Raw genomic sequence first — 63,731 nt, forward strand, 5'->3', positions numbered from 1 at the left:
AGTATTATTACATGCTGTACAGGGTGATCCAGTTTTCTATAGGAATATGGAAATTAATAAATAAAAGACCAGAAGACTATAAAAAACATCAGCTTTATTAACTAGTACATACATATACATTTTTTTTTCGCCTCTAACAAAAACAAACAACAAATTACTAGTAATATCACATGCTATATTTAAGTAATCCATCTTTATTTGCGTAAACAATACACTAAAATATATTCTTTTTATTTTATTAAATAAATTAACTTCAAAAATTAATTTTTAAAGACGGTTCATTTGAACTACTGGTCGAAAATTTTTATAAATTCGCAAAAATAAAAATATATCACATGAAGAAAATAATACAAAGTCTTATAATTATTCAAAACACATAATTTTGTAAATAAGAAAAACATTAAAAATATTTCCTAAATTTTTAAGGTGTTTTTTTTTCAAGTATAGTTTTTATTGTTTAAAATTTTTAGTTTATGTTTATTAAAATTATTGCATTGTTAATAAATAAAATTAAAATAAATTACATAATATACTGGTACAGTTTATACTTAATTGTAAATAAATAAAAAAATATTTTAAAATCAATCCATTATCATTCTAAAAAGATCAGCACTTTCTAAAATTACATTATAATTGACTGAGCTTTCAAATGTTTGTTTAAAACAAACATTTCCTACATTTTTTGCTTTCTAACACGTATTTATTCAAGTTCGTATATAATTTCATCTAATTCTGGGTATTTTTTCCTTCTTTAAAGCTAATTATTATTTATTTTATTCATAATCTTGGCATAGCTCTAAGTTAACTAACATTCCTTGTTTTAATATTAATTAAAACATAAAAAAAATTGAGCAAAAATAATATTTTGTGTAATTCTGGGGCTACTGTTACTAAAATACAACTAAAAATCAAAAAATACATTAAAATAGTTTTGAAGCCTTAGAGCATCAACATATCTAGACACCCTCCTTGGTAGGCACATAGTAACCAACATAAAAATCAACTATTTGACGCCATTCTAAAGCAAAAAGCAGTGCTAAACACGTATTTTTGACATGTTTGTCCTACACTTGACATTTTGAACTACCTTACTCAAGAAAAATCGCCGAAATAATTGACAATTTTACCATTAAATATTTTATTCTTTGTGTATATTGTTATCAAACTTCGATAAAACTGTTAACAGAAAAGTAATAAATCTTTGAAATCTACAAAAATGTGGTATCTAACACACTTCTAATATATAGGGTGTCCCATATAAAATTTATATAGTTTATACTATAACTGTGACATTTTTTGACAGCATGCATACCCCATTTATGATCATACATATGAAAAGTTGATTAAAACAGTACAATTTGTTCTTTTAATGAGTGTTCTAGCACAAAAAAGTATAGGCTGTTAAAATATAAAGTAAATTTGAACACCCAGTACGTATTCTGTGGAATCCAAGTGTGGGTTGCCAAGTTAGTCTAGCGTGTCATTTGCTATGTTATTTTAAGCTGTCTTGTGTAGTGTAGGTTATGTTGATTATTAACACAAAAATATTATAAAACCAATGTTAAAATATTTCTGTTTGTGTTCCTTTGTGTTTCTCTCTCTCTAGTTTCAAGGGATAAACGTGATATTTGGCAACACCGACAGCCGTGTTATTACTGGTTGTACTCATTGGAGAGTTACAGTACTTTACCCTAAATTTTCCCTTACAAAGCGATCAATTTACATTTTTTTCCTTTCCATTTCTCCACCAATTTCCTGTGTTCCTCCATATCTCTCAGTAGCGTCACTTGCCTGGACTGCGCACTCAGTTTCCTAGGGTCCAAGTTAGCTCCAAAAGTCTGCACGCCTCTGGCCAGCTTACCCAGCGGCGAAAATAATTCCCTGGCTCCAGACACTGGACTAGCGAGGCGATTTTTCAAGCCAGAGTCGCTCTGGCTTTGCGAAATGTTCTTCTGGATATCGTAGTCCGACGTGGATCTGTCCATGGTGGCCGATGAGGCGGATTTGTGCTCTACGATGTGAGCTGGATCATCTATTTCCCCCGATGATCTACTGTGTTTTTCGTGGAGCTTTAGTGATTTTGGAGGGGCTAGTTTTTGGTCTGGAGTGAGCTGGATAGAGTCTGCCGTTACCTGGAAATGAGCCAGTAAATGAAAAAAAGTCCCAACAAAGCAAATATCAAGATTTTTTACCTGAATTTCTGGAGCAGCAACAGACTGAACACGATTTTTTTTCTCCTGTAGGACTGCATCGCCTCCAGCAATGTCATTGGGATTAGTTTGTCCCATTACTATACCAACGCTGGGCAAAAACACGTCTTCATTTATCAGAGCACCCTCGGTACATTCTAGGCCTGAAAATACAAAGTTTTCTTTTATTTTAATATAAAAATAAAATTATTTTTTGTTTTGTGTGCAATAGAAATGGTAAATGTGTCTTTTAAGTGGATTAAAAGACCTTGAAAGTGAGAGTAACTCTCCGGGTGTCTTCGTCATCGCGACATTTACAAAACACATTAAAAATTCTATACGACGAAGATATCGACAAGGAACGACAATATAGGGTTCCATACCAATACAACTAATTTAATAATGTCAGAATAAATAATAATGAATAAATAGGGAATTAATTAGGAATAAATACACCAGTATTAAAAATTTATACAAATTTTAGCTTCACTCTAAAAATTAATGAATATAAGGAATTAATAATAATGAAATAACGAATTAATGACAAATAATGAATTAATCATGAATAAATAGTGAAGTATTGAAGAAAAAATAAACCGGTATTGAAAATCTTTACCAGTTTCAATTCCGCCTTGAAAATGAATGAATATATAATCAAATAATAATGAATATATAACGAATTAATGACAAATAATGAATTAATCATAAATAAATAGTGAAGTATTAAAGAATAAATAAACCAGTATTGAAAATCTTTACAAGTTTCAATTTCGCCTTTAAAATTAATGAATATATGATCAATTAATAATTAGTAAATAACGAATTAATGACAAATAATGAACTAATCATGAATAAATAGTGAAATAATAACCGGTATTGAAAATCTTTACCAGTTTCAATTCCGCCTTGAAAATGAATGAATATATAATCAAATAATAATGAATAAATAACGAATTAATGACAAATAATGAATTAATCATAAATAAATAGTGAAGTATTGAAGAATAAATAAACCAGTATTGAAAATCTTTACAAGTTTCAATTTCGCCTTTAAAATTAATGAATATATGATCAATTAATAATTAATAAATAACGAATTAATGACAAATAATGAATTAATCATGAATAAATAGTGAAATAATAACCGGTATTGAAAATCTTTACCAGTTTCAATTCCGCCTTGAAAATGAATGAATATATAATCAAATAATAATGAATAAATAACGAATTAATGACAAATAATGAATTAATCATAAATAAATAGTGAAGTATTGAAGAATAAATAAACCAGTATTGAAAATCTTTACAAGTTTCAATTTCGCCTTTAAAATTAATGAATATATGATCAGTTAATAATTAATAAATAACGAATTAATGACAAATAATGAATTAATCATGAATAAATAGTGAAATATTGAAGAATAAATAAACCAAGATATCCGAAGTGTAAGATCACCTAATGCACATATAACACATTATTACCATAAGAATGATTGGAATAAAAATATTAGCTTTTTCTCTGTAGCTAGAAGTAGTAAAAGGAGTAAATTCATTGTGATCATACCTTGCTCAACGCTGGGTTCAGTACTAGACCCAGAGGCAGATCCAGTTTGTGGTTGGAATATTGAATTCTCATAATCTTCGTCTGAATCGCTGGTACTGTCCCGTCTGGTACGCTGACCAATGGTAAAACGCGGTTTCGGGTTCAGTTTGGACTTGAAACTAATTTTGTTGAGCTTAGAAAATTGCTGAGTCATATTTGAAATGGCCTTAGAACCTAAAAATGCAATAAAAAACGATATTTTTCAAAAAAGGTGTAATGGTTCATTTGAACTAATTTTGACTAAAATTAAGATTTTCATAGAAATAAGTCTATGACACGTTGGAATAACTCACCAACGCTTTTTATTGCTGACAGTTGTGTTTCCGAGACGTTTCTGGTAATCTGGGGCAAGTTCATCAGGTCCAGGTAAATATTGCTACTTCTAGAAGTCCCGTCGTCAATAATTTTGGATTTTCGCTTGTCCAGAGCTTGACCAGTGTTGAAAGGAACTGTAGGAAGACCGGCTATCTCTATAGCCACAGAAAACGCCTCACAAATCGTCTTCAAAGATTCTAAAAATGGTTTAAAAATTTTAACAATTGATTTTAAATTCTGTTCGTCTTGAATTTTACATTATTTTTATTATTCATTAAATTTCAGAATTTTCATAAATTAATACCAGATAAACAGAAAAAAAACACACTAGCCTCCAGTCAGCGAATTTTTGAAATTAATTTCCTGAGAGAATAAAATTAAAGGCTGGCTTTAGAAGCATAAAAAATTAATACAAATGGCATTAACTATAAAAAAATCGTTCCATCTGGGCTTAGAAACGTGAAATACTAATTTATAACATTTTTAAGCACTATAAACTTAATTTTTAGTGCCCTGTTAGTGGCAAGAAAAAGCAACATGGATGGTTCATTTGAACTACTCCAGTAAAAATTTAAAAACTTACCAATTTCTTCTTCTACGTTCTTTATTACAACTGCCATATTATTGAAAAATCTCAAATGAGTCGATCTAAACATGTGATAGTACCCAGGAACACCATTAACTTTGTAGTTGATCCTTATACAATGCTTGTTCTTGTTCAATTTGAACAAATTTCCCGAAGATTGGGGCATACCAAACTCCAAAAGGTCCACATCACTTAATTCGACGTTTTGGAACTTTGTAACCTTGTCCACCTGTAAATAAAACAATTTTTTATAATAATTGATAATGATTTTTGACAAAAACACGTACCTGGTCATCATAGTCTGCAACAAAGTACGAATCCCTGGTCAAAATCAAAATGGAGTCCATCTCAGTCTCGCTGGGATCCCCAGTGACAGGATCTGCATTGATTAGGCCCCATGCGCCTACAACCAGCTCAGGCTGATTGATCAGCATCTTTTTACAATCTTCTATCAATATTTTTACATGTTCCGCTGTTGCAATATTGTCCTCTTCGTAGTTTGACTTGTTATCAATGAATATATCTTCAGAAACGTAATTGCCTACGAAGAGAAACAATAAGGTGTAGTATAATATACTGGGTGTTCGCCTATAGAAAAAAATTACCTAACATAATGTCTATAGTGCCTTGTCTGGCTGAATCCTTGAATCTGCTCAGGTAGTACCTGAAAATGAAACTCCTATACAACCAGAAACGCACGAGATTTCATCAACACCTTCAAGACATTACCACATAACCTCTTTTTTCTCTTCAACAAACCAAGCCTGTTGTGCACCTAGAAGCTTTTTTAGTCACGCTATATTATAAAGACAACAAAAATAAATGCGCCAAGAACGATAATATAGGGTTCCATACCAATACAACTAATTTAATAATGTCAAAATAAATAATAATGAATAAATAAGGAATTAATTAGGAATAAATAAACCAGTATTAAAAATTTATACAAATTTTAGCTTCAATCTAAAATGAATATAAAGTAATGAATATAAGGAATTAATAATGAATAAATAGCGAATTAATGACAAATAATGAATTAATCATGAATATATAGTGGAGTATTGAAGAATAAATAAACCAGAATTGAAAAGCTTTACAAGTTTCAATTTTGCCTTTAAAATTAATGAATATATGATCAATTAATAATGAATAAATAACGAATTAATGACAAATAAATAATGAATTAATGACAAATAAATAATGAATTAATGACAAATAAATAATGAATAAATAAACAGGTACAGGATAAATAAAAAAGTATAAGAAAGATTCACATATTAGCTGTAAGGTATGAAACCCCAGAAATACGATAAAAAATAAGTTAATGCGTGTGTTCCTCGGGAAAACCGTTTATTAGATCCTATAAATCCTGCCAACTGACCTAGACATTTGATAGATAAGGTGTGCCAGTTCGAATTCTTGCTGCAGCGCCAAGTGAGGCGCTAAACGTGGCGTTTCTTCTGGTAAATGTTCGGCCGCTATGCAGCTGACGATTCTGAGAAACGTCCAGAAGTCTTGGACTTCGTAGTCCCGGAGCTCAGCGCCCTGGGCTATGTCCAGGGCGCACTGCCTAACCGAGTCCTTAAAATGATTCGTAAAATATCTACAAAGGACAGAAAAGGAAAAATATGTTGGATTCGTGGGTTTGGGGTATATTTACTGGTAGAAATTGTTGGTAAATCGGTCAAAAATAATGAATAAATGTACCTGTTAGCTGAGTTCATGCCATCCTTCATGATGCCTGTGAATTTTCGTTCGCCAGTCCTGGTGTAATCTCCCTAAAATAAAATGTTTTTTTATTCAAATTATTCTTTATTACAGTAATTTTATTCATTCAGTCTTTATTAATTTAGTGTTATTCTTTACAATTGCTTGTTTATTGAAAATGTACCTTCAGTGCATTGGTTCCTGCATACTGCTTGCTTATAGTATCTCCATTATTAGCCCACAACAACTGAAAAGTCTGTTTAATGTTGTTGGGTATTTCCCCCTCAGGTGAGACCAATCCCAGCTTGCAGAACTGCATTTCCATCACAGCTTTTCCTAAAGCAGTCTAGAAGAAAAATCTTTTTTTATTCCAATTCAAAAATATTAAGAAAAAAACGTATCCACCTGGACAACATTTGTTCTGTCCAAACAATCAATACAATTGACTCTGAACACTCCGTTTTGAGAACATATATGCCCCTGCTTATCCCTCCAGCAATAGTTCATTTCTTTCAGGATATCTTCCACTGCGCTTGTCAAAATTGATACATTTTCAAAATGCATTCCTCTACTGGAAAGATAAATAGGTTAATTAGGTTTAATTTACAATATTACATATTTTTTACTTACCAGTACTCGTGGAAATCAAATGTAACATATGTTAGAAAAGGACTGTCCAGGAGCAACATATGATGTGAATATGCATCGAAAATAACTTTTTCTTTGCCAGTTTGATCAACTAAATTTACTGCACAAACTGGACCATACTTTTTTATCTCCTTGGTGAAATGTTTTTCAAAAGCCACACAAGTTTCAGTTTCGCCTTTAATATCCATGAATAAATAATGAATTAATGAAGACTAAATATACCAGTATTGAATAGAGTATAGAGAAGATTCAATTCAAACACAGAGACAAATTTCTGTGTGCTATAATCAATTACCTTTATCCAATCTTGGTGGAGGCCTATATTTATAACCAGGCTGCGACCAAAAAACTGGCACTGAACCGCGTACTTGCAAAAATGACACTTCGTGACTCTGGTATGCTATAATCTGTTCTGTTTCAACATAGTTTGCAACTTCGCCATCATCATCAACTCCACGCCGCTTGTATCTGAATAAAAAATCATTAAAAACTTTCTTTACTAAATTATCATGTGTTTCTAACCTTGTACCAGCTCTAAACCTACTCCTTCTCGACAAAATACACAGAGTAAAAATTTCGTACAACTTTTCCTTGTCATCTTCGTTGGAAAAATGCCCCACATCAACTCTACAGTCTCTAATTTGAATGAAGCCTTGTATTATAGGCAGGATCCATGGATCACAAAGACTATTCTATAATTTTAACAATATATAAATTGAGTACAATGAAAATGATACTTTCAATTCATACTTCACTATTTATTAGGCATGATAGCATGTGTTTGTTCCAAAAAAACTTATCATCCACTGTTTTCCAAAGGTATTTACTATCAATTAAGTTATTTTTCTCCAAATAACATAGTCTTTGTAAGGAATTTGTTAAGTCTGTTGTATGTGAATAGTAAAACGAATCTGTATCCGTGAAAACCTTGTAAAACTCTTCTATTATTTGCTTTTCAAACTTGTCTTTGTCTTTAATGTCACGCTTAGGCATCCCTGTAGCTATTGCAGCTGCTTGTTGAGTGGTATTTTTTATAGTACTGCCTGCACTTTTTAATGTACCCCATGTTTTACTCAAAGTATTTTTCTGTAACTCTAGCAATGGATTTGAAGTGTTTGGTTTCTTTAAACTGATTGTTTTGTGTTTTGTACAGGTTCTTAAGTTAAGAGCGACATTTTCAGTGTTCAACGGTAAAAAAACGACTGACTTTATTTTGTAAACTTCATTATTGCCATGTAGTTTACCAACGAGGGAACTTTCCTTGATTAAAAGAAGCTTTGGATCGAAAAGGGGGACATATTCGACTTTTCCAATGATTCCCTCGCATATTCCTAGACAAATTGGGTCTTCTGCATCAGGTAAATCCCATCCTAAGACATGAAAAAAGGGTTTACATTCTTGCGAAATATCTGGGTTAAAGGGAACTCATTTATTATTTACCTGTTTTAGGTATAAATGCGCCAGTGTTTCGATCCCACCATAGGGAATATTCGTCTTTGACAAAAATATAAAACTCATTTGTGCGAAAAAGTTCCATTTTTTTATTAAATTAAAGGAAAAGTTGTATTTTGTATTTAAATTTCTTCACCTGTCAAAGAACCAAAACACAATCAACCTTGAGAATGTAGGGACGGTAACAAAGTATCGATATTCTAAATATGTCGATATATATTCAAAAACATATGGATATATTCTAAAAAATATTTTGGTTTTTCATAATAGTTTTGTTGTAAAATTAACAATTAAAATTATAGCCTGAACACAATACTAAATAAATAGATAAATATAATTTAATACAACATGCTTAAAATTAATTTAATAGCGATTGTCTTGATCGGTAATCGATATTATTTAAAGAAAATGATACAATCTATCGATATATTTATAATTATTTCCGTCCCTACTTGAGGCGCTGTCAAGTTGACATCAAAACAAAACACCAAGGAGTGAAAGAGAGAGATATAGTAAATTCAAAGAGTGCGAGAGAGATAATACGAAAAAAGGAAGTGGATAATGATTCGTAAACGCGGAACGAAAAGATCAATTTGTTTGCACATGCGAACAATTCATTATTTTTAATTTAGTTTCGTTTGGGAAAAAATTAATAACGTTTAATTAACATTTAACGCAGACTAAGCATTAAAAACATGAGACTATTTAATTGCTGTAAACGTGAGTTTGTCGTACAAGTACAATTAACTATATGTGTACCCCTTTTAAAGACAAATATGTTTTTTCTCCTTCAAAAAAACTAATAAAAAATCGAAATTAATCCATTTTCTGAATGCAATTTTTGTTTATGACCAAACCAAAGTCCTTTATATGTGTAGCTTTAAATGTTTACATGTAAAAAATGAAAATTATGTGTTTCTACAAAAAAAACCAAGACATATATTTCTAAAATATATTTCTAGAAAAAAAAATCAGTCTGCTAAATCCAATTGATTAAAATACCTAGCAATAATACAAATATACAAATTCAAAGGTGCAGCAACCTCCTCATTAACACTGTCACTTAAACCTGCCCTAATATCAGCACAAATCTTTGTAAATTCCCTCAATTTAAAACAGCAATCTGGAGTTAAGGGTTTCTCCAGCAAAACCAGTATGGCATAGATCCACGATCCAACATTGTTGTTTATAAAAGTCCTGTCTTGTTTTAATGTGTTTGTTATATCTTGTAACAGTTGCACCTTTGCTGCCTGAGAGTACTGAGTGATTTCCGAGAATTTTGGCGCAGCTTCGTGGATTTTTCTCAGTAAATCTTCAGTTCTGAACCTGTCTCTCAAAGGCAAAGCTGTTTTGGAGTTGTTAACAAAATTTCTCAGTTGAATAAAGTCTTTTAGAGCGTTATCTTGCCAATCTTTTGTTGGGTAAAACTTGTCTAAAGCTTTACTTGTTGCTACGTCCTAAAATTGTTCCAAATTTATGTATTTAGAAGCAAAAAAAGTAACTTTTTAGATACCTTGTTAATGTGTACTGTCTGATTTTTGGTAAACTTAGTAAAATCAGCTTTTGCTGTTACCCATTTCTTACATTTCTTTGTTCTTTCGTATATTACATGTTGCAGATATTCTTCACCTATAGATAAACAAATTATAATACAAAAAAACAGGAATTTTACCATAATTATAGACCTGTTTGTGGTATGGAGTTTGGATCGAAGTTTTCGGGTATACAGACATCTAAAGCTTTCTTTTGAATGCCCGATTCGTCACTGCTTGATTCAGAATCGCTTAAATACATTATTTAGTTTAAAAAAAGCATTTAAAATCTTGAAATAAAACGTAAACAACCGGCATGTAAAGGACCTTTGACATGTTTCAAAATACTCGAATGCCATTGGTCCATTACGTTTTGGATCTGTCAAAAATGAGAAAAAATGAAGTTTATTGTGATAACCTCGAAATTATTTGAAACTTTTCTGCTTTTTTACCGCAACATTATCGTTCTTTTACGTTTTTACAGCTATGGAAGGAAAACTTCCACTAATAATCAAATGGAGCGGAAAAGAATACGAGGTTTACATCTCAGAGGACGACTCCGTGGCTGATCTGAAGCGAGAAATCCTTTACAAGACCGCTGTGAGGCCAGAAAGACAAAAACTTTTAAACATAAAAATGAAAGGTAAAGTTCACTTAGAAGAACGGTTCAAAACAGGGTATTTCTATTGTTAATTTATCAGGCAAAGGTTCAGACGAGGAATGTAAAATAAGCAGTCTCAAACTGAAACCAAACTTTAAGATTATGATGATGGGATCTCTCGAACAAGACATTGTAGAGGCCAATACGGCTCCTTCAAATTTACCAGAAGTAGTTAATGATTTTGATATAGAAGGTATTACTTTTATACCTACAGGTTGAATTAATGTATGCTAATTAGGTATTTTTTGCTATACAGATGAAGCAGTAGCTATAGAAAACCAAGAAGTATATCTTGCTAAAGTTTCACGTAGAGTTAAGGAGTACGAGGTTAAAATACTGAACGAGTTAAGACCAGGAAAGAAACTGCTTGTGCTAGATATTGATTATACACTATTTGATCACAGGACAACAGCACAATCTGGTTAATATTTTAAATAACACTGAAAAAAATTATATAATACAATAATGCATTTTTATATAGGTGCTGAATTAATGAGACCTTATTTGCATGAATTTCTAACAAGTGCATACGAGGATTATGATATAGTGATATGGTCAGCAACCAACATGAAATGGATTATAGAAAAAATGAAGTTGTTAGGAGTTGATAAACATCCGGACTATAAAATTGCATTTTATTTGGATTCGTTGGCGATGATTTCAGTTCACACACCCAAATATGGAGTCATAGATGTAAGTAGTTGTTTATTTGATAATTTAGGTTACACAAGCTTAGTTGCATACGCAACAAAATATTTACTGATATGTTAGTTAACTAGAATAATGAACAATTTGTTGACTGTGCAAAAATTATTTCTAATAGCTATTAAAAATGTTAATTTATAATTAATATTTTTATGGGGCATATTTTAATATTTTTTAATAAAAGGATATACTTATACAGGGTCATATATTATTTAAGAATATTATCACATGCTTAAGGCAATCTGTTTTATATGTATTCAAATTTCTAAAAACACTCTGTAGGTGTCTGTGTTAAATCTATTTGTACTTGAAACCCTTGGATGTCATTTGGGGTAAATATGAATATATTTAAATATTTTTTATACTGCGTGTTTAAATAAATTCTGACACACACGAGAAAAAAACTATTTTAGTTTTCTCAAAGATTTTTATTTTTATAATAAAAAGTGTGCACATAGAAGTATATATACAGAGGTGTTATTTAAGTATGCTATCACATACTTAAAACACCCTGTAGATATATAAAAAAAATTGAAAAAATAAATATTTTTCTGTCTTCAAATTTTAAAAAATATCCTGTATGTATCTCTGTTAAATTTGTTTATAGGTAAAACCCTTGGGAGTTATTTGGGGTAAATATGAACAGTATTCCACAAAAAATACGATAATGTTTGACGATATTAGACGTAATTTTATCATGAACCCAAAAAATGGTCTCAGAATCAGACCATTTAGGGAAGCACATTTAAACAGGTGGGTTTAACATCAAAAATTATTCATTTTAATCAGTAAAATTTAAAATTCCAACTATCTCAAAGGTTCCTGATCTTCTGAAGGTACAGAATTGTTTTAAAAATATATTTTTTTGAAAATGTTTAGATATAAAGACGACGAACTGCTGAGATTGTCGAAATATTTGAAAGACTTGGCGGAACATTGCGCGGATTTTTCCTCTGTGAATCACCGGCACTGGGAGAAATACAAGCCTAAAAAAAGGAGGCACAGCAAAGATAGCAGAGATAACAAAGATAGGGATAGGACAGATAGAATAGACAAGGCAGAAAGTTAAAAATAAATTAATAAATAAAGTTTATGTTTATAGGTCTTAGTTTTGGTGTGATGTGTTTTTTTTCTAGGATGAAGATAGTTGCATTTAAAGAAAGGGGACTCAAGTATATTTTTTCAGTTCGCCCTGTATAAAACACACGACTTAAAGAAATATTTTTAGTATAAAATTGTTTTCAGATATTTTAGAAACGCCTTGTATATTTATATGGACAAGACACTGTTTGTTGTGGCTTAAAAAAAAATAATTTAAATAAATATTGAGTCGTCTTCTTTGCTAATGTCCGTGCAACAATTGAAAAAGTCCCGGTGTACCAAAAAAATAATCAAATTATGAATAAAAAAGTGTTCATATATTAGTTGGCATTACTGTATTAATTGTTATAAAAAATCAAAGCCAATAAATTACTCTATTATTCTGACACATGTTTGATTTTACTTTCTAGTTCATCAACGTTCAAAGTATTTGACCTTAATTAGTGAAAATTTATAAATATCGAACTTTTTGTTTATGTCTGTGTTGTAAAAATAATCGTACCTGTGTTACACAAAGTAATTTTCTGTCCTAGATTTAAAAAAAAATGAAAATAGAATATAATATATTTTTATTAAAGTATATTATTTGGAATATACAAAGTAATAAATTGTTTTTATATAAAACTAAAATTCTATCTTAGATTTTCTGAATGGCTTCTACTCACTGTCAATGCTGTGGACGCCTGTCTTATCAATTCCACAAAAATTATTAGAATTCTTCTCCATTCTTCCATGAAATGGTGATTCTAAAAATATATATATTTTTTTTTAATTTAGGTTCTGTAGTTTCAACCATTTTTGGATGCACTATAGAAGATATTTTATATTTTTTCAACATTAATATATATTTTTTTAAAGATTCTCTAGCTTGGAAATCCACAGAAAAAAACTTCTCAGTGGCTTCTTAATTGTACATGGTGAATCAACAATAGTTTTAAGTTCATTATGTATGTTTTGAGATATATGTACTACGAAAATTTATTAAATAGAATAATTTTAGGAAATATTAAGAAGCGCAATTTAAAAGTAAATTTGAGTATACAGGGAGCTTCAAAGAGTATGGCGGATATGACATATTTTTTTTTAATTAAACACTCGGGTTTTTATTAAGTTTTTAGGTTTTGTGTCTAAGATCTATAACTTTTTTTGTATACCGGGTGCGTCTCAAAAGTGGCTCACCCCTATAACTTTTTTATTTTTCAGATAAAACAACGAGATTTGGTATGTTAGAATATGACATATATTGGGATTGATTGACGTATTCAATTGATTTCTGTCACTTCCGGTTACACCGGAAATGATTATAACTTTTGATTTTTAAATGACACCCTCGGTATTTTTTTACTTTATTTGATAGAAAATGACACTCTGAATCGAATGACATATCATATGTCAACTTTTGACATTTTCGCATATGGTTTATTTGGAATTGTAACATGCGGTTCATAACGACAATTTGACTCGAAATACCAAGTGGTATCAAATTATTCGTAAAAAATCGTGTCATTTTCAATCGAATAAAGTAAAAAATACCGAGGGTGAAATTTGAAAATCAAAAGTTGTAGTAATTTCCGGTGAAACCGGAAGTGACAAATGAATTGAATATGTCAATCAATTTTAATTTATGTCATATACAAACGTACGAAATCTCGTTTTTTTATTTGAAAAAATAAAAAAGTTATAGGGGTGAGCCACTTTTGAGACGCACCCGGTATAATAATTACTCACTTTGGTTACTTAAAACTAGTGATTTCCTTGGTATTGGTACATATTTAATTTTTCATAAAAATTACACAATGTGGTAAAAAATTTTAATATGAATAATGAAAAACATATAATTAAAGATATTTCAGTTGGATGCTACAGGGTGTTAAAGATTAATGTATGAATTTCCATTGTTTTAAAGGAAAAAAATCAACCTTTTTATCGTTTTATCCCCTAAAACTTTTTTATTTAATTTTAATTTACAAATTTACTCCCAATCTGTTTGTTACACCCTGTATAATACTACTAGTAATAATAAAGAGAAATAATCTAACTTCTATGTTAAAAAACTGCGGCAACATGGAAACTGGCAACGTGTGCCCTCTCAGTTCGTCTGCGGGTGACAGTTTTATGCTGCAATCCAACAAATTTAGTATCAAAGCTATGAGAGTCCTGTGTCTGAGGCTGAGTTCTTCTCTTATCAGGCCCAGGACGTCGGATGCCACGACTTCCGGAGGCACATTTCTGTTGTTGTTATCTGAAAACATAGAAACAACCTTAGACGTAAAAGAAATAGACACCTACTTTGCGATATTAGCCTCAGAATAACATGAAGCATATTTGTATTTTTTTTGTCGATAAATTTTATGTTTAAAGACACTTATGTGTTCTAATAATCTATATAAATAACAATTAATTAGTGTTTGTTACTGGAAGTGTATTACGTTTACCTAAAACTAGTGACTGGATAGAAGTCGGTATTAAGGGTTGTTCCAGCCGTGTCAGGAAGATATACAAAGCTTGGGCAGCTTCCAGCCTCCAACCAGCATCTAGCAAGCTTCTCACAGCCCTGGGACAACCTGAAAGAAGATATACAACATTAAATAGGGCTCGTTAGTGTGTATATGGTATGTAATGTATACCGCTCTCTATAGCAGTGACGATTTCGTTGACAACACCTTGGTTTGCCACGCCTTCGCCTCTAAAGACCCAACCGTGTCCCAAAACTCGAACATCTATAAACGTATATTTATTTTTAATATATTATTTAATTTATTAAAAGACATCGTATCTGTAATAAAACAGAAACATTTTTTTGGTGTCTCTGCATATTAATGTAAAACTGAAGAAAGCTCACTATAAAATTAGTTACTTCTTCTCAAACTGTTCACGATTTCTTCAAGAGCGTCCAAACGGTCTTGAGTGATGATATCTTTTTCCTTACAGCTCCAGCAGTGATAAGGACCAAACCTAATTTTAGAAAAAAATCAACATTTTTTAAGAAAAGATATTGAAAATAGTAAAATTTTTTTTTTACTTTCAATATTTTATTTTGGTACACTGCGTATGTTATTTCTTAAATCTTAAAGAAATAACTTTTGACTTCTGTACGTGTGTGACCTCATTAGAAAAAAGTAATATTGTTTATAGTTTAACAATAAGTGAATATAAACAAATTCCTCGCAGTTAATTGCTTGACGGGTTAAATAATAATAATAATTTTATCGATTGATGAACCTGAAAATTAAAAAAATATTTTTTCGAAAATATCACGTCTTTTTTTCAAATTTTAACCCCTGGAAAATTTTACTATAAAACAATGAAGAGAACTATACAAAGAATCAGTTTGTAAAAATGAATTCTTCTAAAATGAGTGTCATTTTTATTTTCGTCGCATTTTATATAGTTTTTTCCGATTGTTACTGCGTTGACAGAACGAACACCTGTCAAAATTGCGGCGGATGTTGCAATTGCCATGTTCCATCGTTTGTTTCAAACAGAATGGCCCAACCTGTATCATATTACTCAGTTATACCACAAGAATACATGGGTTTGAACCGAGAAATATCCGTACCAGTACGTTTTTTGGAAGATTCCGTGGAGAAAACTGAAGAAATGGATAAAGCCATCGACCTGGAGTTCTTGAAAGAGATTTTCGAGGCTGCAGAGGGTAAAAAAGTGCCGGAAGTCCAGCCAAGAGTTTTGCCTGACGTTTTGGCAAGCTCCCGGGATTCAGATTCAACAGACAGCAAGTCCTTGGAAAGTTTGAAAACGACTGCAGGTCCAGAAACGTCCATAGAAAGTACTTGTAATGTTCAAGGGAAGGATAAACAGGACAACAGTATTACGAAGAGTTGCAGAAAAGGAATATTAAATTTGAGGAATTTAAGGAAGAATAAGAAGCACGAAGAGGGTATGAGTACCACCGAAGAAACAACTGTTCAAAGTACTACCGTAAAAATATCCTGATTTTTACAATTTTTATTTATTTGAAATATTGATCTGTTGTAAATATAGTTTTCTTTAATTTATACTAAATTATATGTATTTTTATATTGAATGTCAAAATAAATTATATGCATTTAAATTTAGTTGTTTTTTTTTGAGTCTCTTAATTATACAATATGATCGAAAAAAAAACGGCGTCAGCGATGGCTATGAAATAAGAGTCGCTGCCATTTTATATATAAAATTATGTGAAAAAACGTCATTTCGAAGCCCACTGGACACCGTTTTTTTTTCGATTATGCTGTATATTTTAATATTATAATTGTTTTATATTCGCTGCTTTATTTTATTTTATTTTTTTTAATAAAATAAAAGAAAATTATAGCGTACAACATTCATTTTAAAATTTTTTTTGTATTTAACCAACAAAAAATCATCTATTGTAATTTTATCATACCGTATTTTTCTTATTAGATAAATATAAAATATATCTAAATATCTTTGATAGTTACCCGTATTGCCGAAATTATTTTTTTTATCATTTTATATGTAAAATTATATCGTAAATGTTATCAATTGTCATTTTTAAGCCAACTTGACACTGTTTTCTTCTAGATCATACGGTATTTTTTACAAACATTTATGTTTCTAATATGAAACTATTTTATTTAGTGGTAAATATTCTAATTTAATAACCTTTTAATTTTTACCAAATCTAATTAAATTCCTAACTAATAAATATAATAAAAAATATAGATAGTATATATTTTTCTTATTTAATTTAGTATCAGATTATAAAAATTTTAAATCAAAGTATCTCGATGAAACGCGGTAGTCGCAAAACGCTGAGTTAACAAAAAAACCGCTTATAAAATGCAATCGCGCCGCTCCGATCGTCAGTCGTACCTCGAACAACCATCGTACAACCATGAAACCCTTCGGCATTGCCCTGTTATGCGTTTATCTCGCTAGTGCGGTACTCTGTGCTGAAATAAAAAATCCTGAAACCGTATCAGAAACGCTGGAAACTGAAGCTCTTAAAGATCCACTGCCAGAAGAAGTTCCTGAAGATAAGGTTAGGAGCAAGAAGTCCGCTACCACCACTCTCTGCGTAGAAATCCGACCTGGACCAGACCAGAAGCCTTATCAAGTGTGCGAACAGCCGGCACCCTATGCAGCTCCAGAGGCAGCACCTCAGCAAGCTTATGCCAAGCCGGCACCAGCTTACGCTCCAGCCAGCAAGTCGTACGCAGCTCCAGCTCCGGCTCCAGCTCCTAAACCATACTCCGCAGCTCACAGTCCTTCGTACTCTAGTTACAGGAATGCCGAAGAAGAAGAGGAAATGATGAACGCTGAAGAAGTCGAAACCATGATGAGAATGGGAGCGGTTTCTGCCGAAGACGAGGCCGAAGAAGAAATGAACGATATGGGTTCGAACATGAGAAAGGCCAGTGCAGGATACGGAGGATACGGAGCTCCTAGTTACGGAGGACAGTCTCATTACGGAGGAGCCTCTGCCAGTAGCTACGGAGGAGGAGCTGGCTATGGCGCTGCACCAGCTCATCATTCCCTGAACTTCGTCCCTGCCGACTACAAGAAGAAGCCACACAGCGGCGTAGTCATCACCTGCCAACCCAACTTGGCAGGATATTCCCACGGCGTGGCAGGAGGATACGGAGGAGCGGGAGGATCATCAGGATACTACAGGTCGTCTACCAGCGGCTACGCTAGGCCTTACTCTTACGGATCTTATTCACAACCTGCTTCCTACAGGGCTCCAGCTTCCTATGGGTATCCAGCACCTCAGCCAGCCTACAGCGCACCGGCTCCACCAGCTTATCCTGCACCGGCCAAGGGTTACGGAGCTCCGGCCAAGGGTTACAGCGCTCCAGCTCCTTCCTATGCTGCCCCGGCGAAGCCTTACAGTCCGCCAGCTCCGGTCCCGTCGTACTCTGCTCCTGCTCCAAGTTATGCACCTGCGCCAGCTTATTCAGCACCTGCAGCTCCCGCCTCAGCTTACTCTGCACCAGCTCCAGCCTATTCTGCACCGGCTCCAGCATATTCAGCTCCTGCGCCAGCCTATTCCGCACCAGCTCCAGCGCCAGCTTATTCTCCGCCTGCTCCAGCCTATTCAGCTCCTGCTCCTGCCTATTCCGCACCAGCACCATCTTATTCAGCATCTGCTCCTGCCTATTCAGCACCAGCTCCTGCCTATTCAGCACCAGCTCCTGCCTATTCAGCACCAGCTCCTGCCTATTCAGCACCTACTCCTGCCTATTCCGCACCATCACCATCTTATTCAGCTCCTGCGCCTGCCTATTCAGCTCCTGCACCAGCATATTCAGCACCAGCTCCAGCGCCAGCTTATTCAGCACCAGCTCCTGCCTATTCAGCTCCTGCACCAGCCTATTCAGCACCTGCACCCGCATATTCACCCCCAGCGAAGCCATATAGCCCACCCGCGCCTGTCTATCCTGCTGCTGCTCCTTCTTACTCTGCTCCAGCTGCCAGTTACAAAGCTCCTCCGACCTACGGTGCTTACAGAACTGCGGAAGAGACCAAAGAAGCCTCCAACACAGAGAAAATGATGATGAAGGAGATGCACACGCAAAAGAAGATGGAGGAGATCGCTATGGAGAGATCGGCTCACAAAATGAAGACTGAAGATAAGAAAGAATCGAAGACTGAGGAAGAGAAAGTCGGAGAGACTCACGAGCATATGAAAGCTGGACAAGGATGGGAAATGAGGAGCTCTGAGATGGAAAAAGAGCCGGAAAAGAAGCAGGTCGATGAGGTTAAAGTGGATCCAAGCGAATTGAATGAAACCAAGGACGGTTCTGCTAATCCAAGAGCATCAGATGATAACAAACAAGGATGGTCGTCTTTGAGCAAAACAGGAGACAAACCTCAGGGATGGAACAGCAAACTGAGAGGAGCCCAGGAAGAAGTAGAAAACGAAATCGACTAAATTTATGAATATTTTTTTAGTTAGGTTTTTATAATCGTACTGTATATTTATCCAACATTATTTGTAGATATTTTTATACTTTTGTACTGTTGTTTGGAATAAAAGCAAAATATTGAATGAAATCGTTTTCTTATTTTATAAAATAAAATTAAACTGATCCTATATTTACCCTTATAATCTGTAACAAACTAAATTTGTTGGTACTTAATATTTCTATATATTTATTTTTTTCTTTTAAAGTTTATAGAAGCAAACAAATAAATAAAGCTGTTGTAAGATATAGTTAAAAGGTACATACCTAGATAAGTAATTTCCCATAAATTATTTCTGAAAACTCTTAAAAAATGAAATGAATTTGATTAAACTGTCAAAACATATGTTTATTTGGTTGCATTTATTTTTTTAGATTACATATTATATTCTTATATATTTTATTGAGGTAATATTTTACTTAAATAATTTTTTATACAACAAAATAGAGATATTCCACCTTTTTTAACCTTAAGTAATTTTATTTTCTAACCAAACTTGTGTTAAAGTAATTTTTTTAACCTCCCCATTAACATTTTTCATTAATATAGGGGTATGCAAGAATTATTTTCATATTTACTTTAGCTTATTAATGGTATTAGTTGTTATTCCATATTTCTTTGAAGAGTAAATATCATTTTTTGACCGTATTAATCATTTTTAATGATCACTAACGCGAAAAAGTACATTTATACATTAAAAAATAGTCGCGTATTTTCAAACTTTTCGTTTAGCGCGCTTAATTTACTACAGCGCCACTTTTTTCTGTGGTGGATTTTGGAACTACTAATGGTCCGGCGATATCAGCGCCATCATACAGGAGGTATTAAAACTAAAAATTATAGTTTTCTGTTTTTTAGTAAGTGGCGCTATCGTACGGTAAGTGTGTAAGTTAACTAGTTATAGATTTCTATATTTTGGATTATATCTAGTGACATCTAACAGTGACGGTCCCAAGTTCGATTAAGATTTTTATTTAATTTTAAAGAAATCTACTATTTTTAATTCCAAATAAGTTTTTAGTCAGAGCCATCTATACGTTAAATTTTATACTATTTGTGGTTTTAACTAGAGATGGGCGGTTATTGGTAAAAAACCGGTTATAGGTTAACCGGAATTATCTTTAAAAAATAATAACTTAACAAAATTAACCGACACAAATTAACCGGTTATTCAAATAACCTAACCTAGCAAAACTAAATATTTAGTTTTCCTATAGGTTTACTTACCTCTACACTCTATAGGTCTACTTCAAATTTAGATAATAAACTTACTTAAATCGCATGATTAAATAGAGATTGTAGCAATGTAAGTATGTATATGTACAAAATGAATTTAAATAAAAATGCTAACCTCACTTTTTTGAGTAGACATGGATATGATATTAAAACTAGTAATTACTTAACGTTCAAATAAACTACACAACTCACAAGTTCTACAACCTACAACCAAGTTATTTTAATCGAATACCAAAGAAAAATAAGGAGACTGAATGAATAAATGAATAAATAATGAAAGATTATCTTCATTCATTACTTGAACTTCAATTGTGTATTCTTAGTCTAAGCTTCAAGAGGGACTTCAAACTACAAATAAAATATAATTACGGTGAAACGTGGGTGAAACTGGGCGAAACCATGGAAAACTTTTGAAGAACCGTTGAAAATCCGTTAAAGTCGATTAAAATTTAAATATAGAATTTAGAGAATCTATTTGAAGTTAGGTTCGTATCACTTGGCTAGCTGGTGGCTAGTAGTAGTCTATGGCATTAGTACTTTGTTTTACGGCCTGACCTGTCAGGGCCATTCGGCCGTTGTTTTGATTATTATCATCAGGGTTCGCCTGATGCCTGATTTAATTTTGACATTTGATGTTTGATGTCATGTTGATGTCATATATTTTCACTTGTGTCTAGCCCTAGCAGGCAACTATTAAGCCCGACCAATCACGTTAGAGTTTTTGACAAACACAAATGTATTAACACCCTTCAAATAATCACGCTAACCAACCTGATTGGTCAAGCTTAATAGTTGACTGCTAGAACTAGACACTTCTTATATTTTCGTTTTGGGAGCGGGATCTCCCGTTATCGTCGTAATATCGGGAAGATCCGTGCCGTTCGCTTCTTCGAAATTTACGATTCAAACAGCTAATATTTAATTGTTACTTGTTTTATACAAGTACGATTCTTTAAAAATAACCGGCTATAGGTTATTGAAGGTAATGCAAGGTTATTAGGTTAATTAGTGAAAAAAAAACTACCTTTAAATAACCGGTTATTTTAGAGGAAAATACCGGTTATTCAAAAAACCGGTTACTTTTGCCCATCTCTAGTTTTAACCTTAGAAAATAATGAAAATATTTTTTTTTATTCTGAATATTTTATGTAATATAAAAGAAAATTTAGAGGAAAAACCTTCTTTTATATAGCACACCCATGCTGATGTTAAACTACAAAGTACGTATTATATTTTCATTCGGTAATTTAACATGTTTTGTTGCATTTTGTACTTGTGTAATCTACAAAAACAGTTATCAGAAAACCAATTTTAGAACTTTGGGCGTGAAGTAATACAGCGATATGAAATCTTTTGAGAAGAAAGTATAATAAATAAAGGAAATAGCAAGTTTGGAAAGCAATATGATATTTTCCTGTAGAGATAACAGTATACATAATGTTCGTAGTACACGTAAGGTAAAAAGATTTCACTTTGTTTAAGTAACTTGTTTATCTGTAATAATGTATGAAATAATGAAAATAGGAAAAATGTATCAGCTTTTAATGAAGTAATTGAAATATTTGAAAGCGAAAGAAACTATAGAAATCAGCCAAACTAATGGGTACTTACATTTTACTGAATTTTATCATTTATAACTGAATTTGCACTTACGAATCCATCATTGACAGTTCTCTTTTATTGTATATTATTTTCTATATTTTAACATCATAAAATATATATTTTAAACGTTTGGATATATTTTATTCTCAATATTTTATTATTTGTAGCAATGTATATAGTATTTCTTAATGCTAAGGTAATGCTCTTTATGGTTCTCATTTTTTTTTGTTAAACTGCACATTTAGAAGTATTGTAATTTAGTTGTTTAATTTTAGGAAATATATACATATAGTTAATATAATTTTTTAGATACGTTAGCCAGGATTAAAAATTACTTTGAAACTCGTGTAAATATATTTTCTAGATGCAAAACACTAATTGTTTGTAGGTTGTGAGTATTCTAAATATGTTTTTGTGTTTCTTTTTAGACATGTTACGAATACCTGACACGAGTTTAGTCTCCACACATCTTTTTGCAGAGGAGGAAATGATGGTGATCTCGGACAAAGGTACTTAATTGGAAAAGGAAGTGACTGGTGAGGCTTAATCTTTGAGCAAGGGTTAAATGTGACGCAGGAAGTTGTAATAGGCATTGAGAAACAAAGGCTTGAGATAAATGAAGGCTTATATAAAACAGTTCAGCCTTGTCTACAACTACAACTTTGAAACTAAACAAAGTAAGTTTTATTTTTTTATCAATTTCTTATAGGAGAAAATGTATTTCTTGTAGTTTTTCATTTATTTTAGTCAAATTATTAATTATAAATCGTAACGAGCATGAGCATTTAGTTCTTTTTAGTTTTTAATTTTACTGGTTGCCTATCCAATCCTTTAAAAAATTAAAACTAATTCCAAGAACAAAAATTATAACAATGTGTATTTCTAAATATATATTTCAGATTATTCAGTAAATATAAAAAATACTGCAATTAACTTTTTAAAGAAATATTAATTTATTGTTTTCTTTTTTCATTTTAGAAATAAAAACCATCAGGTTGGGTTGGCCATCGGGCTCCCAATTTTCCTTATTTACAAGAAATTTGAAAAGCAATGGCAAGAGTTTTTGTGACATTCGGAACATTTATTTGAATTAGACCTATCTACAGGGTGATACAAGTACCAGTTCACAGACACAACAGAAGATATGGATATAGTTTAATTAAACAGTTATCAAGGTCAATATAAAATGTTGCCACTAAAGGTACAGCATAAATAAAAAATAATAATATTCTGTTTATGCTGTTTACAAATTATCTCAACACAATATACACCATACATGAACAAAATACACTATACATTACACACAATCTTATTAGTGTTTCTGTTTTTTTTTAGCGTAAGGCATGATAATTAATTAATAATAGGAAGGTCTGTAGGAAACGTCAACGAACAAGAACCAAATTTAGGTAATTATTGCTTTTAATTCTTTAATTATTACTCTTAATTTAATACTCTTCTATTTATATATCTATCATTGGTAAAGATATTCAACATAATGTTAATATTTAGTAAGACAGTTACACTTATATAATAATATATTAATTAGTTTTTGAGAAATTATATTTTTTATAGAATTTTTAACTAGTTTTTTAAATAAGCGCCTTCGCCATTTTGTCAGGAATATAGATTTTTTGGCTCTGTCAATATATTTTTAATAATAGTTTCGACTAATAAAAAATCAATACAAATAACGTACATTTTAGGTGTAATAGTTCAACAGTTAATAAGCACTAGAAAGGTATGTTTGACCTAGTAGAAAGAAAAATGAAAGAAGTCCCTCAAATGAATTTGGTGGATTTAAAGATTTTTATAGACGATTCTATGAATCTCTGTGACCTAATTGTTAAAACAAAGAAAGCTTACAAAGTGATTATAATTTTTTGTATCATTCTTCTGAGACTTTTCTAAGTCATGCATTTTTTTTTAATTCTCTGTACCTCTATTTCTTCATTTGTCTTCCATATTGTCTTCATTCTATGAAATTTATTATTTCTATGTATATACTTTTTATTTTGTTTCTAAATCCATTTAAAATTGGGTTTTTGGATGGGATATTGTACTACTTTGGATTTTTTGGGACAGCTGCACTTCAACCACACTCTTCAAGATGCCGTTAGGTTGATTAAATTCAACAATCAACAGTGAAATGAGAATAGAATTCATCATTGAAGAGGAACTAAATATCTTTAGGTAAATTATATTAAAGATTGTTTTTTAAATCAAATATATTATCAATTAATTTCGCCAGCGAAATTGCCACGGCCAAAAATGCTGCACTTCGCGAAGCAGGAGCTCGCGTACTGGAGTCCTTCGATTACTTAGGTAAAGTAGTTCCCAGCCATCTCTGACGCTTTTTTTTATCTTGCTGTACTTTTTTAAACAAAGAAAGTACCATTTACGATAAAACCCTTTTTTCAAGGCAAACGCACTGAATTTTTTATTAACTTTGATTAAATTATCTTAAAATACCGTACGATCGAAAAAAAAACGCCGTCGAGTTGGCTTGGAAATGACGATTGATCACATTCCTCATATGTAAAAGTTTCTAGCCGTCTCTGACGCCGTTTTTTTATCCTACGGTATTTTTTTTAAACAAAGTAAGTATCATCGAAGATATACTTACTTAAAAAAGGTTTTATCCTTGACTGAAATAGTTATGAAGATGGTTCAAGCTATCCTGTAGATTTCCCTCTTTTTTTTTAATTAAACATTAACCATAGTAATCTTAAAGCCCGGTATACACGTAACTACTTAGGTAAGATAACGTACAATTGAATGAAATCGGCGTAGAGTTGGCTTGGAAATGACGACGGTCGATGATATTTCCCATGAAAAAGTTAATAGCTAGACGTCTATGACGGCGTTTTTTTTTTATCCTACGGTATAATAACCTTATTAATCTTAAAGCTTCGTCTACAGATAACTACTTAAGTGATATACCGTACGATTGAAAAAAAAACGGCGTCAACTTGACTTTGAAATGACGACCGATGACATTCCGCTTATAAAAGTTCCTCCTAGCCATCTCTGACGCCGTTTTTTTTTCAATCTTACGGCACTTTCTTTGGTTGAAATATTTATAAAGATGATTTAAGCTATCCTATAGATTCTTCCCCGTTGTTTAATTAAATAATAACCTTAACAATCCTAAAGCTTCGTCTACACATTACGTTTTACTTGATACGTTTTGTCTGGACAGGTAAGACTGACAGGTAAAGCGTTGCGTATAGCCGATGCTTTATGTTTTATCGTAAAACATAAAGCATCGTCGTTTTTTACAGCATTTAAAAATTAAAAAAAAGAAGAAACTTGGACACATATCGCTTTTAATTTTCCGAATTTTTAATAAAGCACTTTTTAAACGTAGCATAATAACACAAAATAAATAATCTAAGCAATTAGATTAATTATAGGAATCTAGAGTTTTATTTCTATTTAATTTTATTGACTATGAAAATACATAATAAGCGTTCACGTGTTGTGCGAAATATTAAAATAATAATATAAATAATACCGTAATATATGATCGAAAAAAATAGCGTCAGCCATGACTATGAAATAAAGATCGCTGTCATTTTATATGTAAATTTATGGCAAATGTACTCAATCGTCATTTCCCAGCCAACTGGACGCCGTTTTTTCGCTCATAATTTGTACTTATTAATATATTTTTTCTTGTAACTAAAGGATTTTTCAGCTTAATTAAATTTCAAATTTGAAAATTGTGGCGCCAAAAGTTGAACAGATACATCCGGTAAGAGCTGTCAACATTGAGTCAAGTTAAAGACTTTTGAAGTTTTTTTTTATATAATTTATCTCATATTTCTTACTATTTAACTATATAGAATTAGTTTCTTATTAAACTAGGGATATTTATTGAATAAAAACACTTGTTTCTTAATAATTTATTAAAATATTAAAGAAATGCATGATTTTATAGTTCATCTAATTATGTGCGTACCAGATAATTTCAATATAAAATAAGTTTTGTATGATATTTTATACTGGAGGGAATAAATACAAATAAAGACAAATCGTTTAATTAATTTAAGAAGCATCTGTGGAAGCATATTATTCTACTGAAATTTTAATAAAAACCATCCATGTTTACTAAAAAAAAATTAAAATCTAGGCATCCAAGAGCAAAAAATACTCGATCGTGATTGGTCAGTTTCGGTTGCGTGGAGGTTTTGAATTTTATTCTCATTCAATGTTGTCGGATTGTTAAAAAATGTCGCAAATCTTTTTCTCTATGTGATTTTTGTAAATTTATATTAGTTTAAATTGATCACTAGCACTATAGTAAGGGCCTTTTCTATATATTTTTAATAAAACAAGTACCAGTAATGTTGTTTTGTAGAAATTTCTTTTATTTCTTCTTGTAATTACGTACTAACATTATAGTCTTTCTTCTTGGTTTCGATGTATTTATAGCATTAAAAATGTATTTAAACAGCTTCATTTTATGTTTATTTTATGATTTTTGTGTGTTTATGTTTATAATTACTTATTTATTTCTTATTTACGACAATAAAAATATTTTACCTTACGTAAAAAACGATTTTAGTGGAACGTATTTAGTAAATAATAACTTTTGAGGACGAAATTAAACTTAATTTACAAGAATTTTCCTATAAACAATTTTATTAGTAATAATTAAATTAATTTTATGAGCAGCTTAAATTTTACGAATCACTTTAATCTGACAACGCCGGTTATCCTTTGGTCGTTTGCAATATCCACACGTCCTCCCGTCCCTTTCATCGATTTTTTTAAATTTTCTAACGAAAAAGTGCGTTTAGTGTACACAATTTATGCGTAATCTGTTACTAGTGCCCTGCTTAGCCTCCTGAAAAAGTGAGTACCCGTAATTTTATGTATTTTTTGAGATATTTTAGTTTAAATTTTTTGGATTTCGCAATAAAGGGCAATATCCATCATGGCTGCCTTGTTCTCAATGTTTCCCATTAACTTATTAATTTTTAAGAATATTGTTTAAATAATATACGTAGATTAATAAATAAGTATCTAAAACTATGTATTTTCGGTACTTTCTATACTGCGTGTTACATAAGCGGGTAAAATAGTACTACATTTTTGGTAAATTACGTAGTGTATCTTTGACTTTTTGTTTAATTTTTTCGGTCAAGGAATGTTTAAATAAAATGGCCGCCTGTTGAAATTCCATGTCTTGATTTTTTGTAAATTGCTATTTTTAATTTAAATTTCTTTTTATAGGGCATATTTAGAGTTTTCTTTATCTTTTAAAAATATAATATGCTCATTTTAATAATATTTTGAATGAGTAGGTTTTTTGTATATGTTTTAAATAGCTATGTTCATTAGGAATTTTATTACGTATTTTTTTTATTTAAGAATCCCACATATTTATGTATGTCTCAGCATTTTTTAATGATTTCTGATATTGGTATTTTAAAATATATTTCTCTTTTAAAGCGCGTTTTGTAATATTACATGTTAAAAAATAGTATTAATGTTGACAAATGATTTTTGCTAATTCAGTATTAGTTGTAAATTTGCATTGAAGAAATAAATCAATTGTTACTGAATTTTTATAAAAATTAAAATATTTCGAAAACAGTTAGTATGTTTATTTTGAGGTAAATTTTGATCGAATGTTTTTTATGTCTGCATAGTAGAAACTAAAAATGTAATAAAATATATAGGATGTCTCATTGTTAAAAAAATATAACTTTAATATTTTTTATTTATTCGAAACACTGTAGGTTTAACTTTTAGCTCTAAATAATTTGTTACAACTCTAAAAACTCCTTGTATATTTATGTATGTGTTACATCATGGAAAAATTCTTTGGATTTTGACCATATTCATCAAATTTATATCCCTTTTTCCCTAGGTCATATAACATCTTTATATTTTTGATATTTTTGGTATAATAATATAATCAAGGAAAAATCTTATAAAATATTGCTGAGGTATAAATGGAGCATCTCTTTTTTCATCTAAAATAAATATACCTATTTATATATTGTCGTAATATTTTTATAGGTGTTCGATAATATTTTTATAGGTATCCCAATATTTTTTCTTTTTTTAGGCGCGTTATATTAATACTACAACACCACACACTCCTTCCCCACTCACACGAGCATTGCTAGCTCTCTGTGTTGGTTAATAAAATTTCCTAATTCAACATTAGTGAATTTCGTTAGCTGATGCGGTTGGTTAACAGTGTTTTTGTCGGTGTGGATTCCCGGGCTTAAGATGACTCCAGAGCGCGGCGCGGCCTTCCCCAAGAGAGGAGACTTCTTGGGTCACCCCCTAACTCTGATGTTCGGGCATCGATGACCTGTGTAGCATGCAGAGGTACCCAAGGGAGTCACCACCCTCTGGTTTACGAGCTAGGTGTTCTAATGCTAGAGGCTTCGGCCGGATACAACCTGGCACCCAAGCTCCGAGACTTCTTCGTGCACGTATTCCGTGACCCTCGAAGAGGCAGGGGCGGGATATCGGACACATTGAAGATGATGAGGGGGTCCGCCTGTAGGGGTCCCCGGTGGATGTCCGTCCGACGGGTGACGAGGGTGGCCCCAGACGAGGCGGCTTAATTGGGATGGGAACTGACTGGTGAGGCTTAATCGTCGACCAATGGGTCGAATCTGCATAAGGAAGGCAACCAGCACACACTCGCAGGCATGTCGTGGAAACATTTTTTTGTTTTTTGTCTTGGTCTGCCCCGCGTCGAATTTTGAAGGCAGAAAATGTCGGGAGGAGGCGAGCATAACCAGGCCTAACTTAAACCTGTTAAAAGTAAGTCTATTTTTTTATATTACATTAAATTGTAAACTTTTACTGTACTCTCTACCAAATAACTTTTCTATCGCAGCATGTAGCACTCAAAATTCTTTTTATATAAAGTGTTGTATATTTTAGTTTTTTTGTTACAACATACATGAGCTTCAATTTAAGGTAGAATAATTTGTATAGTAATTAGAACAACTTTTTTAAAACTTATAGTAGATATAAGTTTAAATTCTAATTTAACTTGTAGTTACTTATATAACTATTTTTTTTTTTCATTTCTTTAGGACAACCCGGGTTCGCAGCGCGATTTTAAAAAACGAGATGATCAGTCCCAAAAAATTTCGGATTGTTCCAGGCTCCGTCGAATACTTGGAAAACGTGTTTACTGTCAACTCTACAGGATCGACCGAAGTCCATGGAGTTGGGGGCATTCGATGTGCCCTATAGCAGTGAGACGCCACTGTTTTTTTCGCCGTATAATTATTATGGTGGGACTGAAAATGAACTTAAGCAAGATGAGATGGTGAGTTTTTATATTTTTACATTGTTTTTTTTTTTGTTGTCTATAGCTTGTTTTTTGTTTCTTCTAGCATATGTATTTGTTAGAAATATTCTAATATTTTATATTTTTTTCTCTTACAGGTGATACAGTATGGCTTGGAGAACTTCAAAAGTCGGTTCGCGTCGTGGTTCCAAAGCAGTAACTTTAGGTTCCCTACATTTACAGAATGTTGCATTAAGTACTCATTTTTTAATTTGCAATTTTTATATTTCATTTTTACTTTTTTTCTTACTCTATACAAGGCTTTAATATAAAGTTTTTTTAGCAATAATAAATGGGTAATAAAAAAATAACTCCAAAGAGACAAAATTAGGTATCATATTGTTTTTCTATTATATTTGGAAATATCTATTTTTCGTCTTATTTTAAAATTGGTAATATTTAATTTTTTTAATAGTAATTTTTAATTAAACGTAAATTAGTAAATAATGTAATTTCACATTATAATGAGAATTAAAGTATTAGTAATTTATTTTTGTTACTAAAATTAAATTAAGCTGCATATGAATCTTTTTAGTACTAAACTGCTTTGGAATGAATTTTTTGGGGGGACAACAGCAGGATTAGAGCCATCTTCTAGATGCCATCAGGTAAATTTATATAACTTTATATTTATCATTTTCATTGACTAAAAAAAGTGTTTTTCTTTTTTTAGGTAGGTGCGCTAGCGTAGTCGTTTGTTGTAGCATTATATCCCCTTTCCCCCTTTTTAAAAATGTTTGTAAGACGCCTGAAATTTGTATAAATTAGTTATATAAGTGGTCGAATAAGTATTGGTGAGACTTGGAAAATAGAAGAGGACAGAGAAGAGGATTGCTTTGAAATAGAAGGAAAGGAGATAGAAGATGTTTGAGGAAAGGAGGAGGATTTTGTTTGCTGTAACGGAAGTTTTTTGAATGAAATTTGGAGCAACTGTATTAAGGTAATTTTTTTCATCTAGTTACAAAAAGTAAATACTTATCACAACTTTTATTTTATTTATAGATGTTATTGGTATCTTGGACATCAAGTTTCATTTATTTATGTATTATATGCATATTTATTGGTGGAAATGTAGAATGGCAGCTGTTATAACAACTTGGATGGATTATTAGAAACACCAAAGAACTTTTGACATAATTTAAACTGCGAAAAGGCTCACAAATAACCAATTTATTCTACAGTAGACACAGGACATTAAATTGACTTCAACAACGCAGATATCTCTCAAAAATGGTAAGTTTTTTTCACATTATTTTCTTTCCTATTAAAGTTTTTGGAAAGCTTGGAATTTTGGTTTGGTTAGGTTAGGTTAGTTAGTTGACATATTTTACACATAATGTGTATATTTCAATAACTTTAGGTGCAATATTTAATTTTAAATTTATTAGGCGAATTTTTTTATTCAAATCAACTTAATTTTGTATTTTGCTTATCTATATTGATATTACAATGTTTTCATTTATCTACATATATAAAATGCTAATGTTTATCTGTGTCGTCTCTACTGAAGTAACGACTTGCTCTAGAATGTTTTTTTTTTACTAAAAGATAGCTAATTGGCTCTTCTAAAAACTGTCGTCGCCGGATTTTTTGTTTTTTATTTAATTAAAAAAAAATAAAAAGTATTTTTTTTTCTGATGTGGCGGATGCGCCAGGCTTCAACTTGTTTATTTTAATTTTCTACATTGATACAAATTAATATACTTATTAATATTTGTTTATTTTTTAATTTTTAGATATCGGTTCGAGTGATGTACTGGGCGTTAATAGTTGCTGTTACAAAACTTCAAATGAGTTACTACTGTACATAAGTTGGAGGAATGCCAAGGAATTTTTTGAATAAAGTGATACTGGAAATCTTACTCACAAATGACAATTTTAAGATACAATCAATAGTATTTGGATTGATTGGCCTTCATTACCGTTGCGCTATGAAAATGGTAAGTTATTTTTATTTTTTTATTATTTTTTAAGTCTACAATTTATGTATTTAACTGCAAAATTGTAGGCTTCAAATTCAAAATAAAATAAGTTTGAGATTGAAAATATATATTAATATATTTTTTTAAATCTCTGTAGTTATTTACAAATTTGTATCAGACTATTTTAATTTTATTTAGTATGTTTTCTTTTTGTAAAAATCTATGAATATTTGAAATATTTTAAAGAGTTACTATTGCGTTTATTTTTTTAATATCTACCTAACGTATTAAAAAAAACAAAATTTTTTATTCCAAAATGTGTGAAGAAACTGATTTTATAAAAATTTACTTATTTATTTTTTGTATTTTTAGTAAGCAATACAAATTGGTATTAATGGACGTTTTGACAGCTGTTTTCAATCCAAGTTCCAGTTTTAATGGAAAATCTTTAATGGACACTGAAAAATGCCATTTACTGGATTGACTTCAACACCTGTTGTCTTTTAATAATGGTAAGTTATGCCTCTCAACTTATTCTTATAAAATTTATTATAAAAATATTAAATTTTATAAAAATATATCTTTTAATTTTATATCTTATAAAAATATTAAATTTTCCATCGTATTCAAGTTCTTTTGGTCCAATATTAACATGGTCTATTTTTATTTTAACTAAAACAATAATAAAAGATTATTAAAGGCAGGACAAAATAAAATACAGACACTGTATTACTGGTTGCATATAGCGATCTTGGAAAAAAATGCAGTTTTTAAATCTGGTTTTAATAATTATTAATTATTAAAGTTTCCACTAAGATAAGCACAATAAAATTACGGTATGGTAAATATAAGTTGATTTTTTTTATTTTGATATTTTTAGTACAGCAGATACCTTATTTATATTTTTATCGATCGTTAAAACCGCAAATATTAATATAAAAATTATAATTATTTTTTATTAGAGTTCATTTAAGATCTTTATTGTATGTGACTTATTTAAATTGGTATAATAGCCGTATATTTATGATTTTACATAGTTCTAAACAAGTTCTAAATATTAATATTTTTTTTGTTTTTAAAAATCTTTAAAAATTGATTCATTAAAAAATTACTTAATACTTTTTTTGAATTTTAGGTATACAATGGGACAATTGGTGTTAGAAGTCAACAAGTAGTACTAGTTGCAAATAATATATTATGGCGGCCATCAAAAAACTTTAAATGAAATGAAAGTTGCAGAAAAAGACTCAGAGGACTGTACTTAATAGCTGTTAGAGTGGATGCAGTCCTTCATCAATGGTAAGTTATTTCAGGCGTCTAAATGCTAAACCTGACAAGTCCATTGAAATCAATTTTACAAAATACATTAAAAATTATTTAAAATGTTATGAATAGTAGAAAGAATAATAAATCTGCCTGACTGAATTTATCTGGTGTATTATTTCTTGAAAATATTTTGCATAAAAATGTAATTCAGAGTTTCTCTTGGGATAACGAATTAAATGCTCTATAGATCTCAATTTTTCAAAATGAGTCACTTGTCGGGTTTTGCATTTAGACGTCTCATTTATTTATTTAATTTTTTTTTATTAAATTTCTTTAACAAGGTTGAAAATTATGATAAATTTAGTATGGACAAACTGACGTCATAATTTTTTTTATTGCCTATTTAAATTTTTTATATTTTAATTTTTTTTTGTGCTTTCAGTGAGCTGAAGAAATTGATGGTAATGGACATTTTGACAGCTACTGTCACAACTCAACGAACAAGTTGCAGCTTTGAAGGAACATTTTTGATTGGATACAGAAAGATGTCAGTCGTTTCAGGATGTAAAGTTAATAGAACCAGGGTCGGGCTCGACATCTGTTGCCTTTTAATAATGGTAAGTTATTTTGATCATTTTATATACAAAGATTTTCATACAACTGGTTCATTAAAAGTTTTTCACGGTATATATTTTTCTAAGTCCTGTAACTGGTTTAATTTGGACTAAATTTAATTTTAAAACACTTTTAATGGACTAGTTACGTGAAATACCCTGTATATATTGTCATAAAGTGGCATTGATGAGCTTGAAAATTTTGTAAAATGATTAAATTTTGCAGAATATTCGTACTCCGCAGTTTGTACAGTTGGCATTTTATTTTGCCCTAAATTTTAACAGGTTTTAACTTTTTTTATTTTAGAAGCTAGAACATTCATTGAAAAAAAAAGAAATTATAAAGTTTTAGTTCAAGTTTTACTGTGTATTTTTTTAAATGGAAGACTCTATACATTAAAAATATATTAGATGGCAAATTTTTTAATTTCTGAAAGACACTCGTGCCCTTTCTTTGTAATAGTTTTATCAAAATTTAATAAAAAATACACCATAATTATTATGTTTATTTCTCTTTTTTTAATTTATAGGGCATTTCACTTAAAAATATACAGTTTTACCAATAACTGGGTGATACTTGAGAGTGTATGACATTTATAATAATAAAACCGCATTAAAACTTGACTGGAAAACTAATATAATTGTTTTTTTTTAATTTTTTAAGCTCAAAAAAATAAAAAGTTATGGCCAGTTAAAGTTGCAAAAACTACAATGCTAACAGTGTTTTACTGGTTGCATATCTTTAAATTTATTTCAAAATTTTTATTAAAGTTATCACCAAAATTACTAAATATTATTTTTTTCTTTTTCTATATATCTAGTAAATTAGATATTTATTTTTTGGTTTATTAGTAACTCATTATAATAATGTTTTATTTCCTTATCAAGGAATTTTACAATTTTTTATATCATTCCTGAAGTTATCATTAAAAGTTTTTTTTAAATTTTATACAACTCTTTATAGCTTATTCAAATTAATATAAAAAATGTCTATTATTTGTTATGTTACATAGTTCTAAATAATAATTTATGTTATTGTCTGTTTTCTGATAGCTTCAAAAATTGCTATAATAAAATATTACCTAATTTTTTTTTTATTTAGGCATACGATAGGACAATGGCTATTAGAAATCGATAAGACATACTAGCTGCAAATAATATGTATGATGGTCATAAAAGAGATTTAAATGAAATGAGAAACTCTTGTGCAGAAGAAATCAAGGAAAACCATTTTGAACTGCTGTTACTTAATAGCTGTTAGAGCGGATCCAGTTCTTCATCAATGGTAAGTAATTTATCTATCTTTTTTTAATTTCATTGGACAGCTTGATTTTTTTTTTAATATATACAAGCGTTTTTGTTCCAATATTAGAAAAGCCAACAACTATTAAAAATAGGCAGGACATAATAAAATGCTGATACTGTATTACTGGTTGCATATTGTTACGGATTCTGTTTGTCCACTAATTTAAACTCACGATAAAATACTTAACAGATTTATTTTCGCACTATATACACATAATTTATTGCTGATTACAACACACAATTAACTATTTAAAAAAATCCTTCGCCAAATTGTCAACATTCGCTATTCAAAACTGTTTGGTTTAAAATTACAGAACTCGTCACACACACCTTGACGATATATTAATGTTCCCACTAGAATAAACGCAATAAATATATACATATTTTAATAAACAAGAAGAAAAATGGTTACGAGTTGTTAAGGGCTGAGCCGTTTAATATTTTTCTTCTATTTTAATAAATATAATTTTAATTAATCTTTTTTGTTTTGTTTTTATTAATCTTGTTTTTAGAAATCTTCCAAAATTAATATAGTTAAAATTTACTTAATATTTTTTTGGAATTTTAGGTATATGCTGGGACAATTGCTGTTAAAAATCCACAAGCCGTACTATCTGTAAATATTATGGTGGACATGAAAAAGCTTTAAATGGAATGAAACTTACAAGAAAAGACTTAGAAAGACCATTTAGGACTGTACTTAATAGCTGTTGAAAAGTGGTCGCAGTCCTTTATCAATGGTAAGTTATTTATCTCTTTTTTCTTACTAAATTTCATCGACAAGCTTGAAAATTATGATAAGGTTTCATAATATTCAAGCTGCACAGGTCTCTGAGGTCAACGCCTATTGCTATATGATATTTATTAAATATTGATATAAAAACTTGTCAAAAATAATATTTAAATGAAAAAAAGGAAAAAGGTTTTAAACATACCGATTATTATTCAAAGGTGAAAACCTTAATTTAAAAAAATATGAGCTTTACATTCTTTTAACATTTCATTATTTAATTTTTATACTAATTTTTTTTAAATGATATATTGTGGTCTACCTGACAGAAATAATTGTCATCAATAATTGTTATTTTAAAAGCCACTATAATGCTGTTTTTTTTTCTCATAGGGTATATACAAATTATTAATTTAAAAAACATAGTTATTGCATTAATGAAAATATATTTATTTTAATATTTACATAGATCGTTTTATTCCTTTTTTTAATATTATTTTTATTTTATTTTTTAGATATCTCTGCATTTTCTTAACAATGGATATCAACAGTTGCTCCTACTCCTCACTTTCCTCTTTCACTCAAAATAAAGCAGACTCAATACTTCTCAATGCCTCACCAAGGTTCGTTAGCTTCATTAATATTGTTATTGTTTCAATAAATTTGTTTACTGGTTTTTATCCTGTTCTTAACTATTTAAGTATATCAGGCGTCATATTAGTGTCATTGATTATTTGTAAAATTTTGATAATCTGGATAAAAATCTTTTTTTTTTTAAATAGGACCATTATTTCTGTTTATATTATCTTTTTATTTATTTATTTTGATACTCTATTTATAATCTAATCGCCTCTAGTTTGAGGCATGTTTGATTAATTTTAAATCATTAAAATCTATGCATTAATCTTTATGAAAAATATGTTGAGCAATATTATAGTAATCTGTTATAATTTCTCTTAAGCTTTTTTTCAATCTCATTTATCTTTTATTTTTGCATTCATTAAAGGTCATTAGATATTGTAATTATTAATTAAATTGTTAGTTGTATTATAACGTAATATTTTTTTAATAGAATTAAAGACATTCTTTATAAATTTGTATCATTACCAATTATTTATAGTAGTAGTTTTTTAGTTATTTTTAATTAATTACTCTAAATTTATTCCGGATTATCAAAATTATAAATGTTATGCTTGCGCAGCTGCGTCACTATAGCTCTATGAACACGAGTATTATTTTGGTTTTAAAGTTTATATTTTTACATATTTTATTTATAATAAATACATATATCTACGATCAGATGATAATTTAATAGTAATGGTCAATTTAATCATTTTTATAAGTTCTGGATTGATTATTTTTAGTAAAATAATCCATTTTGTTAATACTTGTGTTCATATAGTTTTTTTTTGCTTTTGTGAATTATTTTTGGTACCCTAGGACAGGATGGGGTGGTAAAGGGAATAATTGCCCCTCCCAGAAAGTAATTTATAAATAAAATAAAAATAATGACAATTCCAAGTTTATTTTTTTCCCACGATTACTAAAAAACCTTTTAGCAAAAATTTCATTCAAATCTACTAGTTTACTTAAATATCGCAATTATTCCTCCCAGATCCAGTCTGTAGATGCGCCACTGGCCTAGGGACGGATGTTTTTTCATGACTGATCAATTTTTGTCATTATAAAATATTTTTTTTTTCAAACGTCACAAAGTATTAATTTTTGCGACGTGATTGACAATATAAAAAATATTTTAATGCCTAGGCATAAAAATACGAAAAAATATATTATTAAACTGACATTAAGTGTCAAATTTAACTAGCGTAATCATAGTTTCTCGATATATAATTACTTACTTTTAAATGTTTTTATTTTATTTGCGTCGTTCTTTGTGTTTAAATCATTGCATCAATTATTTGTGACGTTTGAAAAAAATAGTATGTTCTATTCGGAGTAAAAATGACTTTTTGTGCCTCGCCTGTATGTCGAACGTACAGCGTCGCCACAAAAAGTATCATTTTTACTCCTAATAAATCGATATACATACTATTTTGTATTGTTTTATGTCATGTGTAATATAGTCTATCCAATGAGAGGAGCCCTGACAGTGACAGTTGTGTGTGTCATTTTAATTAACAGGTAAATTGTATTTTCTGTCATTTTTAAGAATGTCATCTGTCAAACTCTCCTTCGGCTCATTGAACAGGCTATATGACGTAAGCCATTTTGTATATATTTGTAATAATAATAATTTTAATGCAGCGAAATGGAACAAATTCGATAATAAATAAATAGGAATATGTCGTATAAAACGCTTGCCCACGTGGACTGACAAGATTTTTATACAGGGTTCGTCATGAAACAGTCGCTAATACCGATTTTCTATTGTATATTCTAAAATCTAGCGCATCTGTCATAACATAATACAAATTAACTTAACAATTTTATTTTTTACATACAACATTGCTGTTTGTCCTAATTTTAAACAAAAATTATACTACTTATTTATATCTTTTTCAATTTTTTTGTAAATAAATAAAAAATAAAAAGTTTTTGGTCAAGTTTTAATTTTAAATTAGCAAACATGTCATAAGCTCTCAATCGTTACAGTTATTGGTATAAACATGTTTAATGTTTTACCCTGTATATTAGGAGTGTATTAAATAGCACTTTTTTTCTGATTTCAAAGATTATCACACATGCTTTTTAATTTTAACAGTGTAAAAATGTTGTAAGTTGTCAATTTTGTTAGTGTTATTGGTATGAAATGTATGTTTTTAAAATGGGACACCCTGTATATTAAAAGTAAATATGATAGCAGATTTTTTTATATCAAATATATATTACACATTCTTTTATTTTTAACAGAGACAGAGTATATTCATATTATATCTAAATATATTCTAAGATCGCCTAGCGCATTCGCCATAATATAAACTAAGCGAAACTATTTATTTTTTTAAATAATATTTATTATCGCATTTATTCCATATTCATTTGTCTTGCTCGAAGTTCTGTAATTAATTATCTAGAAGTACATGGGGCACCATCTGTTTGTTATAACGCTTCTTTTTTAATATTTTGTCTGTGATATTTCAACTTAAAAACTTTGTGTTTGACGTTAGAATTATTTGCAAACGCTTCTTAAATATAAAATCGGATAATTAGTGGGTTTTTTGGCTTATTCGTAAAAAAACTTTCGATTTTTACGGACATGAGTTACATTTTTGCTAGCCCACTTCGTATTCTTGATACAGAACGAATTTGAAAATGTGGCAGTGTCAGATCCCTTCGTATCACAGTTATAAATAATTTTATGATTTTTTCGAAGAATCCAGTGAACTTATTAGTTTCTATTTTTGAAATTTTGACCAATGTTTATCTTTAATTGGGACAACCTGTATATTACGAAATTAATTCGTCCTTTTACAAGCGTATTAAAAATAGATGACACTGTGTCATTAAAACATGCAATATTTTTTTTTAGAAGAATCTTTACAAGCTTTTTTTTACACCCGGTAGGGTGTCCCATTTAAAAACAAAGTAAACATTGGTCAATATTTGGTATATAAAATTCTTAAAAGAAAAACTAAATAATTCTTTGGGTTCTACGTAAATAGTTTTATTAAAAGGCGTTTTTATCTTTTTGACATATCAGGCTAGTGAGATACGAGGGGTGTCTGAAATGCAACATTTTTATTATTTAAAAAAAAGCATCATTAAAAAAAAACATCATCCTTAGCATGAAAACTGCGAAGTTTAACTGCTATGTTGGTTTCACTTAAATGTAACTCCAGTTTGTAGAAACTGTTAGGTTCTATTAATAAGTCAAAAAACCTCAATTGCAACTAAAATGGATACTCCTGAGTCATGTACAGACTGTCCCATTTTGGTTGCAATTGATGATATCTCGGTCATAAGCAACCTTGAGCTAAATAGTCATGGCTTCCTTAGACCTTAGGAGTTTAGGAGACTATGACTAAAGGCTTGTTGACACGGTCCAAGTGTTATTGGACCTAGTACACTTGGATGCCATATAAGTATACTTATATTATGTATTCTACGCGCGTGGCTTGTTTGTACGCTGCTTGTATCTTATTAACTGTTTTATCCAAGTCGAGTTGGAAGGCTTTGTAACATCAAAGTAAGTCGGTAGCAAGCCTACTTGGATGTTATGAAGTTTTCCAACTCTACTTTGAGAAAACAGTTGATATCAACCATACAAATGCGTACGTAAGAAGCGCGCAACATCCTTAAGTATATTTATATGGCAATTATGGCAGCATCCAAGTGTATTTTGACCGAAGTATATCTGTACCGTGTCAACCGGGCTTAATGGAGAGATAACCCTCTTTTGCAACCACAGTGCGATGTAAATACTTGTATATAGGCACTTTTCATCATCCAGTATAAAATAAATAATCATTGTTTAAATCCATCCTTCTTGAATCTATGTTATGTAGTAATTTATCATAAATAAATAAACCTATTGAAATGAAAATAATTGTTTTTTAAAACGTGTGCACGTGGCGCCCTCTGGTGGTAATGCCCGGAACTAAAAATGATAGCAGCGCCCTCTGGTGTTAATGCCCGGAACTAAAATGATAGCAGCGCCCTCTGGTGTTAATGCCCGGAACTAAAAATGATGGCAGCGCCCTCTGGTGTTAATGCCCGGAACTAAAAAAATGCTAGTGGCGCCCTCTGGTGTTAATGCCCGGAACTAAAAAGGATAGCAGCGCCCTCTGGTGGTTAATGCCCGGAAATAAAAATGACGGCAGCGCCCTCTGGTGTTAATGCCCGGAACTAAAAATGATGGCAGCGCCCTCTGGTGTTAATGCCCGGAACTAAAATGATAGCAGCGCCCTCTGGTGGTAATGCCCGGAACTAAAAATGATAGCAGCGCCCTCTGGTGTTAATGCCCGGAACTTCAGTGCATATGTACTTTAGTTCGGTACATTGACACTAGGGCGCGCCACATAAACTAGTGTGCTTAATAAATTGTTTACTATAAAAAAAACAAATATTAAATTCATTATTTTGCGTATATTTGGTACATAAAATTTACATTAAAGAGAGAGGAATAAGGTATTAAAATTTACATTAAAGAATTAGGTATTTTTGACAGCATGTTCTAAGAACACGCTGTAAGTTTTTTGCAGCAAGTTCTAAAGCCTGGTTGACTTGGACTAAGTTACACTTGGATGCTGCCATAAAAGTATACTTTTATATGGATGCTGTGCGCGCCTCACTTGTAAGCTGATTCTATTTTGTCAAAGTCGAATTGGAAAGCTTTGTAGGATGATATGAAGCTTTCCAACTCGACTTGGATAAAACAGTTGATACGATACAAACAGCGTACAAGTGAGATGCGCGCAGCATTCATAAACTATACTTATATGGCAGCACTTGGTTCAAGTACACTTGGACCGCGTCAACCCGCCTTAGTGCGGTGTTACACTATGCGTTTCAGCAGCAACGTGTAAACCGGCCTTTAGAACGCGCTGCCTCTTACAGCAAGTTCTAAGAAGTAAGAACTTGCTGTAAGTTTCTTATAGCGAGTTCGAAAAACGTGCTGCTACAGGAAAATAAACAACAAATAAAATTTATCACAAAAATAAGGCGTCAGCGTTGGCTTGAAAATGGCAATCGATGATGTTTTATATAAAAATCAAATGTCATCAACCCAAAAATCAAATGCCATCAACCCAAAACTCTAACGCCGTTAACTCTAAACGCTACGCTCCAAACTACATATTTTGATTAATAAAGATAGAATCTTGCCGTTTGTGTAAATTTGAGTTACTTTTAAGCGAAATCAACATAGCCTTCTTAATTTCCATGCTACAGGACGATAAGAAGAAGACTGCATTTCAAACACCCCTCGTAATATGAACATATTTTTTTAAGATAAAGACATTTGCTTTGAAAAGAACGTTACACTGAATTATAATTTTACATTTGCAATAAGTTTTTATATCTGAATACAAGAGACAGTTAAAAGCATTTATCAAAATCACCCTGTAGCTCAAAAACTAAGAAGGTTATATATAACATGTGATTTAAAAAAAAAGTAAAAAAACTACGTCAAAGGCATCTGGGGAATGACAATCGATGATAATTTTGGCGAGGTTAATCTCTAGACGTCATTTAGCAAAATTTTACATAAAACTTCAATATTAACAGTTATTGTAGAAAGAATAAAAAAGGATAGAACGGTTCTAGACACACAAATCTATTAATAAAAAAAAATATTTTTTTCCTGTAATTTCAAACTACGCCATTTAAAAATCGTTTTTACTCAATATAAAAATAAATTACAACCTTCTTTAGTTCAACTGGCTGTAAACGCCATTAAACAATAAAGAAGAGGACGGGCCAAGAAAATGAAGTCTAGGGCTTGAGTTCGCAAAAATTGTCATCGTCATTCCCCAGCCGTTCATGACGCCGTTTTTTTTCGACCGTAGGGTATTTTATAAAAAATTAGTAGCACCTGCGAAAACCGCTACTTCCTATCTACGTTCATAAGGAAGAAATACTATAAAACATGAGATACCCATGTTAAACGGTTTCGTCATTTCCATATTTAGTTGCAATTAAGGGCTTTCTTGCTTATTAGTAAAGAATACTAAATGTCGAACTCGTTACTTAAATGAACCCATTATTTTTTTTTTGAAAGCAAAGATACATTACGCAAAATTGTCATGGCCCTCTTACTTTCGATGATACAACGTGTTGCAGTTTTACACACACCTCATACCGTATGATCGAAAAAAAATGGCGTCCAGTTGGCTGGGAAATAACGATCGATGACATTTCCCATATAAATTTACATATAAAATGACAGCGATCTTCATTTCATAGCCATCGCTGACGCTGTTTTTTCTCGATCATACGGTATTATATCAGTAGTAGAACATATTAGGTGGAACCAGAGGCATAAGAATAAGCTTTTTCTTAATATTTTTATCACACACCCTGTATACTTGTTAAAAAAATAATCTTCGTCCTTCACAAGCTTTCAAAATATATGTAATATTTTAGTTAAAAGTTGCTGAATTAATAATTCTAAAATAATACAAATAAAAATTTACATAGAGGACCATGCCAAGACAATGCTGCTATTATCTTTTAATTGGCGAAACCAATTTTGATCTATTTAATTTTTAAATGAAAAGTTTAAACAATAAAGAACTAAAAATAGTAATGAATACTAAGAACAATGACATAGGATATAACAAAATTTGAATTAAACTGTTTTACCCCTAATTATGGTGGCTTGTGAGAGGTTACATTAATTTCATAACAAATATACGGGCTGTCCCATTAATAGAAACTAAACATTGGTCGATATTTAAAAAAAACTATTTAAATTATTTAAAGAAATTAAAAAAGAAGTTCCATAGCAATGTTTTAAAATTTATTGATAAGTTGTCAGACTACTGAAATAGGAGATGTATCTGAAACTGTAAGATTTTCAAAATCACCCTGTATCATAGAAATTAAAATGGGACCGTGGCAATTTTATTTTTCATAAAAATCAAGTTTATAAAAATCGCAATGTCCTATCCTTACTAATGAACGAGAAAACTCAATTGGACAGTCTGTACAACATTATTGATTGATAAACTTTTTCTAGCAAGCGCCAATACTTTCAATAAAGCACACAAAGTGTGAAAATATCACTCATGAGGAAGTGACAAATACCATTCACATGAGTATACCAAACATTACGTTATAATTTAGAGCATAGCCGTTAGTTTTTCCTTGATTACGGAAGTTTTTACAAGGTTTGTTGTTTATTTTCCATTTAAACTAATAAAAATTAAAAATTGCATAAATTAATTAATCGCTCATCGCATGAATTAAAATTATACAAAAAAAATTGAAGTGAATAGTAGATAAATAAATAAAAAAACATATTAAATAACAAGGTAAACTTCTAGTTAACTGAAATTTTAAATAGCTTTAATATGTGCTCTAATATTACCGGCATATTTTGTCAAAGACTTTTGTAATAAAAAGATTGAAGTGGAAATCTCAAATTTAACACTGAGCCACCCTGTAGTAATTTAAACGATTTTTTTTAATTGAATTTTGAAAGCAATAGGTACTTACTTAGAAAGCAATAAACAAATATATTAATTATTCTACAAATTTTAAGTTTAAGGTGTTTGAATGAGTAAGAATCGATTAGGCAACCAGTTATACTAAAATTTAAAAATTGAGATAACTATTCTTAGATGATTTTTCTATGCAAAATGAGCTTTATATAATTAATTTACGCAATTTTCTACTAGAGTACAGTGGTGGATTAATCATTACACAATTACAAATCTTAATCCCATCACTGACTAAATATTTAAAGATTCCAAAACTACAGTTTACAGCCTTAAAATTAGTTCAGATAATTGATAAGTGCCAATTAAATAAATTATTCCAGAAAAAGCTTGCCAGATGCAGAGAAAACAACAGTATCAGCTCATAAGAATGTTATTTGATGAAATTTATTTGTGTCGAGTAATTTAAAGTAGTAATTACTTAAGCATAATAACTTTTGATATATTCTACTTTCAAATACCTGGATATATTTAATTTTTAAATATTCACAATGCCACAATTTTGTTATTTATAAAGTATCTACATATATAAAATGCTAATGTTTATCTGTGTCGTCTCTGCTGAAGTAACAACTTGCTCTAGAAAGTTGACTTTTTTACTAAAAGATAGCTAATTGGCTCTTCTAAAAACTCGTCGCCGGATTTTTTGTTTTTCATTTAATTAAAAAAAATAAGAAAAAAATAAAAGTATTTTTTTCCTGATGTCGTGGCGGACGCGCCAGGCTTCAACTAGTATTATTATAAAATTAAGGGTGTTTTATTTAAATAGCAGAGAAAGATATTATATTATATTTAGTTACCAACATAATATAAAGTATTTTAGTATAATTTGTTTTGACCTTCTGTTATACAGGGTTGTTCACCACATACGACACGGAGTATTGTAGCTAAACGATGAGATTTTTACAAATTGTGAGTTTGGGGTTCGTTGAAGGACTATTAGAGCTACAATTTAAAAATATTTTTACAAGATACAGAGTGTCCCAAATAAATAAAAAATATCAAAGTTGTATTTTTTTAAATGGAACACCCTGTATATTATTACATTTTTAGTTTCTACGATTAAAATAAAGGTAAATTTGATTAAGGTTTATTATACTTAAACCTTACCGTTTTTGAAATATTTTCAATTTTGTGAAATTGCAGTAAAAATTTTAAAGCTTCATTTCTCCAAGGGTGTCAATGTTTTTAATACTAAATATTTAATGAAGTTTATTTATTGATCAGTTATTGTGTTGCAATAATAAAAATAATACTACCTTATACAGAGTGTCTAAAAATTTATTTTAAATAATTATTAGCTTCAAACGGCAATAACTTCTTTAATTTAAATGGAATGCCCTGTATATTTTAGGAGAATCAGATGCACAATTAAATTGTCTATCAAATTGTATTATACCATTTTTACCTATCCCTTCAAGTTTTCGTAGAAAATGCATTTTCTTATAATTTAGACCTCATTTATCAATATATCCATGGAATATTGACATTTTAGATTGTTTTTAAAGCAACAAATGTACAAAATGTACAGACTAGTAATATTATCGTTTTTAGCAAAACGATAATATTACTAGCCCATTTGTATGCAAAAAGAAAACTATTTAAATCTTTATAAAAAAGAGTATACCATTAATTAAATATAACACCATTATTTCCGCCCATATACTAATTAATGACATATTTAATTGTGTTCGTTAATAAGTTATTATAAATAAATGTGGATTTTTGAGTCAGAAATCAATATAATAATAAGTTACCAAATTAAAGTCTTTGTTGTTATAAATAAGCATTTATTAAAAAATGAAATATCATTTTTAAGGTGTTACTTTTTATCACACTGTCTAATGCCCATACAAAATTCAGTTTTTTAGTATTTGGAGCAATTATTATTAATCAACGCAAACAGTCAGTTAATGTAGTTTGAATACGGGAATCATATTAATTGGTCCTCTTTAACAAATATTTAAACAGTTTTTTTTTATTTTTTTAATGAAATAAACGAATTATATCGACAATATTAGTATCTGTACTCTTTAAAAATTTGGTACATCTCTAAAAATAATCTAAAATGTCAATAGTCCATGGGTATATTGATAATAAGTTCTAAATTACAAGAAAATGCATTTTCTGCGGAAACTTAAAGAGATAGGTAAAAAATGGTATAATATAATTTGATAGACAATTAAATTGTGCATCTGATTCTCGTAAAATATACAGGGTGTTCCATTTAAATTAAACAAGTTATTGCCGTTTGAAGCTAATAATTATTTAAAATAAATTTTTAGACACTCTGTATAAGGTAGTATTATTTTTATTATTGCAACACAATAACTGATCAGTAAATATTTAGTATTAAAAACTTTGATACCCTTGGAGAAATGAAGCTTTAAAATTTTTACTGCAATTTCACAAAATTGAAAATATTTCAAAAACGGTAAGGTTTAAGTATAATAAATCTTAATCAAATTTACCTTTATTTTAATCGTAGAAACTAAAAATGTAATAATATACAGGGTGTTCCATTTAAAAAAATACAACTTTGATATTTTTTACTTATTTGGGACACTCTGTATCTTGTAAAATTATTTTTAAATTGTACCTCTAATAGTCCTTCATCGAACCCAAAACTTACAATTTGTAAAAATCTCATCGTTTAGCTACAACACTCCGTGTCGTATGTGGTGAACTACCCTGTATAAAATATTGTCAATTAAAAAAAATAAAACTTTATAAATTTTTGTGAAAGCTTTAAAAATGTACAGGAACAATCTAAAATAACAATAGAATTAAAATTTGAATAACATTTCATTTAAATACTACCAATATAAAGCAAAAATATATTAAAAACACCCTGTGTATATCTACGAACTGGCTCTAAAATATGGTCTACCGTAACTCCAATGTTTTATAAAAAAAATTCAGTGAAAATCTCAAACTCAAGACCTAACATGATTATTTTTGGAACCCAAGTACCCAAGAGTGGCCCAATATTCTGTGGTAATATAAATTATTCTTTTTTACCTACTAAAAAAAAGATTCTTAATTAGCTGATTAATAATTATTAGACACGACAAAAAAAATATTTAAAATGAAAAAAGAAATGACTGTGAACGTAGTGCTCGGAATCTCTAAAGCGCTTACAAAATATAGATGTATACAAAACATTTTTATAACAAAAATACAGCAATAGATCACAATAACATTTGTACAGAAATAGGTAGTACAATATTATCGAATAAAAATAGCGTCGGCGATGGCTTAGAAACGTTTCCTATTACAGATAGCAAAGGTAAGCTATAGATCACTATTATTAACAAAATATTAAAAACAATATTTATAAAATTCTAATACACCAAATAACATACAAAATTGGTATTAAAATATATCTTTTTGTAACATTTAAGTGGAATGAAATCTATGCCAAAAGATTTTAAATGTTGAAGGACCAACTGAAAAAAGATATGCCACATAAAATAGAATTATTATTTTTGTGTAAAAATGTGTTTTATCTTAAAATTATACATTTAACAAATATGTATATACAAATGTTAATTTTTATATTATGACTTATGATATTTCAATTGATCCTACAATAAATATATTACATATATACTTTCATATACCCTAGCAGACCATTTTCATATGCAAAATTAATAAATGTTAGGAGATAAGTTTTTAAATAAATAAGAACTATTATTATAGTCTGTGAAACGAATAACTTTGAATTTGACAGTTCTCGCGGGCTTTTCTAGTGTAAATTTTATTAGGTTAGCAACTTGCGGCCATGCTGATGCAATGCCGTCTCTAATAGAACAGCCTTTGAGCGAGATGTATGACGTCACCCTAGTTAGATACTACGGATTAATTATGTTGTAGAATACATGGAAAACATAATTATTATTCCTCGTATATGTAATTTTTTGGATTATATTCGACACTGTTTTTTTCATATGACACAACACTGATGAAGGCTATAAACGTTTATTTTTTTATTTATTTTATATATTTTAGGCTATAACGTTTTTTTTTTTTAAACCAAAAAAATAATGAAAACCAAATGAAAATTTAATCGGCGTTTTTCCCGAACCTAAATCCGAAGAAAATCAAAAGTTTTAGAATAATTTTACATATAAAATGACAGCGATCTTTATTTCATAGCCATCGCTGACGCCTTTTTTTCTATGATATTGTATTATTTGCAAATATAATTTTTCGAACATTAATGCTTGCAAAATATACATATAAATTTTGTGAATGCAAATAATAATACATTATTATTTAAAGTACAAACCAAAAATACGAGGAATAATTATGTTTTCCATGTATTCTACAACATATTTATTAATCCGTGGTATCTAACTAGCGTGACGTCATAAATCTCGCTGCGAGGCTGTTCTATTAGAGACGGCATTGGTCTGATATTTAGAAATGTGAAAGGCTGATGACATTTTACTTTTGTCAATAATGACATTTCGCATAAGTTTCGCATTGATTTTTGCAAGAAGAGGAAGAACTGTCACTTGCTTGTTTGGTTATTTTCCTTTTCTATTTCACGAAAGTAAAAAGAGTTACCTATCTGATTCGTTCCGGCACTCATTTTAAAGAATATCAGTAACTTTTTGGATAGAGGGATTTTATATTTGCCATGTTGGTAAAAAATAACGGTCAAAATTCAAAGTTATTCATTTTATAGACTATATCACAACATTAAATAAGCAAAACATATGAATCGATTAGGCAACCAGTAATACTAAAGGTTAAAATTCATGTATTTATTTTCAATTGAACTCTTCTAAAATAATTAATTTAAATATGCAATTTTGATTGGATTACAGTGGTATATTAACTAGTACATGCATTAAAAAACATTGCATTCAATTTTAGTATAAATATACTTGAATCGCACAGTATATCTACGAAAAATAATTTTAAAATGTGTGCTCACAATATATTTGTTAAAAAAATTGAAATGAAAATATTAAAAAGAAAATTATTTTTATAAGGAACGTATATATTATGAAAATGTTAATAAAAAAATCTTTTGCTCTTGTAAAGACGTTCTGAGGACATATTGTATATAGAGAATTCTGCACATAAAAAAAAGCAATGCATGAAGTGCATTGCTCTCTGTGTTAAAGAAACAAACTTTATCACTAAAATTTAAGTACAAAATAGACATAAACATATTATATGTTTTAAAATCATATAAATTGATTAAAAACATCTATGTTAGGGAACTCAAAAAAAAATATATGAACACAAGTATTCAAAATTGATTTAGTAAAAAAAAATAAACACTAATAAATCATTTCTACTGGCTTGACATTGATATTGAATAATCACATTTAATTTTTATGAAAAAATATTAAATTTACCGTTAACTATTAAATTAATCATCCGGTTGGAGATATAGTTAGTTAAATTCTATAAAATTTAGTTTTGCGTTAATACAATAAATGAAATATTAAAAAACGTAAACTTTAAAACTAAAATAATACTTGTGTTCATAGGGCTATAGTGACGCAGCTGCGCAAGTACAAAAATTATAATTTTGATAATCTGGAATAAACTTAGAGAAGCTTAGGAAAATATAAATAATACAAGATAAAAATAAATTAGAAATGATAGAAGCCTATAAAGATTGTTTTTTAATTCTTTTAAAAAATACCTTTGACGAAATCCAGAATACAATATAGTTTTATTTAACAACAATTTAATGATTGAATTAAAGGAAGTATAAATATAAGACAGGTGAGATTGAAAAAAAGCTTGAAATGAAAAATTATAACAGATTAGTGTTATGTTGCTAAACATATCCTCCATAAAGATGATTGCATTGATTTGAATGATTTAAAATTAATCAAACATCCCTCAAACTAGAGGCAACACAAGGCATAAATATAAAGACAATATCAACAGGGATAATGGTCTTATTCATAAAATAAAGTGTATTGCTCTGAACTAGTGTTTTATATTGCAAAAGCTTAAGAAAAAAAAAGGTTTCTATCCAGATTATCAAAATTTTACAAAAAATTAACATTAAAATGACGCCTGATATAATTATATAGTAAGAGGATAAAAACCAATAAACAAATTTATTGAAACAATAACAATATTAATGAAGCTAACGAACCTTGGTGAGGCATTGAGGAGTATTGAGTCTGCTTTATGTCGAGTGAAAGAGGAAAGTGAGGAGTAGGAGTAACTGTTGGGGATATCCATTGTTAAGAAAATGCAGAGATATCTAAAAAATAAAGTAAAAATAATATTAAAAAAGGCATAAAACGATCTATGTAAATATTAAAATAAATATATTTTTATTAATGCAATAACTATGTTTTTTAAATTAATAATTTGTATATACCCTATGAGAAAAAAACAGCATTATAGTGGCTTTTGAAATAACAATTATTGATGACAATTATTTCTGCCAGGTAGACCACATTATATCATTTATAAAAAAATAGTATAAAAATTAAATAAAGAAATGTTAAGAAATTTAAAGCTCATATTTTTTTTAATTAAGGTTTTCACCTTTGAATAATAATCGGTATGTTTGAAACCTTTTTCCTTTTTTTCATTTAAATATTATTTTTGACAAGTTTTTATATCAATATTTAATAAATATCATATAGAAATAGACGTTGACCTCAGAGACCTGTGCAGCTTGAATATTATGTAAACTTATCATAATTTTCAAGCTTGTCGATGAAATTTAGTTAGAAAAAAGGGATAAATAACTTACCATTAATAAAAGACTGCGACCACTTTTCAACAGCTATTAAGTACAGTCCTAAATGGTCTTTCTAAGTCTTTTCTTGCAAGTTACATTCCATTTAAAGCTTTTTCATGTCCACCATAATATTTACAGGTAGTACGGCTTGTGGATTTTTAACAGCAATTGTCCCAGCGTATAACTAAAATTCCAAAAAAATATTAAGTAAATTTTTACTATACTAATTTTGGAAGATTTCTAAAAACAAGATTAATAAAAACAAAACAAAAAAGATTAATTAAAATTATATTTATTAAAATAGAAGAAAAATATTAAACGGCTCAGCACTAAACAACTCGTAACCATTTTTTTTCTTGTTTATTAAAATATGTATATATTTATTGCGTTTATTCTAGTGGGAACATTAATATATCGTCAAGGTGTGTGTGACGAGTTCTGTAATTTTAAACCAAACAGTTTTGAATAGCGAACGTTGACAATTTGGCGAAGGATATTTTTAAATAGTTAATTCTGTGTTGTAATCAGCGATAAACTGTGTGTATATAGTGCGAAAATAAATCCGTTAAGTAGTTTATCGTCAGTTTAAATTAGTGGACAAACAGAATCCGTAACAATATGCAACCAGTAATACGGTATCAGCATTACATTTGTCCTGCCTATTTTTAATAGTTGTTGGCTTTTCTAATATTGGAACAAAAGCGCCTGTATATATTTTAAAAAAAATCAAGCTGTCCAATGAAATTAAAAAGATAGATAAATAACTTACCATTGATGAAGAACTGGATCTCCTCTAACAGCTATTAAGTAACAGCAGTTGAAAATGGTTTTCCTTGATTTCTTCTGCACAAGAGTTTCTCATTTCATTTAAATCACTTTTATGACCATCATACATATTATTTGCAGCTGGTATGTCTTATCGGTTTCTAATAGCCATTGTCCTATCGTATGCCTAAATAAAAAAAATATTAGGTAATTTTTTATTATAGCAATTTTTGAAGCTATCAGAAAACAGACAATAACATAAATTATGTTAATATTTAGAACTATGTAACATAACAAATAATAGACATTTTTTTATATTAATTTGAATAAGTTATAAAGAGTTGTATAAAATTAAAAAAAACTTTTATTGATAACTTCAGAAATGATATAAAAAATTGTAAAATTCCTTGATAAAAAAATAAAACATTATTATAATGAGTTACTAATAATCCAAAAAATAAATCTAATTTACTAGATATATAGAAAAAGAAAAAAATAATATTTAGTAGTAACTCGTAAACTTATTGCGTTATTTTGGTAAACTTTAATAATTTTGAAATAAATTTAAAGATATGCAACCAGTAAAACACTGTTAGCATTGTATTTTTCTCCACTTTAATTGGCCATAACTTTTTATTTTTTTTGAGCTCTAATATTAATTAAAAAAAAAACAATTATATTAGTTTTCCAGTCAAGTTTTAATACGGTTTTATTATGATAAATGTCATACAATCTCAAGTAAATGCCCTATAAATTAAAAAAAAAAGAGAAATAAACATAATAATTTTCGTGTATTTTTTATTAAATTTTGATAAAACTATTACAAAAAAAAGGGCACGAGTGTCTTTCAGAAATTAAAAAACGTGCCATCTAATATATTTTTAATGTATAGGGTCTTCCATTTAAAAAAATACACATTAAAACTTGAACTAAAACTTTATAATTTCTTTTTTTTTCAATGAATGTTCTAGCTTCTAAAATAAAAAAAGTTAAAACCTGTTAAAATTTAGGGCAAAATAAAATGCTAACTGTACAAACTGCGGAGTATGAATATTCTGCAAAATTTAATCATTTTACAAAATTTTCAAGCTTATCAATGCCACTTTATGACAATATATACAGGGTATTTCACGTAACTAGTCCATTAAAAGTGTTTTAAAATTAAATTTAGTTCAAATTAAACCAGTTACAGGACTTAGAAAAATATATACCGTGAAAAACTTTTAATGAACCAGTTGTATGAAAATCTCTGTATATAAAATGATCAAAATAACTTACCATTATTAAAAGGCAACAGATGTCGAGCCCAACCCTGGTTCTATTAACTTTACATCCTGAAACGACTGACATTTTTCTGTATCCAATCAAAAATTTTCCTTCAAAGCTGCAACTTGTTCGTTGAGTTGTGACAGTAGCTGTCAAAATGTCCATTACCATCAATTTCTTCAGCTCACTAAAAGCACAAAAAAATAAAATATAAAAAATTTAAATAGGTAATAAAAAAAATTATGACGTCAGTTTGTTCATACTAAATTTATCATAATTTTTAACCTTGTCAAAGAAATTTAATAAAAAAAAATAAAATAAATAAATGAGACGTCTAAATGCAAAACCCGACAAGTGACCCGTTTTGGAAAATTGAGATCTATAGAGCATTTAATTCGTTATCCCAAGAGAAAATGTGAATTACATTTTTATGCAAGATATTTTCAAGAAATAATACACCAGATAAATTCAGTCAGGTAGATTTATTATTCTTTCTACTATTCATAATATTTTAAATAATTTTTAGTGTATTTTGTAAAATTGATTTCAATGGACTTGTCAGGTTTAGCATTTAGACGCCTGAAATAACTTACCATTGATGAAGGACTGCATCCACTCTAACAGCTATTAAGTACAGTCCTCTGAGTCTTTTTCTGCAACTTTCATTCCATTTAAAGTTTTTTGATGTCCGCCATAATATATTATTTGCAACTAGTACTACTTGTTGACTTCTAACACCAATTGTCCCATTGTATACCTAAAATTCAAAAAAAGTATTAAGTAATTTTTTAACGAATCAATTTTTAAAGATTTTTAAAAACAAAAAAAAAATATTAATATTTAGAACTTGTTTAGAACTATGTAAAATCATAAACATGCGGCTATTATACCAATTTAAATAAGTCACATACAATAAAGATCTTAAATGGACTCTAATAAAAAATAATTATAATTTTTATATTAATATTTGCGGTTTTAACGATCGAAAAAAATATAAATAAGGTATCTGCTGTACTAAAAATATCAAAATAAAAAAAATCAACTTATATTTACCATACCGTAATTTTATTGTGCTTATCTTAGTGGAAATTTTAATAATTATTAAAACCAGATTTAAAAACTGCATTTTTTTCCAAGATCGCTATATGCAACCAGTAATACAGTGTGTGTATTTTATTTTATCCTGCCTTTAATAATCCCTTTTATTATTGTTTTAGTTAAAAAAAAAACAGAAAAAAATAGAGCATGTTAATATTGGACCAAAAGAACTCGAATACCATGGAAAATTTAATTATTTTTATAAGATTTTTAAATTTTATAAAAATAAGTTGAGAAGCATAACTTACCATTATTAAAAGACAACAGGTGTTGAAGTCAACCAGTAAATGGCATTTTTCTGTGTCCATTAAAGATTTTCCATTAAAACTGGAACTTGGACTGGAAACAGCTGTCAAAACGTCCATTAATACCAATTTGTATTGCTTACTAAAAATACAAAAAATAAATAAGTAAATTTTTATAAAGTCAGTTTCTTCACACATTTTGGAATAAAAATTTTTGTTTTTTTAATATATGTTAGGTAGATATTAAAAAAATAAACGCAATAGTAACTCTTTAAAATATTTCAAATATTCATAGATTTTTACAAAAAGAAAACATACTAAATAAAATTAAAATAGTCTGACACAAATTTGTAAATAACTACAGAGATTGAAAAAAATATATTAATATATTTTCAATCTCAAACTTATTTTATTTTGAATTTGAAGCCTATAATTTTGCAGTTAAATACATAAATTGTAGACTTAAAAAAATAATAAAAAAATAAAAATAACTTACCATTTTCATAGCGCAACGGTAATGAAGGCCAATCAATCCAAATACTATTGATTGTATCTTAAAATTGTCATTTGTGAGTAAGATTTTCAGTATCACTTTATTCAAAAAATTCCTTGGCATTCCTCCAACTTATGTACAGTAGTAAATCATTTGAAGTTTTGTAACAGCAACTATTAACGCCCAGTACATCACTCGAACAGATATCTAAAAATAAGAAAATAAACAAATATTAATAAGTATATTAATTTGTATCAATGTAGAAAATTAAAATAAACAAGTTGAAGCCTGGCGCATCCGCCACGACATCAGAAAAAGAAATACTTTTTATTTTTTTTTTTAATTAAATGAAAAACAAAAAATTCGGCGACGACAGTTTTTAGAAGAGCCAATTAACTATCTTTTAGTACAAAAGCAACTTTCTAGAACAATTCGTTACTTCAGTAGAGACGATACAGATAAACATTAGCATTTTATATATGTAGATAAGAAAACATTGTAATATCAATACAGATAGGCAAAATACAAAATTAAGTTGATTTGAATAAAAAAATTCGCCTAATAAATTTAAAATTAAATATTGCACCTAAAGGTATTGAAATATATACATTATGTGTAAAATATGTCAACTAACTAATCTAACCTCACCAAACCAAAATTCCAAGCTTTCCAAAAACAATAGGAAAGAAAATAATGTGAAAAAACTTACCATTTTTGAGAGATATCTGCGTTGTTGAAGTCAATTTAATGTCCTGTATCTACTGTACAATAAATTGGTCATTTGTGAGCCTTTTCGCAGTTTAAATTATGTCAAAACTTCTTTGGTGTTTCTAATAATTCATCCAAGTTGTTATAACAGCTGCCATTCTACATTTCCACCAATAGATATGCTTGTATAATACATAAATAAATGAAACTTGATGTCCAAGATACCAATAACATCTATAAATAAAATAAAAGTTGTGATAAGTATTTACTTTTTGTAACTAGATGAAAAAAATTACCTTAATACAGTTGCTCCAAATTTCATTCAAAAAACTTCTGTTACAGCGAACAAAATCCTCCTCCTTTCCTCAAACATCTTCTATCTCCTTTCCTTCTATTTCAAAGCAATCCTCTTCCATCTTCTCTGTCCTCTTCTATTTTCCAACTCTCACCAATTCTTATTCAACCACTTATATAACTAATTTATACAAATTTCAGGCGTCTTACAAACATTTTTGAAAAAGGGGGAAAAGGGATATAATGCTACAACAAACGACTACGCTAGCGCACCTACCTAAAAAAGAAAAACACTTTTTTTAGTCAATGAAAATAATAAATATAAAGTTATATAAATTTACCTGATGGCATCTAGAAGATGGCTCTAATCCTGCTGTTGTCCCACCAAAAAATTCATTCCAAAGCAGTTTAGTACTAAAAAAATTTATATGCAGCTAACTTTAATTTTAGTAACAAAAATAAATTACTAATACTTTAATTCTCATTATAATGTAAAATTACATTATTTACTAATTTACGTTTAATTAAAAATTACTATTAAAAAAATTAAATATTACCAATTTTAAAATAAGACGAAAAATAGTTATTTCCAAATATAATAGAGAAACAATATGCTACCTAATTTTGTCTCTTTGGAGTTATTTTTTTATTACCCATTTATTATTGCTAAAAAAACTTTATATTAAAGCCTTGTATAGAGTAAGAAAAAGAGTAAAAATGAAATATAAAAATTGCAAATTAAAAAATGAGTACTTAATGCAACACTCTATAAATGTAGGGAACCTAAAGTTACTGCTTTGGAACCACGACGCGAACCGACTTTTAAAGTTCTCCAAGCCATACTGTATCACCTGTAAGAGAAAAAAAATATTAGAATATTTCTAACAAATACATATGCTAGAAGAAACAAAAAAACAAGCTATAGACAACAAAAAAAAAACAATGTAAAAATATAAAAACTCACCATCACATCTTATTGCTTAAGTTCATTTTCAGTCCCACTATAATAATTATACGGCGAAAAAAACAGTGGCGTCTCACTGCTTTGGGGCACATCGAATGCCCCCAACTCCATGGACTTCGGTCGATCCTGTAGAGTTGACAGTAAACACGTTTTCCAAGTATTCGACGGTGCCTGGAACAATCCGAAATTTTTTGGGACTGATCATACGCAGCATGTAGATAGAATTTCTGACTTCTTCAATCTCGTTTTTTAAAATCGCGGTGCGAACCCGGGTTGTCCTAAAGAAATGAAAAAAAAAATAGTTATATAAGTAACTACAAGTTAAATTAGAATTTAAACTTATATCTACTATAAGTTTTAAAAAAGTTGTTCCAATTACTATACAAGTTATTCTACCTCAAAGTGAAGCTCATGTATGTTGTAACAAAAAAACTAAAATATACAACACTTTATATAAAAAGAATTTTGATTGCTACATGGTGGCATAAAAAAGTTATTTGGTAGAGAGTACAGTAAAAGTTTACAATTTAATGTAATATAAAAAAATAGACTTACTTTTAACAGGTTTAAGTTAGGCCTGGTTATGCTCGCCTCCTCCCGACATTTTCTGCCTTCAAAATTCGACGCGGGGCAGACCAAGAGAAAAAACAAAAAAATGTTTCCACGACCCGCCTGCGAGTGTGTGCTGGTTGCCTTCCTTATGCAGATTCGACCCATTGGTCGACGATTAAGCCTCACCAGTCAGTTCCCATCCCAATTAAAGCCGCCTCGTCTGGGGTCACCCTCGTCACCCGTCGGACGGACATCCACCGGGACCCCCTACAGGCGGACCCCCTCATCATCTTCAATGTGTCCGATATCCCGCCCCCTGCCTCTTCGAGGGTCACGGAATACGTGCACGAAGAAATCTCGGAGCTTGGGTGCCAGGTTGTATCCGGCCGAAGCCTCTAGCATTAGAACACCTAGCTCGTAAATCAGAGGGTGGTGACTCCCTTGGGTACCTCTGCATGCTACACAGGTCATCGATGCCCGAACATCGGGGTTAGGGGGTGACCCAAGAAGTCTCCTCTCTTGGGGAAGGCCGCGCCGCGCTCTGGAGTCATCTTAAGCCGGGGATCCACACCGACAAAAACACTGTTAACCAACCGCATCAGCTAATGAAATTCACTAATGTTGAATTAGGAAATTTTATTAACCAACACAGAGAGCTAGCAATGCTCGTGTGAGTGGGGAAGGAGTGTGTGGTGTTGTAGTATTAATATAACGCGCCTAAAAAACGAAAAAATATTGGAATACCTATAAAAATATTATCGAACATCTATAAAAATATTACGACAATATATAAATAGGTAATTTATTTTAAATGAAAAAAGATATGGAAAAAAAAGATGCTCCATTTATACCTCAGCAATATTTTATAAGATTTTTTCCTTGATTATATTATTATACCAAAAAAATGTCAAAAACATAAAGATGTTATATGATCTAAAGAAAAAGGGATATAAATTTGATGAATATGGTCAAAATCAAAATTTTTTCCATGATGTAACCCATACATAAATATACAAGGAGTTTTAGAGTTGTAACATATTATTTAGAGCTAAAAGTTAAACCTACAGTGTTTCAAATAAATAAAAAATAATAAAGTTATATTTTTTTTAACAATGAGACATCCTATATATTTTATTACGTTTTTAGTTTCTACTATGAAGACACAAAAAACAATCGATCAAAATTTACCTCAAAATCATACTTACTGTTTTCGAAATATTTTAATTTTTATAAAAATTCAGTAACAATTGATTTATTTCTTCAATGCAAATTTACAACTAATACTGAATTAGCAAAAATCATTTGTCAACATTAATACTATTTTTTAACATGTAATATTACATAACGCGCTTTAAAAGAGAAATATATTTTAAAATACCAATATCAGAAATCATTACAAAAAAGCTGAAACATAAATATGTAGGATTCTTAAATCAAAAAAATACGTAATAAAATTCCTAATGAACCTACCTATTTAAAACATAAATACAAAAAACCTACTCATTCAAAATATTATTAATGCGCATATTTTATATTTTTAAAAAATAAAGAAAACTCTAAGTATACCCTATAAAAAGAAATTTAAATTAAAAATAGCAATTTACAAAAAATCAAGACATCGAATTCCAACAGGCGGCCATTTTATTTAAACATTTCTTGGCCGAAAAAATTAAACAAAAAATCAAAGATACCATTACGTAATTTACCAAAAATGTAGTACTATTTGACCCGCTTATGTAACACGCAGTATAGAAAGTACCGAAAATACATAGTTTTACATACTTATCTATTAACTACGTATATTATTTAAACAATATCCTTAGAAATTAATAACTTAATGTTGAACATTGAGAACAAGGCAGCCATGATGGATATTGCGAAATCCAAAAATATTAAACTAAAATATCTCAAAAAATACATAAAATTACGGGTACTCACTTTTTCAGGAGGCTAAGCAGGGCACTAGTAACAGATTACGCATAAATTGTGTACACTAAAGCACTTTTTCGTTAGAAAATTTAAAAATCGATGCAACGGACGGGAGGACGTGCGGATCTTTCAATTGCAAACGTCCCAAGCATGACCGGCGTTGCCAGATTAAAGTCATTCGTAAAATTTAAGCTGCTCATAAACTTAATCTATTTATTACTAATAAAATTGTTTATAGGAAAATTCTTGTAAATTAAGCTTAATTTTGATCTCAAAACTTATTATTTACTCAATACGTTCCACTAAAATCGTTTTTTTACGTAAGGTAAAATATTTTTTTTGTCATAAATAAGAAATAAATAAGTAATTATAAAGAAAAACACACAAAAATCATAAAATAAACATAAAATGAAGCTGTTTAAATACATTTTTAATGCTATAAATACATCGAAACCAAGAATAAAAGGCTATAATGTTAGTACGTAATTACAAGAAGAAATAAAAGGAATTTCTACAAAACAACATTACTGGTACTTGTTTTACTAAAAATATAAATATAGAAATGACCCTTACTATAGTGCCAGTGATCAATTTAAACTAATATAAATTCACAAAAATCACATAGAGAAAAAAGATTTCGACATTTCTTAACAATCCGGCAACATTGAACGAGAATAAAATTCAAAACCTCCACGCAACCGAAACTGACCAATCACGATCGAGCATTTTTGCTCTTGGATGCCTAGATTTTAATTTTTTTTTTTTTTTTTAATAAACATAGATGGTTTTATTAAAATTTCGGTAGAATAATATGCTTCCACAAATGCTTCTTAAATTAATTAAACGATTTGTCTTTATTCCTCCAGTATAAAATATCATACAAAACTTATTTTATATTGAAATTATCTGGCACACACATAATTAGATGAACTATAAAATCATGCATTTCTTTAATATTTTAATAAATTATTAAGAAACAAGTGCTTTTATTCAATAAATATCCATTAGTTTAATAAGTAACTAATTCTATATAGTTAAATAGTAAGAAATATGAGATAAATTATATAAAAAAAAGTCTTTAACTTGACTCAGTTGACAGCTCTAACCGGATGTATCTGTTCAACTTTTGGCGCCACAATTTTCAAATTTGAAATTTAATTAAGCTGAAAAATCCTATATTTACAAGAAAAAATATATTAATAAGTACAAATTATGAGCGAAAAAACGGCGTCCAGTTGGCTGGGAAATGACGATTGAGTACATTTTCCATAAATTTACATATAAAATGACAGCGATCTTTATGTCATAGTCATCGCTGACGCTATTTTTTCGATCATATATTACGCTATTATTTATATTATTATTTTAATATTTCGCACAACACGTGAACGCTTATTATGTATTTTCATAGTCAATAAAATTAAATAGAAATAAAACTCTAGATTCCTATAATTAATCTAATAATTGCTTAGATTATTTGTTATTATGCTACGTTTAAAAAGTGCTTTATTAAAAATTCGGAAAATTAAAAAGCGATATGTGTCCAAGTTTCTTCTTTTTTTTTAATTTTTAAATGCTGTAGCTCCATATCATGTTCTTAATAGGTTTAATTAAAACTGTAGAATCAGCTTCAGCAACATTAACAGTTACCTTGTTAAGATTTTTCTCTTCTTACACCTAATTTATGTGATTTTCTTAGCATATATGATTTATAAACCATATTTTTCCTAACGGAAGGATGGAAGGATATGCAAGATTAAGATATTTTAACATTTATTTTCCAATAATTAATATTAAGAAAGATCTTAATATAAATCACAAACTCACTAAGTCTTATCCTTTATTAAGTTAGTCTAGTACTGTGATCTAGTATAAACACAGGTATAAAAGTAATAAGATCAAAACTCAACCTTCACCATATTGTCAAGATTTGGCATTATAGGAAACAAGAAATTACAGTAATTTCGAAAAGAAAATCAAAGTACACGATATTAAATACTGTAATGTATTTTACGACACTCTATCTCCCATTGACGTGTGTATTGTTCTATAAGACTCGTCATGGTAGTACTTATTCACTCATAAATCAAATATAAATGATTTATTAATCAAAAAATTTTAGATATACTTATAAGTCCTGATGCACTTATTGTAGTAATATTCATCAAGAGGGATAAATCTACTGCCCTGGAACTGTATAGTCATCGATTTGTTGTACAGAATCTGTAAAAAAAATAAACAGTATTATATTTCATTATAATTTATATCTACATATTTTACAAAATGCTACAATATTAGAAGTTTAAATATATTTGGTTAAAAATATTTTAGTATAATTTACCTCAAAATATTTAGTTTCTCTTCAATGCTCAATTTGATAACCGGAGGGTGGTGACTCCCTTGGGTATCTATGCATGCTACATAGGTCATCGATCGTGGCCGAATATCAGGGTTAGGGGGTTGCCCGGGTCTCCTACTCTTAGGGGAGGCTAGCTATAGTGCTCTGGAGTCGATGTTACTCAGGAAAATTCATTAGCAAAATGCTAAAAAAGCCACGTGTGACATCAACTGTGGACGTCACCTTTTTTACTAAATGGCGAATGCGCCAGCAATTCATCGGAAATTAGTCCTTATTGTGAGATTTTTAAGTGTGTTTAAAGTATATTTAAACACATGCAAATTAAACAAATAAAATCCGTAAAATTACAGAAATTCATGGGATATGATCTGAAAAAAATGACATGGAAATGAATCCATTAAAACTGAAATTCTGTACAAGGAATTAAAAGAGCAAAAAAAGTATTAGAAAAATGACACCATAAGAATAATAATACAAATAAAAGAAGACTTATTGAAATACCTACAACCAATGGAAGATATTATAGAATCGATGAATGATGTTTCCCACAATGAAGAAAAATATGATAGTCGAACTATTATAGAAAAATGACTGTTAACCATAAACAAATGAAGTAAAATTCTAAGTAGATGGAATATTGTACCAAACAAAACCTATAGAAATACAGGCAATGGATCGAATATTTTATAAAAACGATAAATAAAATTATTTCCATAATCAAGAAAACGTGGGAGTGAAGCTATAATAGAGATGATAATGAGGAACCATAAAAAATACAACCCTTGATTATACAGACAAGGATATAACTCAGAAAACCATTAATTTTTTTTCTTAATTAAATTTCAAAATTATGAAATCTACTGATGAACATTAAAAACCAGTAAAAATATATTTATTTACCCAAAAGAAATAAAATTTTAGATATACTTATAAGTCCTGATGCATTGTTGGTAATATTAATGAAAAGGATACATAAATGTACTGCCCTGGACTGTATACATCCATCGATTTGTTGTACAAAATCTGTAAAAAAGAAATTAATATTATTAGATTTTATTAATTATGCTATAATAATTGTGTTTATTTTTTGTTTCATATTAATATTAAATAAATCTTAAAAAATATAGTTAGCCTGTTAATAAACACTTAATAAATTTATTAAAGTTATTTTTAAAAATTGGACTTACATTTATAGGGATAAAGAAAGACCAATTCGTAAAACAGAACTATGGCCAAACATTGGGAAAATCAAGATTATTCAAGAGCTGATCCAAGTCTCTTCTTTTAGGTCTTTCTGTGCTGGTGTGTATTATTAATAGGTAATGCTTCTAAAAAAGAAAATTTTAATTAAACATTATATTAAAAAAATACAAAATTGTTAACAAATATATGACGACAAGGAAATAGTATTACACGTGTGCACACACATTTTATTTTATCTGAAAGTATTATATAATTATTAAGAACGGTGGCCTCTCTAGATATATACTAACACTGACTTATTTAAAGACGTAGAAAATACTTGTTTGCCTGCACGAATAAATGCCTAAAAAATGACCTGAATAAAAAACATCTTTAAACTCTATGCAAAAAAATGGCCCAAAAGATACCAAATATCTCTAAATATGGAGCATTATTTTAAGTAACTGTATGTTTAATGTATAACAGGGACATCAAGGAGAGTATCTACATTTCCTTATACTCAATTTAGAAAAAGAAAATTATGAAAATAGGAAAAATGTACCAGCTTTCAATGATGTAATTGTAATATTTGAAAGTGAAAGAAACTATAGAAATCGGACAAACTAATGGGTACTTACATTTTCAGAAGATTAAACAGGCCTTAAGGAACAGAATACACTGAAATAGTGTACAGAAAAATTACTTTTTCCACCAAAAAAAAAAGAAAAATTGTAAGAGCGGCACAAGGTCCCAGGTAACAAAACAACGGAAAATGTCGTAGGTCAACGTTGTCAGATTAAGCACATGTAAAACAGAATGATCATTTTTTGTTGCATAAATAATTGTGTGTCTACAAGAATATATATGCTATTTACTCTATCGAAACGAAGTTTGTGTTATATGTTCTTTAGGTTTATCATGATTTTGTAACGGTTCATTCAATTAAACTTACAAAAAAAATGACTTAGATTTTTTTCAGGATTTCGTTAATATCTTGGCAACCTTGGAAATGTTTTAGTTCATAATTTTCCCACTTTTTCCAAAATGGCGTCACCAGCGTTCTTCTTCTTTTTCGTTTTTCAGGCCTAAACAGAACGGTAACCACAGATTAGGCTCTATTCTTCTTCTTTTAATATTTCTGGTCCTAAACATAGTAACCCACAGATTCGTCATATATTTTTTTCTTCTTTATTTTTATATGACTTGAACTTGAGTTATTTTGCCTGTATCCAGAAAAAAATAATCAAAAGGAACTGAAACTATAATCTATGGAGACAATAAATTGACATCTGTGATTGACATTTAAAGACGCCAAGCAAATGTGTTTTGTGATTTTTTCGGTTTATAAACTATTTTTCCCGTAAATTAATTCCGCCAATCGATATTGTGTGTATGTAACTCTCAAAATGTCTTTGGTGTGCGCTAGTAAGTACTTCCACATTCGTTATTTCTTTAATATCTAAACAGTTTTAAGTACCGGCAACGACTAACCTTACAATTTCTAGTTTCTAACGAAGTACCCGATCATCCAGTGGTTTCTCCCTCGTCAGGAGCCGTTTTCGAGAAAAGAATAATCGAAAAATACA

General features: G+C 29.5%; 7 protein-coding genes and 2 long non-coding RNA genes across 18 annotated transcripts; 5 read left to right on the top strand and 4 right to left on the bottom strand.

The window, feature by feature from the left end:
• Positions 1–818: 818 nt before the first annotated feature.
• On the bottom strand, positions 819–8,657 carry LOC115880497 (phosphatidylinositide phosphatase SAC2). 2 transcript variants are annotated; one of them, XM_030897709.1, is made up of 16 exons: positions 8,489–8,657; positions 7,799–8,418; positions 7,571–7,740; positions 7,344–7,516; positions 7,031–7,223; positions 6,806–6,971; positions 6,585–6,746; positions 6,401–6,471; positions 6,075–6,296; positions 5,299–5,357; positions 4,981–5,234; positions 4,691–4,922; positions 4,086–4,304; positions 3,754–3,966; positions 2,193–2,353; positions 819–2,132 (listed from the first exon to the last, which is right to left on the bottom strand). In XM_030897709.1, the coding sequence occupies exons 1-16, from the start codon at positions 8,583–8,585 to the stop codon at positions 1,704–1,706; spliced, it is 3,441 nt and encodes a 1,146-aa protein (XP_030753569.1). In that variant the 5' UTR covers positions 8,586–8,657; the 3' UTR covers positions 819–1,703. The 2 variants fall into 2 exon arrangements, with proteins under 2 accessions (XP_030753569.1, XP_030753570.1); XM_030897710.1 differs by lacking the exon at positions 6,075–6,296.
• Positions 8,658–9,438: 781 nt separating this feature from the next.
• On the bottom strand, positions 9,439–10,400 carry LOC115880557 (gem-associated protein 2). Its single transcript, XM_030897788.1, has 3 exons — positions 10,186–10,400; positions 10,014–10,129; positions 9,439–9,957 (listed from the first exon to the last, which is right to left on the bottom strand). Exons 1-3 carry the CDS (start codon positions 10,292–10,294, stop codon positions 9,472–9,474), a joined length of 711 nt encoding a protein of 236 aa, XP_030753648.1. The 5' UTR covers positions 10,295–10,400; the 3' UTR covers positions 9,439–9,471.
• Positions 10,401–10,407: 7 nt separating this feature from the next.
• Positions 10,408–12,887, top strand: LOC115880556 (ubiquitin-like domain-containing CTD phosphatase 1). Its single transcript, XM_030897786.1, has 6 exons — positions 10,408–10,675; positions 10,734–10,886; positions 10,950–11,114; positions 11,175–11,386; positions 12,006–12,151; positions 12,278–12,887. Exons 1-6 carry the CDS (start codon positions 10,519–10,521, stop codon positions 12,465–12,467), a joined length of 1,023 nt encoding a protein of 340 aa, XP_030753646.1. The 5' UTR covers positions 10,408–10,518; the 3' UTR covers positions 12,468–12,887.
• Positions 12,888–13,093: 206 nt separating this feature from the next.
• On the bottom strand, positions 13,094–22,330 carry LOC115880558. Of its 2 annotated transcripts, none has more exons than XM_030897790.1 (6): positions 22,280–22,330; positions 15,357–15,454; positions 15,127–15,219; positions 14,935–15,063; positions 14,539–14,741; positions 13,094–13,245 (listed from the first exon to the last, which is right to left on the bottom strand). In XM_030897790.1, the coding sequence occupies exons 1-6, from the start codon at positions 22,297–22,299 to the stop codon at positions 13,132–13,134; spliced, it is 657 nt and encodes a 218-aa protein (XP_030753650.1). In that variant the 5' UTR covers positions 22,300–22,330; the 3' UTR covers positions 13,094–13,131. The 2 variants fall into 2 exon arrangements, with proteins under 2 accessions (XP_030753650.1, XP_030753649.1); XM_030897789.1 differs by lacking the exon at positions 22,280–22,330 and adding an exon at positions 19,699–19,760.
• On the top strand, positions 17,315–19,522 carry LOC115880555 (DNA-directed RNA polymerase II subunit RPB1-like). Of its 2 annotated transcripts, XM_030897785.1 has the most exons (2): positions 17,315–18,139; positions 18,206–19,522. In XM_030897785.1, exons 1-2 carry the CDS (start codon positions 17,361–17,363, stop codon positions 19,398–19,400), a joined length of 1,974 nt encoding a protein of 657 aa, XP_030753645.1. In that variant the 5' UTR covers positions 17,315–17,360; the 3' UTR covers positions 19,401–19,522. The 2 variants fall into 2 exon arrangements, with proteins under 2 accessions (XP_030753645.1, XP_030753644.1); XM_030897784.1 differs by having other exon boundaries at positions 17,316–19,522.
• Positions 21,777–28,667, top strand: LOC115880559. Of its 4 annotated transcripts, XR_004049905.1 has the most exons (8): positions 21,777–21,888; positions 21,984–22,125; positions 22,699–22,947; positions 23,249–23,471; positions 23,606–23,676; positions 23,974–24,460; positions 24,519–24,592; positions 28,350–28,667. It is a non-coding gene; the product is annotated as an uncharacterized LOC115880559 (long non-coding RNA). The 4 variants fall into 4 exon arrangements; XR_004049904.1 differs by having other exon boundaries at positions 23,974–24,592; XR_004049907.1 differs by having other exon boundaries at positions 23,249–23,445; positions 23,974–24,592.
• A 144-nt stretch (positions 28,668–28,811) lies between these two features.
• LOC115880537 lies at positions 28,812–29,887 on the top strand. The gene is made up of 3 exons (XM_030897762.1): positions 28,812–29,062; positions 29,341–29,579; positions 29,699–29,887. The coding sequence occupies exons 1-3, from the start codon at positions 28,901–28,903 to the stop codon at positions 29,700–29,702; spliced, it is 405 nt and encodes a 134-aa protein (XP_030753622.1). The 5' UTR covers positions 28,812–28,900; the 3' UTR covers positions 29,703–29,887.
• A 125-nt stretch (positions 29,888–30,012) lies between these two features.
• LOC115880500 lies at positions 30,013–38,562 on the top strand. 3 transcript variants are annotated; one of them, XR_004049886.1, is made up of 10 exons: positions 30,013–30,208; positions 30,274–30,540; positions 30,603–30,833; positions 31,337–31,540; positions 31,895–32,034; positions 32,658–32,821; positions 33,231–33,405; positions 34,505–34,687; positions 35,276–35,447; positions 35,953–38,562. It is a non-coding gene; the product is annotated as an uncharacterized LOC115880500 (long non-coding RNA). The 3 variants fall into 3 exon arrangements; XR_004049887.1 differs by having other exon boundaries at positions 31,899–32,034; XR_004049888.1 differs by having other exon boundaries at positions 30,369–30,540.
• Positions 38,563–48,196: 9,634 nt separating this feature from the next.
• LOC115880539 lies at positions 48,197–58,667 on the bottom strand. 2 transcript variants are annotated; one of them, XR_004049898.1, is made up of 10 exons: positions 55,501–55,639; positions 55,162–55,436; positions 54,867–55,099; positions 54,161–54,364; positions 53,668–53,806; positions 52,915–53,078; positions 52,334–52,508; positions 51,060–51,242; positions 50,303–50,474; positions 48,197–49,801 (listed from the first exon to the last, which is right to left on the bottom strand). XR_004049898.1 is itself a non-coding variant. In XM_030897764.1 (8 exons), exons 2-6 carry the CDS (start codon positions 54,278–54,280, stop codon positions 51,207–51,209), a joined length of 630 nt encoding a protein of 209 aa, XP_030753624.1. In that variant the 5' UTR covers positions 54,281–54,364; positions 58,614–58,667; the 3' UTR covers positions 48,197–49,801; positions 50,303–50,474; positions 51,060–51,206. The 2 variants fall into 2 exon arrangements, 1 of the variants encoding a protein (XP_030753624.1); XM_030897764.1 differs by lacking the exons at positions 54,867–55,099; positions 55,162–55,436; positions 55,501–55,639 and adding an exon at positions 58,614–58,667 and having other exon boundaries at positions 53,668–53,802.
• Positions 58,668–63,731: the final 5,064 nt, after the last annotated feature.

Source organism: Sitophilus oryzae, unplaced genomic scaffold (genome assembly GCF_002938485.1).
Source record: "Sitophilus oryzae breed Bouriz unplaced genomic scaffold, Soryzae_2.0 scaffold_1625_pilon_pilon, whole genome shotgun sequence".
In the NCBI taxonomy this organism is placed as follows: domain Eukaryota; kingdom Metazoa; phylum Arthropoda; class Insecta; order Coleoptera; family Curculionidae; genus Sitophilus; species Sitophilus oryzae.

Bases quoted from the DNA above. Each gene is read 5' to 3' on its own strand.
- LOC115880497 (XM_030897709.1), bottom strand. From the start codon at position 8,585: ATGGAACTTTTTCGCACAAATGAGTTTTATATTTTTGTCAAAGACGAA. The intron at 8,419-8,488 runs GTAAATAATAAA...TTCATGTCTTAG, and splicing joins CGCATTTATACCTAAAACAG to GATGGGATTTACCTGATGCA. The intron at 5,358-6,074 runs GTCAGTTGGCAG...TTTCATTTTCAG, and splicing joins CTTATCTATCAAATGTCTAG to GTACTACCTGAGCAGATTCA.
- LOC115880557 (XM_030897788.1), bottom strand. From the start codon at position 10,294: ATGTATTTAAGCGATTCTGAATCAAGCAGTGACGAATCGGGCATTCAA. The intron at 10,130-10,185 runs GTCTATAATTAT...GTTTATCTATAG, and splicing joins AAACTCCATACCACAAACAG to GTGAAGAATATCTGCAACAT. The intron at 9,958-10,013 runs GTATCTAAAAAG...GAACAATTTTAG, and splicing joins AGACAGTACACATTAACAAG to GACGTAGCAACAAGTAAAGC.
- LOC115880556 (XM_030897786.1), top strand. From the start codon at position 10,519: ATGGAAGGAAAACTTCCACTAATAATCAAATGGAGCGGAAAAGAATAC. The intron at 11,387-12,005 runs GTAAGTAGTTGT...ATTTGTTTATAG, and splicing joins CCAAATATGGAGTCATAGAT to GTAAAACCCTTGGGAGTTAT. The intron at 12,152-12,277 runs GTGGGTTTAACA...GAAAATGTTTAG, and splicing joins AGGGAAGCACATTTAAACAG to ATATAAAGACGACGAACTGC.
- LOC115880555 (XM_030897784.1), top strand. From the start codon at position 17,361: ATGAAACCCTTCGGCATTGCCCTGTTATGCGTTTATCTCGCTAGTGCG.
- LOC115880558 (XM_030897790.1), bottom strand. From the start codon at position 22,299: ATGATAAAATTCAGTAAAAT. The intron at 15,064-15,126 runs GTATACATTACA...ATCTTCTTTCAG, and splicing joins CGTCACTGCTATAGAGAGCG to GTTGTCCCAGGGCTGTGAGA. The intron at 14,742-14,934 runs GTAAACGTAATA...CTATGTTTTCAG, and splicing joins TATCCAGTCACTAGTTTTAG to ATAACAACAACAGAAATGTG.
- LOC115880537 (XM_030897762.1), top strand. From the start codon at position 28,901: ATGGGTCGAATCTGCATAAGGAAGGCAACCAGCACACACTCGCAGGCA. The intron at 29,063-29,340 runs GTAAGTCTATTT...TCATTTCTTTAG, and splicing joins CTAACTTAAACCTGTTAAAA to GACAACCCGGGTTCGCAGCG.
- LOC115880539 (XM_030897764.1), bottom strand. From the start codon at position 54,280: ATGCCAAGGAATTTTTTGAATAAAGTGATACTGAAAATCTTACTCACA. The intron at 53,803-54,160 runs GTAAGTTATTTT...ATTTTTAGTAAG, and splicing joins ACCGTTGCGCTATGAAAATG to CAATACAAATTGGTATTAAT. The intron at 51,243-52,333 runs GTAAGTTATTTT...TTTTTTATTTAG, and splicing joins TCTGTTGCCTTTTAATAATG to GCATACGATAGGACAATGGC.